Source organism: Oncorhynchus gorbuscha, linkage group LG03 (genome assembly GCF_021184085.1).
Source record: "Oncorhynchus gorbuscha isolate QuinsamMale2020 ecotype Even-year linkage group LG03, OgorEven_v1.0, whole genome shotgun sequence".
Lineage (NCBI taxonomy): Eukaryota > Metazoa > Chordata > Actinopteri > Salmoniformes > Salmonidae > Oncorhynchus > Oncorhynchus gorbuscha.
In genome coordinates this window covers 65131039-65203127 of record NC_060175.1, presented here as the reverse complement: position 1 = coordinate 65203127, position 72089 = coordinate 65131039, and the positions used below count along the sequence as shown (strand labels likewise).

Below are 72089 nucleotides of genomic sequence, written 5' to 3'. Positions count from 1 at the left end.
TCTCCACCTCTTTCCCACTCCTATCTAGTTCTCTTTATTTCTCCCTCTCTCCACCTCTTTCCCGCTCCTATCTAGTTCTCTTTATTTCTCCCTCTCTCCACCTCTTTCCTGCTCCTATCTAGTTCTCTTTATTTCCCTCTCCCTCTCTCCACCTCTTTCCTGCTCCTATCTAGTTCTCTTTATTTCCCTCTCCCTCTCTCCACCTCCTATCTAGTTCTCTTTATTTCCCTCTCTCCACCTCTTTCCTGCTCCTATCTAGTTCTCTTTATTTCTCCCTCTCTCCACCTCTTTCCTGCTCCTATCTAGTTCTCTTTATTTCTTCCTCTCGCCACCTCTTTCCTGCTCCTATCTAGTTCTCTTTATTTCTTCCTCTCGCCACCTCTTTCCCGCTCCTATCTAGTTCTCTTTATTTCCCTCTCCCTCTCTCCACCTCTTTCCTGCTCCTATCTAGTTCTCTTTATTTCTCCCTCTCTCCACCTCCTATCTAGTTCTCTTTATTTTTCCCTCTCCACCTCTTTCCCACTCCTATCTAGTTCTCTTTATTTCTCCCTCTCTCCACCTCTTTCCTGCTCCTATCTAGTTCTCTTTATTTCCCTCTCCCTCTCTCCACCTCTTTCCCGCTTCTATCTAGTTCTCTTTATTTCCCTCTCCCTCTCTCCACCTATTTCCTGCTCCTAGTTCTCTTTATTTCCCTCTCCCTCTCTCCACCTCTTTCCCGCTCCTATCTAGTTCTCTTTATTTCCCTCTCCCTCTCTCCACCTCTTTCCTGCTCCTATCTAGTTCTCTTTATTTTTCCCTCTCTCCACCTCTTTCCCGCTCCTATCTAGTTCTCTTTATTTCTCCCTCTCTCCACCTCTTTCCCACTCCTATCTAGTTCTCTTTATTTCTCCCTCTCTCCACCTCTTTCCTGCTGCTATCTAGTTCTCTGTATTTCCCTCTCCCTCTCTCCACCTATTTCCTGCTCCTATCTAGTTCTCTTTATTTCTCCCTCTCTCCACCTCTTTCCCACTCCTATCTAGTTCTCTTTATTTCTCCCTCTCTCTCTAGTTCTCTTTATTTCTCCCTCTCTCCACCTCTTTCCTGCTCCTATCTAGTTCTCATTATTTCTCCCTCTCTCCACCTCTTTCCTGCTCCTATCTAGTTCTCTTTATTTCCCTCTCCCTCTCTCCACCTCTTTCCTGCTCCTATCTAGTTCTCTTTATTTCCCTCTCCCTCTCTCCACTTCTTTCCCGCTCCTATCTAGTTTTCTTTATTTCCCTCTCCCTCTCTCCACCTCTTTCCCGCTCCTATCTAGTTCTCTTTATTTCTCCCTCTCTCCACCTCTTTCCTGCTCCTATCTAGTTCTCTTTATTTCCCTCTCCCTCTCTCCACCTCTTTCCTGCTCCTATCTAGTTCTCTTTATTTCCCTCTCCTCTCTCCACTTCTTTCCCGCTCCTATCTAGTTTTCTTTATTTCCCTCTCCCTCTCTCCACCTCTTTCCCGCTCCTATCTAGTTCTCTTTATTTCTCCCTCTCTCCACCTCTTTCCTGCTCCTATCTAGTTCTCTTTATTTCCCTCTCCCTCTCTCCACCTCTTTCCCGCTCCTATCTAGTTCTCTTTATTTCCCTCTCCCTCTCTCCACCTCTTTCCCTCTCCAATCTAGTTCTCTTTATTTCCCTCTCCCTCTCTCCACCTCTTTCCCTCTCCAATCTGGTTCTCTTTATTTCCCTCTCCCTCTCTCCACCTCTTTCCCGCTCCTATCTAGTTCTCTTTATTTCCCTCTCCCTCTCTCCACCTCTTTCCCGCTCCTATCTAGTTCTCTGTATTTCCCTCTCCCTCTCTCCACCTCTTTCCCGCTCCTATCTAGTTCTCTTTATTTCTCCCTCTCTCTCTAGTTCTCTTTATTTCTCCCTCTCGCCACCTCTTTCCCGCTCCTATCTAGTTCTCTTTATTTCTCTCTCCCTCTCTCCACCTCTTTCCCGCTCCTATCTAGTTCTCTTTATTTCCCTCTCCCTCTCTCCACCTCTTTCCCACTCCTATCTAGTTCTCTTTATTTCCCTCTCCCTCTCTCCACCTCTTTCCCGCTCCTATCTAGTTCTCTTTATTTCTCCCTCTCTCCAACTCTTTCCCGCTCCTATCTAGTTCTCTTTATTTCCCTCTCCCCACCTCTTTCCCGCTCCTATCTAGTTCTCTTTATTTCCCTCTCCCTCTCTCCACCTCTTTCCCGCTCCTATCTAGTTCTCTTTATTTCTCCCTCTCTCCACCTCTTTCCCACTCCTATCTAGTTCTCTTTATTTCTCCCTCTCTCCACCTCTTTCCCACTCCTATCTAGTTCTCTTTATTTCTCCCTCTCTCCACCTCTTTCCCACTCCTATCTAGTTCTCTTTATTTCTCCCTCTCTCCACCTCTTTCCTGCTCCTATCTAGTTCTCTTTATTTCCCTCTCCCTCTCTCCACCTCTTTCCTGCTCCTATCTAGTTCTCTTTATTTCCCTCTCCCTCTCTCCACCTCCTATCTAGTTCTCTTTATTTCCCTCTCTCCACCTCTTTCCTGCTCCTATCTAGTTCTCTTTATTTCTCCCTCTCTCCACCTCTTTCCTGCTCCTATCTAGTTCTCTTTATTTCTTCCTCTCTCCACCTCTTTCCTGCTCCTATCTAGTTCTCTTTATTTCCCTCTCCCTCTCTCCACCTCCTATCTAGTTCTCTTTATTTCCCTCTCTCCACCTCTTTCCTGCTCCTATCTAGTTCTCTTTATTTCTCCCTCTCTCCACCTCTTTCCTGCTCTTATCTAGTTCTCTTTATTTCTTCCTCTCCCACCTCTTTCCCGCTCCTATCTAGTTCTCTTTATTTCCCTCTCCCTCTCTCCACCTCTTTCCTGCTCCTATCTAGTTCTCTTTATTTCTCCCTCTCTCCACCTCCTATCTAGTTCTCTTTATTTTTCCCTCTTCACCTCTTTCCCACTCCTATCTAGTTCTCTTTATTTCTCCCTCTCTCCACCTCTTTCCTGCTCCTATCTAGTTCTCTTTATTTCTTCCTCTCGCCACCTCTTTCCTGCTCCTATCTAGTTCTCTTTATTTCTTCCTCTCGCCACCTCTTTCCCGCTCCTATCTAGTTCTCTTTATTTCCCTCTCCCTCTCTCCACCTCTTTCCTGCTCCTATCTAGTTCTCTTTATTTCTCCCTCTCTCCACCTCCTATCTAGTTCTCTTTATTTTTCCCTCTCCACCTCTTTCCCACTCCTATTTAGTTCTCTTTATTTCTCCCTCTCTCCACCTCTTTCCTGCTCCTATCTAGTTCTCTTTATTTCCCTCTCCCTCTCTCCACCTCTTTCCCGCTTCTATCTAGTTCTCTTTATTTCCCTCTCCCTCTCTCCACCTATTTCCTGCTCCTAGTTCTCTTTATTTCCCTCTCCCTCTCTCCACCTCTTTCCCGCTCCTATCTAGTTCTCTTTATTTCCCTCTCCCTCTCTCCACCTCTTTCCCGCTCCTATCTAGTTCTCTTTATTTCCCTCTCCCTCTCTCCACCTCTTTCCTGCTCCTATCTAGTTCTCTTTATTTTTCCCTCTCTCCACCTCTTTCCCGCTCCTATCTAGTTCTCTGTATTTCCCTCTCCCTCTCTCCACCTCTTTCCCGCTCCTATCTAGTTCTCTTTATTTCTCCCTCTCTCTCTAGTTCTCTTTATTTCTCCCTCTCGCCACCTCTTTCCCGCTCCTATCTAGTTCTCTTTATTTCCCTCTCCCTCTCTCCACCTCTTTCCTGCTCCTATCTAGTTCTCTTTATTTCTTCCTCTCGCCACCTCTTTCCTGCTCCTATCTAGTTCTCTTTATTTCTTCCTCTCGCCACCTCTTTCCCGCTCCTATCTAGTTCTCTTTATTTCCCTCTCCCTCTCTCCACCTCTTTCCTGCTCCTATCTAGTTCTCTTTATTTCCCTCTCCCTCTCGCCACCTCTTTCCTGCTCCTATCTAGTTCTCTTTATTTCTCCCTCTCGCCACCTCTTTCCCGCTCCTATCTAGTTCTATTTATTTCCCTCTCCCTCTCTCCACCTCTTTCCTGCTCCTATCTAGTTCTCTTTATTTCTTCCTCTCGCCACCTCTTTCCTGCTCCTATCTAGTTCTCTTTATTTCTCCCTCTCGCCACCTCTTTCCCGCTCCTATCTAGTTCTCTTTATTTCCCTCTCCCTCTCTCCACCTCTTTCCTGCTCCTATCTAGTTCTCTTTATTTCTCCCTCTCTCCACCTCCTATCTAGTTCTCTTTATTTTTCCCTCTCCACCTCTTTCCCACTCCTATCTAGTTCTCTTTATTTCTCCCTCTCTCCACCTCTTTCCTGCTCCTATCTAGTTCTCTTTATTTCCCTCTCCCTCTCTCCACCTCTTTCCCGCTTCTATCTAGTTCTCTTTATTTCCCTCTCCCTCTCTCCACCTCTTTCCCGCTCCTATCTAGTTCTCTTTATTTCCCTCTCCCTCTCTCCACCTCTTTCCCGCTCCTATCTAGTTCTCTTTATTTCCCTCTCCCTCTCTCCACCTCTTTCCTGCTCCTATCTAGTTCTCTTTATTTTTCCCTCTCTCCACCTCTTTCCCGCTCCTATCTAGTTCTCTGTATTTCCCTCTCCCTCTCTCCACCTCTTTCCCGCTCCTATCTAGTTCTCTTTATTTCTCCCTCTCTCTCTAGTTCTCTTTATTTCTCCCTCTCGCCACCTCTTTCCCGCTCCTATCTAGTTCTCTTTATTTCCCTCTCCCTCTCTCCACCTCTTTCCCGCTCCTATCTAGTTCTCTTTATTTCCCTCTCCCTCTCTCCACCTCTTTCCCGCTCCTATCTAGTTCTCTTTATTTCCCTCTCCCTCTCTCCACCTATTTCCTGCTCCTATCTAGTTCTCTTTATTTCTCCCTCTCTCCACCTCTTTCCCGCTCCTATCTAGTTATCTTTATTTCCCTCTCCCTCTCTCCACCTCTTTCCCGCTCCTATCTAGTTCTCTTTATTTCTCCCTCTCTCCACCTCTTTCCCACTCCTATCTACTTCTCTTTATTTCTCCCTCTCTCCACCTCTTTCCCACTCCTATCTAGTTCTCTTTATTTCCCTCTCCACCTCTTTCCCTCTTATCTAGTTCTCTTTATTTCTCCCTCTCTCCACTTCTTTCCTGCTCCTATCTAGTTCTCTTTATTTCTCCCTCTCTCCACCTCTTTCCCACTCCTATCTAGTTCTCTTTATTTCCCTCTCCACCTCTTTCCCACTCCTATCTAGTTCTCTTTATTTCTCCCTCTCTCCACCTCTTTCCTGATCCTATCTAGTTCTCTTTATTTCCCTCTCCCTCCACCTCTTTCCCGCTCCTATCTAGTTCTCTTTATTTCCCCCTCTCCACCTCTTTCCCGCTCCTATCTAGTTCTCTTTATTTCCCTCTCCACCTCTTTCCCACTCCTATCTAGTTATCTTTATTTCTCCCTCTCCTCCTCTTTCCTGCTCATATCTAGTTCTCTTTATTTCTCCCTCTCTCCACCTCTTTCCTGCTCCTATCTAGTTCTCTTTATTTCTCCCTCTCTCCACCTCTTTCCCACTCCTATCTACTTCTCTTTATTTCTCCCTCTCTCCACCTCTTTCCCACTCCTATCTAGTTCTCTTTATTTCCCTCTCCACCTCTTTCCCTCTTATCTAGTTCTCTTTATTTCTCCCTCTCTCCACTTCTTTCCTGCTCCTATCTAGTTCTCTTTATTTCTCCCTCTCTCCACCTCTTTCCCACTCCTATCTAGTTCTCTTTATTTCCCTCTCCACCTCTTTCCCACTCCTATCTAGTTCTCTTTATTTCTCCCTCTCTCCACCTCTTTCCTGATCCTATCTAGTTCTCTTTATTTCCCTCTCCCTCCACCTCTTTCCCGCTCCTATCTAGTTCTCTTTATTTCCCTCTCCACCTCTTTCCCGCTCCTATCTAGTTCTCTTTATTTCCCTCTCCACCTCTTTCCCACTCCTATCTAGTTATCTTTATTTCTCCCTCTCCACCTCTTTCCTGCTCATATCTAGTTCTCTTTATTTCTCCCTCTCTCCACCTCTTTCCTGCTCCTATCTAGTTCTCTTTATTTCCCTCTCCCTCTCTCCACCTCTTTCCTGCTCCTATCTAGTTCTCTTTATTTCCCTCTCCCTCTCTCCACCTCTTTCCCTCTCCAATCTAGTTATCTTTATTTCCCTCTCCCTCTCTCCACCTCTTTCCCTCTCCAATCTGGTTCTCTTTATTTCCGTCTCCCTCTCTCCACCTCTTTCCCGCTCCTATCTAGTTCTCTGTATTTCCCTCTCCCTCTCTCCACCTCTTTCCCGCTCCTATCTAGTTCTCTTTATTTCTCCCTCTCTCTCTAGTTCTCTTTATTTCTCCCTCTCGCCACCTCTTTCCCGCTCCTATCTAGTTCTCTTTATTTCCCTCTCCCTCTCTCCACCTCTTTCCCGCTCCTATCTAGTTCTCTTTATTTCTCCCTCTCCCTCTCTCCACCTCTTTCCCGCTCCTATCTAGTTCTCTTTATTTCCCTCTCCCTCTCCACCTATTTCCTGCTCCTATCTAGTTCTCTTTATTTCTCCCTCTCTCCACCTCTTTCCCGCTCCTATCTAGTTCTCTTTATTTCCCTCTCCCTCTCTCCACCTCTTTCCCGCTCCTATCTAGTTCTCTTTATTTCTCCCTCTCTCCACCTCTTTCCCGCTCCTATCTAGTTATCTTTATTTCTCCCTCTCTCCACCTCTTTCCCACTCCTATCTAGTTCTCTTTATTTCCCTCTCCCTCTCTCCACCTCTTTCCTGCTCCTATCTAGTTCTCTTTATTTCCCTCTCCCTCTCTTATCTAGTTCTCTTTATTTCTCCCTCTCCCCACCTCTTTCCTGCTCCTATCTAGTTCTCTTTATTTCTCCCTCTCCCCACCTCTTTCCTGCTCCTATCGAGTTCTCTTTATTTCCCTCTCCCTCTCTCCACCTCTTTCCCACTCCTATCTAGTTCTCTTTATTTCCCTCTCCCTCTCTCCACCTCTTTCCTGCTCCTATCTAGTTCTCTTTATTTCCCTCTCCCTCTCTCCACCTCCTATCTAGTTCTCTTTATTTCTCCCTCTCTCCACCTCTTTCCCGCTCCTATCTAGTTCTCTTTATTTCTCCCTCTCTCCACCTCTTTCCCGCTCCTATCTAGTTCTCTTTATTTCCCTCTCTTTCACTCTCCACCAGTTCTGCCCTCAATGTCAAATGTCTTGCACCGTTGCCGAGTTTAATCGCCAGATCTGTGAGCTTTACATAAATCTTTTTAAAATGTTTTTATTTTAATCTTCTTAATTGGGATTAGGTCTAGACCAGGCCTGGGCAATTCCAGTCCTCTGGGGCCTGATTGGTGTTACACTTTTCTCCTATCACTTAGCAATCACACCTGATTTAAACGAATTGCATTTTTAACTGAAAATCATGATTAGTTGATTATTGGTGTGTTAGCTGGGACTGGGGCAAAAGTATGACACCAATCAGGCCCCCGAGGACTGGAGTTGCCCAGGCCTGGTCTAGATCTATTCCCAATTAAGTGTTGTGTCCGGACTTGAAACGAGCAGTTCATGCTTGAAAACCCACAAATGTCGCTAGGTTAAAGCAGTTCTGCATGCAAGAGTGGGACAAAATTCCAACAACTACAAGAAGCATTTGGAAGCATTTGGTTGAAGTCATTGCAGATAAAGGTGGCACAACCAGTTATTGAGTGTAAGGGGGCAATTACTGTTTCACACATGGGAATTGGATGTTGCCTACAGTGCCTTCGGAAAGTATTCCGACCCCTTGACTCCAGATTTACAATTTTAAGTCCTCAGCAATCTACACACAATACCCAATAATGACGAAGCGTAAACACGTTGTTTGAAATGTTTAAAAATGTATTTGAAATAAGAAATGGAAATACCTTATTTACATAAGTATTCAGACCCTTTGCTAAGAGACTCGAAGTTGAGCCCAGGTGGATCCTGTTTCCATTGATCATCCTTGATGTTTCTACAATTTGATTGGACTCCACTTGTGGTAAATTCAATTGATTGGACATGATTTGGAAAGGCGCACACCTGTCTACAGTCTACACAGTTGACAGTGCAGCTCAGAGCAAAAGCCAAGCCATGAGGTTGAAGAAATTGTCCGTAGAGCTACGAGACAGGATCGTGTCGAGGAACAGATCTGGGGAAGGGTACAAAAAAGTTTGTGCAGCATTGAAGGTCCCCAAGAACACAGGACTCCATCATTCTCAAATGGAAGAAGTTTGGAACCACCAAGACTCTTCCAAGAGCTGGCCGCCCGGCCAAACTGAGCAATCGGGGGAGAAGGGCCTTGGTCAGGGAGGTGACCAAAGAACCCGATGGTCACACTGACAGAGGTCTAGAGAACCTTCCAGAAGGACAACCATCTCTGCAGCACTCCAGCAATCAGGCCTTTATGGTAGAGTGGCCAGACTGAAGCCACTCTTTAGTAATGACAGCCCACTTAGAGTTAGCAAAAAAAGGCACCTAAAGGACTCTCAGACCATGAGAAACTAGATTCTCTGGTCTGATGAAACCTTCATCTTACAACAGGACAACGACCCTAAGCACACAGCCAAGACAACACAGGAGTGGCTTCGGGACAAGTCTCCGAATGTCCTTGAGTGGCCCGGCCAGAGCCCGGACTTTAATCCGATCGAACATCTCTGGTGAGACCTGAAAATAGCCGTGCAGTGACACTCCCCATCCAACCTGACAGAGCATGAGAGGATCTGCAGAGAAGAATGGGAGAAACTCCCCAAATACAGGTGTGCCAGGCTTGTAGCGTCATACCCAAGAAGATTCAAGGCTGTAATCACTGCCAAAGGTGCTTCAACAAAGTAAATGGTCTGAATACTTATGTTCATTTGATATTTTTGTTATATTTTTTAATGAATTTGCAAAACTTTCAAAATATTTGTTTTTGCTTTGTAATTATGCGGTATTTTGTGTAGATTGATGAGGGGGGAAAAAACATTTAATACATTTTAGAATAAGGCTGTTACATAACAAAAAGTCGAAAAGGTCAAGGGGTCTGAATGCTTTCCGAAGGCACTACGTTTTTATTAAATAAATAAAATAAGTATCCTTTTTTTATGTTACTTGTAAACTCAGGTTTCTTTTATTTAATATTAGTTTTTGGTTGAAGATCTGATAATATTCAGTATCAAAAATACGCACTGTCACAGTGAGGGGGGGGGGCAGCTGTTGGTATTATTCCAAGATAGGAGGGAGAAGAATAAGGATATCATCTCCACGATTTACCCAGAATTCCCTGTGTAGATATCTGCCTGGGTTCTCTCTCTCTCTCCCTCTCTCCCGCTCCCTCTCTGCAAGTTATTGTTCTGTTTTGGTATTGTTTGAAAAGGGCTGTGAGTGCTCTTATCTGTGTGTGTGTGTGTGTGTGTGTGTGTGTGTGTGTGTGTGTGTGTGTGTGTGTGTGTGTGTGTGTGTGTGTGTGTGTGTGTGTGTGTGTGTGTGTGTGTGTGTGTGTGTGTGTGTGTGTGTGTGTGTGTGTGTGTGTGTATGGCTTTGCGGTCATGTGTGGCCGTGAGTGTTTGCTTAACAATAATAATAACTCTTCCCTTACCTCATCTCCCCTCTCCCCCCCCTCTCTCTCCTACCTCTTCGTCCCCTCCTGTCCCCCTCCCAGGCTCTCCCATGGCCAGTGGTACAGGGACCCTGCAGATCTATCTGATAGATGTGAATGACAACGCTCCGTCTCTGCTGCCCCGCGAGTCTCAGATTTGTGAGCGCATCAACCGTAACGCCGGCATCAACATCACGGCTGCAGACACAGACACGGACCCCAACGTAGGCCCTTTCGTCTTCGAGCTGCCCACGTTCCCTGCTAGCATACGACGCAACTGGACAGTGTCACGTCTCAACGGTGAGGGGACGGGACTTACAGGGGTAGATGGGGGTTGGCCGATGTTTGGCTGAATACCCTGGGCTCAAGGTGGTTTTAGTCATCAACAAAGTTAATGACAGAAATATGATGGCAAGTTTCTTTGACAAGTAATATACACATATTTTACTTTTGCATGTCTAAAACCGAATGACCACTGCGGCACATGCTGCCGCTGTTTTCAACATATTCGTTTATACTATATACGAACGAACGAATGTACCGGGGAGAATGGTCGTCACTAGTTACCAAACCTACAAAGTCATAAAGCCCACCTATTTCTACAGTTTATCTTCTTAAAATTTGATTTTAAAATCTATTAACCACACTGCTAACCTTATGCCTAACTCTAACCTTAAATTAAGACCAAGAAGCAAATTGAGCATGGTCAATTTTGACTTTGTGGCTGCGGTTACTAGTGGAAACCAGGGAGAACACGACGAGCATTCAGATGTAGTGAGTGAAAACACATTATCTACACTAACTGGGGATAGCTAGCTAACATAATGTCACAAAGTATGATGCGCTAGCCATGTAACATTCATTCTGAAATAACTTCATATTTCCCGGGATGGAGCCGAGAGCAGACCCAGAAGTTCTGACTGAACGGACACACCATTTGAGCACCCCAGGACTGTCCGTTTACTTTGTGCAGTTATAAATTATGCTATGAAAATCCTGCGATTTCATTGGGTCAGTTCCCCCTCATAGCAAATAGCTAGCGAAATAAGCCAAGCAATATTCACAAATCCTATGAGCCCACAGAGGCAGAGCTGCTAGTGCTGGCAGTCACTGAGGGGCAGTGACTGCCAGCAAATAATTGAACAGCTTGTTTTGAATATGTATGTATTTTTTGTACATCATTTGGGGTCTTTTTAAGCTACAATATGAGGTCCTAAACCTAAAATGAACATGCGTCCTTGTAGCTGTGTGAGAAATAATCCAAATGATTGCTTTGTGGTAAATTGTTCTATTCTGGCCAGGGGCAATCAATCATATATGACTGTTGCTTCTACATTGATCAAGTTTGATCAAAAAGTTACTGGTCCCCATGTCAAAAATGTGGATTCATTATTAAAGTCTTAGTTTAATACACCAATGATAACACTATATTATCTTACTTCATTTAAATAAGTTCCGCCTTGTAACCAACATTGGAGAAGACGTGTTTGCAGAGGGAAATTGTTTATATAGCTTGATTGCTACTCTACTGGAGCCAACATTTGACTGTAGGGTGTCAGCAAATATAATTAAAAGTTTACCCTTTTTCATCTATGGCAAAGATAAGTACAGTATATGCTTCCCCTTTCATCTGTGTCTGATGTTAGCTAGTTCCTGGTTGGCGAGTTCTTCATCTGTGTCTGATGTTAGCTAGTTCTTCATCTGTGTCTGATGTTAGCTAGTTCTTCATCTGTGTCTGATGTTAGTTAGTTCTTCATCTGTGTCTGATGTTAGCTAGTTCCTGGCTAGCTAGTCCTTCATCTGTGTCTGATGTTAGCTAGTTCCTGGCTAGCTAGTTCTTCATCTGTGTCTGATGTTAGCTAGTTCCTGGCTAGCTAGTTCTTCATCTGTGTCTGATGTTAGCTAGTTCCTGGCTAGCTAGTTCCTCATCTGTGTCTGATGTTAGCTAGTTCCTGGCTAGCTAGTTCTTCATCTGTGTCTGATGTTAGCTAGTTCCTGGCTAGCTAGTTCTTCATCTGTGTCTGATGTTAGCTAGTTCCTGGCTAGCTAGTTCTTCATCTGTGTCTGATGTTAGCTAGTTCCTGGCTAGCTAGTTCTTCATATGTGTCTGATGTTAGCTAGTTCCTGGCTAGCTAGTTCTTCATCTGTGTCTGATGTTAGCTAGTTCCTGGCTAGCTAGTTCTTCATCTGTGTCTGATGTTAGCTAGTTCCTGGCTAGCTAGTTCTTCATCTGTGTCTGATGTTAGCTAGTTCCTGGCTAGCTAGTTCTTCATCTGTGTCTGATGTTAGCTAGTTCCTGGCTAGCTAGTTCTTCATCTGTGTCTGATGTTAACTAGTTCTTCATCTGTGTCTGATGTTAGCTAGTTCCTGGCTAACTAGTTCTTCATCTGTGTCTGATGTTAGCTAGTTCCTGGCTAACTAGTTCTTCATCTGTGTCTGATGTTAGCTAGTTCCTGGCTAGCTAGTTCTTCATCTGTGTCTGATGTTAGCTAGTTCCTGGATAGCTAGTTCTTCATCTGTGTCTGATGTTAGCTAGTTCCTGGCTAGCTAGTTCTTCATCTGTGTCTGATGTTAGCTAGTTCCTGGCTAGCTAGTTCTTCATCTGTGTCTGATGTTAGCTAGTTCCTGGCTAGCTAGTTCTTCATATGTGTCTGATGTTAGCTAGTTCCTGGCTAGCTAGTTCTTCATATGTGTCTGATGTTAGCTAGTTCCTGGCTAGCTAGTTCTTCAGCTGTGTCTGATGTTAGCTAGTTCCTGGCTAGCTAGTTCTTCAGCTGTGTCTGTTAGCTAGTTCTTCATCTGTGTCTGATGTTAGCTAGTTCCTGGCTAGCTAGTTCTTCATCTGTGTCTGATGTTAGCTAGTTCCTGGCTAGCTAGTTCTTCATCTGTGTCTGATGTTAGCTAGTTCCTGGCTAGCTAGTTCTTCATCTGTGTCTGATGTTAGCTAGTTCCTGGCTAGCTAGTTCTTCATCTGTGTCTGATGTTAGCTAGTTCCTGGCTAGCTAGTTCTTCATCTGTGTCTGATGTTAGCTAGTTCCTGGCTAGCTAGTTCTTCATCTGTGTCTGATGTTAGCTAGTTCTTCAGCTGTGTCTGATGTTAGCTAGTTCTTCATCTGTGTCTGATGTTAGCTAGTTCCTGGCTAGCTAGTTCTTCATCTGTGTCTGATGTTAGCTAGTTCTTCATCTGTGTCTGATGTTAGCTAGTTCTTCATCTGTGTCTGATGTTAGCTAGTTCCTGGCTAGCTAGTTCTTCATCTGTGTCTGTTGTTAGCTAGTTCCTGGCTAGCTAGTTCTTCATCTGTGTCTGATGTTAGCTAGTTCCTGGCTAGCTAGTTCTTCATCTGTGTCTGATGTTAGCTAGTTCCTGGCTAGCTAGTTCTTCATCTGTGTCTGATGTTAGCTAGTTCCTGGCTAGCTAGTTCTTCATCTGTGTCTGATGTTAGCTAGTTCCTGGCTAGCTAGTTCTTCATCTGTGTCTGATGTTAGCTAGTTCCTGGCTAGCTAGTTCTTCATCTGTGTCTGATGTTAGCTAGTTCCTGGATAGCTAGTTCTTCATCTGTGTCTGATGTTAACTAGTTCTTCATCTGTGTCTGATGTTAGCTAGTTCCTGGCTAGCTAGTTCTTCATCTGTGTCTGATGTTAGCTAGTTCCTGGATAGCTAGTTCTTCATCTGTGTCTGATGTTAGCTAGTTCCTGGCTAGCTAGTTCTTCATCTGTGTCTGATGTTAGCTAGTTCCTGGCTAGCTAGTTCTTCATCTGTGTCTGATGTTAGCTAGTTCCTGGCTAGCTAGTTCTTCATCTGTGTCTGATGTTAGCTAGTTCCTGGCTAGCTAGTTCTTCAGCCAGGATGGAACAAAAGGGGGGAAGGGTGGTTCCAAACTCAGATATCATTGATATGCAATTTCAATGTTGTTTTAGTTGCTTTGTGTATCGCCAAATTCGCTTGAGATGATTTTACTACAATACTGCTCACTACATTTCAAATAGATGTCAATCAAGGTGAGCTCATGAATATAAGCTCCTCGCCAACAGATCCTGTCTTTTCAAACTTCCTGGTAGTCAAAAGGGAAAAAGTATGAAGTGTTGAACTCTGTCCCTGTGCTCAATTTACCTCATACCCAGACTAGTTGTGTTTTCAAAACTGTAATGTTTGCATGAATCCTTTTTGTTTCTGTTGTGTATTTCCAGGGATACACAACATCCTGAAATATATGTTGATATCTTTGTTAGAAAGAACACTATATTTCCCTGTAAGAAATGCCTCTCCCCTATAGATGTCTCTATCAGTGGTAGTAACCTCTGTCTGTCTGTTTTCTCTCTCCCTCCCCAGGTGACTATGCCCGGTTGAGTTTACGGACCCAGTATCTGGAGCCGGGGGTGTATGAAGTGCCTGTGATTGTGACCGATTCGGGGAACCCTCCCCTCTCCAACAGGTCCATTATCAAGGTCAAGGTGTGTCCATGTGATGAGAACGGAGACTGCACCCTTGTCGGAGCTGTGGCTGCCGCTGGACTTGGGACTGGAGCCATCATAGCCATTCTCATCTGTATCATCATACTGCTCAGTGAGTATGGTGGACTGGACATTTTAGACACATATGTAGGAACTTAATTTCAGCCAGATTGCCACAGCAGGAAATCCTGACATCAACAGGAAAGGTGAATTGTTATGTAGATTATAATTAATGGACATTTTGTAGTGGTTGATACATGTATCGTTAGGGAAAATCTAGTCTGAAATGTAAGTGGAAATTGCAAACTTCAGAAGCTTTTTTTAACATCTGTGCACACAAACGATTTATCTTGTACTCAGAAACACGTAGATAATACACACACACCTGCCCTACCTCCAGACGCATCACTCTGATTCGCTCAGAGCCATCACTTTCTAATGAACAACCAACCGTGTTCACCGCTATCAGAGAGAATAGGAACAAACATATCTTCCGTCCCCCTCCCATTCCCCCTGTAGCTACCACCTCCTCCATACATACTGTACATCAGGTCCCTCTGACCAGATGTAACATTAAACCGCCTTTCTTACCAGATGCTGAAATGGGTTATGATTTATTGCTCTTTCACACACTATGCCGTTTGGCCCTTACATTCATCAAACATTTATCATGCAGTTAACACTTCGGCAAGACGGAGCTGCTCTTCCTCCCGGGGAAGGACTGCCCGTTCCATGATCTCGCCATCACGGTTGACAACTCCATTGTGTCCTCCTCCCAGAGCGCTAAGAACCTTGGCGTGATCCTGGACAACACCCTGTCGTTCTCAACTAACATCAAGGCGGTGGCCCGTTCCTGTAGGTTCATGCTCTACAACATCCGCAGAGTACGACCCTGCCTCACACAGGAAGCGGCACAGGTCCTAATCCAGGCACTTGTCATCTCCCGTCTGGATTACTGCAACTCGCTGTTGGCTGGGCTCCCTGCCTGTGCCATTAAACCCCTACAACTCATCCAGAACGCCGCAGCCCGTCTGGTGTTCAACCTTCCCAAGTTCTCTCACGTCACCCCGCTCCTCCACTCTCTCCACTGGCTTCCAGTTGAAGCTCGCATCCGCTACAAGACCATGGTGCTTGCCTACGGAGCTGTGAGGGGAACGGCACCTCAGTACCTCCAGGCTCTGATCAGGCCCTACACCCAAATAAGGGCACTGCGTTCATCCACCTCTGGCCTGCTCGCCTCCCTACCACTGAGGAAGTACAGTTCCCGCTCAGCCCAGTCAAAACTGTTCGCTGCTCTGGCTCCCCAATGGTGGAACAAACTCCCTCACGACGCCAGGACAGCGGAATCAATCACCACCTTCCGGAGACACCTGAAACCCCACCTCTTTAAGGAATACCTAGGATAGGATAAAGTAATCCTTCTCACCCCCCTTAAAATATGTAGATGCACTATTGTAAAGTGGCTGTTCCACTGGATGTCATAAGGTGAATGCACCAATTTGTAAGTCGCTCTGGATAAGAGCGTCTGCTAAATGACTTAAATGTAAATGTAAATGTAAACACAACATAAAGGCGGTATTATAGATGAATTCTTAGCTGGCTATCAGAATGTGCTGTCTCTGAGTTGGTGACCCTATGGGGTAGCTTGCTATGGAGCAGGAAAGCTATGTACATGCATTGGACAGACAAAGTGTAGTGTAGGGTGTGATATGATATGCGACTGAAATTTTGCGGGTGAGGAGAGTGCTGGGCATGAAGCGCTGGGCATCTTGTTGTTATGACAGGCATTATCTGAATTAGGCCCACAAAATTATACCTACAGAGGAGCGGCATTTATGAAGGAACTATGAATGTCTTTGAACTTCAGAGAGTTGGCTTAACCAATGTTGGACCGGAGCTAGCCTGTGATCAGGCCTCTTGAGTTCCATTACATTTCACTTAATACCGCATAGACTCATAGAGGTTTTGAGAGCTGGACCAGAGCTAGCTAACAAGCTAGATGGCTAATAAGCTTGTATGTGCAGAGCGACACTAGATTTAAAAATAAAAAACGCATCTTACCTTTTTTAGTTAATAAATCCAATGTGAAGCGTGATAACTATAGTATCCTTAACTAGCATTGGAAAAGTGAATCCATTGTTCTCTAATTAAAAATCTTTCTCCCTAATTTCTGAATCACGTCTGTAACATCAGAAGCTACAGTAGACTTTGCATGCTACGGAGGGAGGGGCAGGTAACCTACACTCATATACACTGGCAAAAAAATTGCAGCTGGCAGGCAGACACTGGAATATATTTCTTTGTGACACTTTTTGTGGAGTTCTGCTCCTGAACAGTATAGATCACTTTCGTTCTCGGTTCTGGTTCTTTTCCTCTAAAAATGTCATTCTTTTCCGGTTCTCGGTCTTTTCTATGGAGGTACAGTCCTATCCTCCACAAATATGTAGAGCTTTTTCTGTGGTATTGTATTTTGCAGTAAGCGAATAATGTATGTTGTTTAAGGTGTTTTTGCAGTATTATTGTGTTATTTAAGGTGTGTTGTGTGTGTTGCAGGTATGGTGCTAGTGTTTGTATTGTGGATGAAGCGCAGAGAGAAGGAGAGACAGACCAAACAGCTGCTGATTGATCCGGAGGACGATGTCAGAGATAACATCCTGAAATACGATGAGGAGGGAGGGGGAGAGGAGGACCAGGTACACACACACACACACAAACACTCAGAAAAACACACATACACACACAGAGAGAGAGAGACACACACTCAGACAGACATACACACACACTAACAGAGATACAGACCTATAAACAACTACATACATATGTGTATATATACAGAATATATCACATACACCCACAAACACTGACAGCCAGTCAGGTCTGTCTTGAGGTTGACTGTCTTATCTGTGTGCGTCTCTGGGCAGGACTATGACCTGAGTCAGCTGCAGCAGCCTGACTCCTTGGAGCACATCATCAGTAAGCCCCCGGGGGTACGGAGGGTGGACGAGCGCCCCATCATCCCTGAGTCCCAGTACCCCATTCGACCGGTGGTCCCCCACCCTGGGGACATCGGGGACTTCATCAATGAGGTGAGGGGGGCAACCAGGGGTCATAGTTTTGTTTATTCCTTCATCAAGATATCATTTAGTCCGTTGGGACTTTTCTACTTGAGATCTGACACAAACACACACACACAATTCCACGCACAAGGTACTCCGAACACGACACAAGGTTGAATGACAAATTTACACTACAAGACTACACAAACACAGAACATAAGACATTCAGATCAGTAAATAAGATGGAGGTGTATGTACGTACTATGTACTGTTATTTCAAAGTATTTTGATGTACCTTCTGTTCTAGGTACATGTGTGAGACGTGAGGGTAATATTGCATAAATGTAGGCATTTTCTGGATGTTGTTTATTCACAGGTTTCAATGCTCTTAACTTTGGCAACAGTGGAGATGGAGATTACCTGACAGCTGTTATCGCACAAACACACACACACACACACACAAACACACGCATATAGTGTACTCGCACACACACATGCACACGCTCACTTGCGTGTACGTAACCCCAATCTCAACACACTCATGCAAGAAGGCTTTGATTGACAGGCGCCGTGACAACACGTTCACACTTGAGAGGTGTTGGCAGCTGTTCAGCTTTGATCCGTCCTGACTACACACACACACACACACACACACACACACACACACACACACACACACACACACACACACACACACACACACACACACACACACACACACACACACACACACACACACACACACACACACACACCGATCTCGCTCCATCAGTCTGGCAAAACACAAACACATTGTGGCTCGGCTGCCCACTGTATCCTCCTTGGGGATTCTACATCCCTGCCAATGACATCACTCTGTCACTCACAATATATCGCCTGAATGCCAATACGTACAATTTTCTCTATGGTGCTTTCTTAGCTGTTATCCTACAAAAAGCCTACCCTTCTCTGTAATCTATATAGTACTATACACTAACCTGTCCAATCATGTTGGCCTGTACGCTAATACTTACTCTCTTCTCCCTCCCTCCAGGGTCTGCGGGCGGCAGACAATGACCCCACGGCCCCTCCCTATGACTCCCTCCTGGTGTTTGACTACGAGGGCAGCGGCTCTACGGTCGGCTCCGTCAGCTCCCTCAACTCCTCCAGCACAGGGGACCAGGACTACGACTACCTCAACGACTGGGGCCCCCGCTTCAAGAAGCTAGCCGACATGTACGGGGGAGGGGACGACGAATAGGGCCACAGGGGGGCCTCGTTAAAGATCCACACACCCAGCTGGACCCCCCTCCGCTGGTCTGCCATGCTCTCTCTGTCTCTCCAACCTTGGAGACACGCACACACACCAACGCACACCACACACACCACACACACAACAATATACACCACACACGGCAGTACACATTACACACGACAATACACACCACACAATACACACCACACACACACAAACCAACTGAACTGACCTAGCAACTGACCAATCAATCAAGCAACCGCCATAGTGAACTGTGCAGTGAGGCAGCTTTGTCCTTCTGTACTGTATTGTACTGTACTGAGCCCTCTCCTGCTCCAAGGTGTGTGGGGGGGAAGGGAGTAGATTTTTGGGGTTGGCTACTTTTGTTTTATGTTATTTAGAAATGTTTTGATTATCTCATGGTGTCCTCACTGTCCTTAAATGCAAGCTATTTCCTGGTGTTTGGAGGCCATTGGCTTTCTATTTCCCCATCAGCCCCCAGCCTGTCCCTTTGCAGATAGATTGAGGTGCATATTGCGTGACGGGGAAGAAAAGAACAAAGAAACACAGAAAGTGAACTCCTTCCTCTGCGTGGAAATCCCTGGTTTAATCTCTCTGAACTTGAATTCCATAGAACAGAAGCACCGTTGTTTCAGAAGTGCCTTCAGTGGTGCGTATTTTTTGCTGACTCCCGCTAACTCAGGATTGGTGGCCATTTTCTGGGCTAACGTGCACCCCGTCCTCCCCCTGTCCCCTAATTACCCCTCACCTTTCAATTGTGACATTCCCGCCCCTTTTCCTGTGTCATGTCCATCACCCTGCAATGGAACACGGGCAGATGCAGTATAAGTTGCAGAGGGGATTTGCCTTGGGGGGTGAGGGGGTATCATTGGTGTGAATTTCGGAGAGGGAGTGCTCTGTACAAAGACAGACAGTATATCTCCTTAGGCGAAGGACAAATCTTTCCTTTACAATCTGGTACATCTGAGCTTGTAATGCACAGCCATCGCCTGTGTGACAATAGGAATCATCACACTGACACAGAATGGGACTGTGTCGTTAGACAACATGTATTTACTGTATTCGAACAGTGTGTGCCCTCTGAGAGCAGTTGAGTTTGGATGGTTTTGTGACTTTGTGGTTTTGAGTTCGGATTATTTTGCACTTTTAACTTAGTGAGGCTGTGTGAGCTAGGGATCGAGGGATGACGAGTCATTTTTAACGTGAAAGAAATTCATCCATAGGAGGGTTGTTTTTCTTTTCCTCCTATTCTTAGATGAAGGATATGGGTGGGTTGCATGGTTCTGTCCCCCGTTTCCAAATGTTGTCAACTTGGCACTAGTTGTCTTGTGGTCTTGTTGGTCAATGTGTTGAGGAAAACTATATAAACTGTAAAAAGATGAGAAAAAGGGTGTCAAAGTAGATATTTTTTAAAGTATTAGTATAAACCGTTTGTGCTCCATTTCTGCTGGCATTGCTGGCAGAGAAGACAAATTGTGAGACCCGAAGTTTCAAGCTTCGACTTTACTTTTTTTTTCGTGTGCTGATTCACTGTTGTGTCTTGACACACTTTTGATATACCATCTCTGATGCTGGTCCCCGTCGCAGCAGCAGAGAGAGCGAGAGAGAGAGAGCTGAGATTCTGTCGGGGGACTTAGCAAGCACCACAATCTGTCTCTCCTCAGACACTTTCATTCATTTGAAATGCAAGAGGTTTTGAAAACATGTAGGAGAAAATGTGTCTGTTGCAAACTTTTTGGGGAAAGAGTGATGGAGAAGAACTGCACTTTACCAAAACAGGGTTTAATAGTGCTAAACATTTCACTTTTTAGAGAAGAAGGTGCATATGAGGAACATACATTTTATTGTCTTTTGTGAAAACACCCCTACCCAACATTCCTATGATATACAGTACATTTCCCCCGGTTATACAAGTTATACACTTGTTTCTCACTCACACACAGGCAGAAGTCCTTTTGTAAATGAGCTTTCACATAGTGTTCCCATGTTCCCAGTTGAGGAGATGCGGAAGAAATCAACACAGCTTCTCTCACACTGCCCGTTCACACCGTCCACTCATTATCTCGGCAGTTTAACCGAGTCCATCGGAATGTTTTGCTCTTTCAAAAATGTCAGCTGAGTTCAATGTAATTTCAGCTGAGATTTACACTTGAGAGAGATGTGGTTTCTATATGTAGAGATTACTTCTCTCTCTCCCTAAGCTCTTTCTCTCTAATGGTGGATTTGATAGAAATTGGGCAGGGTTATATATTTAATTCATCCTCCAGTTACCCTTCGTAATAAAGAGGATGATGGATCCTTCCAGGTAGTCTCCTTGACAGAGAGCGAGAGAGAGAGAGAGAGCCTTTAAACTCCTAGATAAGATATGAGGAGAGAGGAGGACTCTCCGCGTCCCATGCACTTCCTCCCAGCATTCCCTTCTCTATCAGGTCTTTACACACTGCATCCAGCATCTCTTCGTCACATCTTCCTCTGGAGAAAAAAAGATATGTACAGTATGCCTTACAGAGAGGGGAGGGGAGGGGAATGGAGGGAGGGGGGGGGGGGGTAGGGGCAGAGAGGTGGGAGGAAGCAAAATGATAGGAAGGGTACTGAAAGGGGGAGTAGGACATATATGGACTGTTGAATAACAGTGAGTTGGACCCCAAACCGACCTGATGTAGAGTGACAGGGCATCAGTGGGTATGAACTTTGACCCTCTGGTCCTGCTGTGTACCGACAATGCCTTTGTGTTTGGTATTTAGGGTTTCCACCTTACCACTCGCCATCGCAAAGTAGGATTAGTGCTCCTCTCTTCACTAAAGCTTAGCTCAATGCACTCACACACACACACACACACGCACACATTACACAGCTGTTGCTGTTCATGATTCATGATTATCTCCGACATATAAATGTTGTACATAAACTTTTCTTTTTTACACATTTCTTCTCTTTATATTCTTCACCCTGTGTTTTGTTTTCTGTGTTGTTCGACGAGTAGCCTACCGAGCCTGCTCGCAAGCTTCAGATCGCCGCAAAGGCCATTTGCGTTCACTGAAGATTCAAAGAGACTCATACGCTCACAGCCATACTTGTTTATGTGGGTGTCGCAGTTCAAGGTCGGCGTCATTATTGCATCACACGACGTCCTCCTATATATATTTGCACTCACCCTCTCTGGGCATCACCCTGCATGTCAACCCATACCGATAAGGCCTCCTTGCTATGCCCCACCCGAGAGAGTCCAGCCTGGCTGAAGGCCCGAGAGCATTCAGAAAGACATGTTTTATGACTGCCTGATGGTCTCTCAAGTCTGTCAAATATACACCTGCATGGGTGGCAGCGAACAGAGAGGAGACCCAGGCACTTCATGTTCCCACTTTACATAAGGCTGCTGTCATAAGCACCACATAGCATCATCACGTGAATAGGCTGCTGCCTGTTATAGTGAATGTGCCATTATCCAGGAGTTATTAGTGAGACAAATGAAGCCGTGCCATTCCAATGCTATGAGGGGATGAAAGGTAAGCCAGGGAGGGGTGAAATGAAGGTTTTGGATAAACGAAGGCTTGAATTGGAGGTTTGAAGGCTGTACTTGTAAATATGCAACGGTGGTTGTGGTTGGGGTGGATGGATGCTATTGGTGTGACAATGACACTCACAGGGGAACTGGGATCAGGATGCATGGATTTGAATCATCCACGTCTTAGTTTGGCATATTGAAGCAGGAGCTCGCGGGAGGCTAAAGTATACAAATAAATTCCTTGTGACAAAAGCTTGGGATGAATGATATAGTGGGAGGAATGCAGTATGTTTAGCTTCTGCAGATGTATTTCAGACCAGCCATTTAGTATCTGTGTGTACGGTTTGGCCCTACTCTACAGCATACACTCCCTTTACCATAAGGCCTGCACACAAGCAGTCAAGTCTGTCTGTCTGTCCGTGTCCTTTTGTCCCCTAGATAGAAGTGGTCATCTTCTGTTAGCCTTTGAACGGTTACCCTCACCGGAGGAACATAGATCCGGAAAGCTCTCCCCAATCCATGGGGTGTTCTGCACTCGATCCAACTGCAGGAGACTCCCAACAAGTTAGTTACAGTGCTCGACGTAGCCTTCACTTTCACCAGGAACGCACAGAAACATGACAGTGTCTGAGTCTCAAATGGCCCCTTGTTCTCCATATAGTACACTGCCGTGGTTGAAAGTAATGCACTATAAGGGACAGGAAATGATTTGAGACGCAACCAATGTCGCATTGGAGTCGCCCCGGTGTTGCTCACATCTGAGTGTACATAATGTAGTAATTTGCTTGAAGCTAATCGGATCACGTTAGGCAACATATAACTGTACAATTTTAGCTTTTTTTGCATGTGTCTTTTTATAATGGGCAGAAGAAGAATTGTATAACAGTTATCATAAAGATCATTTTAAAGCGTGTAGCAGCCCGCATGACCGAGGTTGCGGTCCAGAAGAACTTCTGGTGTGTACCATACTCACATAAACTCAAATGGAGAAAAAAAAATGAAATGGAAAACAATCTAAAATGCTTTAAAAAAAAAAAAAAAAAAAAAAAAACACGAAAGAATAATTGCACAGTTATCAAGGTAAGATACTTTTTTTTTGTAAACTGTCAACAGCACAACTATTTTGTATTGTTGTTTGTACCATTTTGTATGAAAAAAAGGGGAAAAAAATTGAAGAAAAAAAAGGGAAAGAGTGTGTTGTTTTAAGCGTGTGTTTCTAGTGCCACTGCGATCTTGGTTTCCAAATACAGTACAGTACATACGCAGCCTTGCAGATAAACCTTGTAATATAGATGCTGAGTTGGCGACTCCACGTCAGCGCCCCCTGTGTTATAAATAAAGTATCCCCCTCCTTATGCAAACACTGCTTCCTGTCTCCTCATTTTCTTCTTGTTTCAAATGTGATAATGACGATAATGGATTATTCCACGAGCAAAGACAGAGGCTCTGACACTCTTTTCTAATTCTTTCAATCTGTATTTGACACAAGTGTAGTTGCAGATGACGCTTGTGCACCTTCCTATTCGCTTCATACATGTGTTGCTGAATTGCTTTCAACCAAAACATGTTTCCCGGAAAAGTAAATGATTCAAACGTTGATCTAAGGTCATATTTCCATAAAAACTAAGGTTAATACGTTTGTTCAAACGAACGTTTCTTCATTCGTACCAAACGACGCGGATGCCGCCACAAGTTTGAATTGCTTTTTTTTCTCACCCGTGTGGAAAGGAATCAACAATCACAGCATCCATGTCCAAAGTTCACTCTCCAAACAACACAAATGCAATTAAAATGTTTTGAACATTGCGGTCTCTGTGTTTTTTTTTGGAAAAACAAACCCTAGCCCAATAAACTTCATGCGTGCTCCAGCTTTTTTCTTCTCTGCATTGGATAAACATATTCCAAGTTGCAAGGAACATTTCCGCTGTTTAAAATTCTAGTGAAGTCAGACACGTTTGAGCCAGTCTATCAAGTTGCTGAGATGTGTCTCCGTCTCCCGGCCTTTAGCAGCAGGGAAAGCACATATTGAACCTGAGGGTAGTTATATGTGATTTTGTAACTGCATTTGATTATGGCCCTGGAAAGGCAGAATGCAATTTGATGGGAGGCCCCCCCAGCCTCGTATAGCGTAACACTCACCTTGATAGAGCGAGCGTGCAAACTGCATGATAACTGGATTACAAGAACCCATCAGCCAAGACCCAGACTGGGGGGGGGGGGGGGGGTGGTGTCTTGTCAGGAGGATGGTGTGTGCGAGTGTGTCTGTATGGCATGGGTTTTCATCGACCTTGATCAAAATGCTATCAAGCCTCATGTTTTCCGGCGGAGGACTGATTTCGAGGCTCACTGGGAAAAAAAAATAAACACTCACTCAAACGCTCATGCAAACACATACCACGTTCCAGCGTGCACGCACACACACACATCCGGTACAGTAGTGGATCTCTATCATGGATCCACTTCTATGGTACAATAAAACATTATTGGTGACACACTAAAGACAGTTCTTTAAAGTGGAAAGTTCAAACGATGAACAAAATGTACTTTTGCACAATTGAAGTCTTTCTGCGTTTGGGACTACTAGACAAGACTACGAGACAGACTGTTAGTATATGTGATGATTCCACACACATGATTGAGTTTCACCTTAGTTAAGTTGCAGTCCCGAAGACAGAGACACAAATGATCAACGCAATTAAGTCACTGCAGTTGCCTTTCTCTCTCTCCCTGAGCTTTTACAAGGTGTGGGAATGAAGTCGGTGCCAGCTGCAGCAGATGCCAAGCAAATAGGAATAAAGTTAATATGATAATACAAAAGCTAAGGCAGGTGCAGATTGGATTTTCTGTACTCCTCAACGCTTGATTTATACGCTGCCACTTAAGATGGTGTTACCATGACGACCTCCTCGCCACTCAAGTGCAATCACCGATAGCTAGCTACTACTGTACAGATTTGATTGTTTTATTGTTTACTCCATGTGTAACTCTGTTGTCTGTTCACACTGCTAGGCTTTATCTTGGCCAGGTCGCAGTTGTAAATGACAACTTGTTCTCAACTAGCCTACCTGGTTAATTAAATAAAGGTGAAATAAAAAATGTAAAAAATGTGTCACCTGTACAAGTAACACACAAGCAAAAGTATGGACAAACAAACAGTTTTGAGAGAAAATAGAGTTCAGAACCCCCGAGCAGACTAGGTGGAAAATCTGTCAATGTGCACTTGAGCAAGGCACTTAACCTTAAAAGCTCTGGATAAGAGCATCTGCTCAATGTGAAATGTAGAGAGAGCAAAAGCCCCACCCAGATGAGGAGTGAGACAACGGGCTCTTAGGTTGAACTGTTAACAGGGACCAGGCGGGTCAATGAAACAGCAACAGGTCAGGCGGCAGCTCCTCCCCATTGATTGGCCTGTCACTGGATGTCAATGCATGCAGACAGAATATCCCCCACCATTTGACTCAGTGGGCGCATTCTCTGAGCCAGGGCAAGTACCACTAGCATGCAGGACCGCTAACCCGCAAGTGACGTGCCTCATTAAATAAAGGTTCATTCAAATACAAATGTGCGCACACACACCCTCACAATGCCCTCCTTCAATAGCCACCCATAGTGAGTCTGCAGGGAGCCTGGATCGAGTCAAATCATTTCACCTGCTCTCTGACACAATCATGTTCGTCGGAAAGAAAGGACGTGGTGAGACAGAGGGCGGAGGAGGTTTGCTAAGGAGAGAACGAAAAACGGGGGGGGGGGGGTTACATCAAGGTTGTCAGGATGAGTCATTATAGATTAACCCAGCCAGGTAGCCTATGGTTATCTGGACTAAACCATGCTGCTGCATTCTGACCCATTATGGATTCATAGAGGTAGGTAGTTTGGGATTGTATTGATCAAATGAAGCAGCGTTTTTCTCCTACCGGCAAGGCCACTGCATCACCACAGCTTCACTCCATTGACTTAAAAATAAACACAAGAAACACGACGTAGCTGTTTCAACAATACAAGGTGTATACTACAGCAATCATTTGTTACATTCCATGTATGTGTATGAGAAAAACAATAACTCAAAACTAGTTCATTCCTTCAAATGGAGAATATTCCAATACGCTAGTGTGTTTGAAAATACTGTACTTTCAAGTAGGAAATACTTTATAATTGAGTCAGTCCACAGAGAAACGCTCATTATACTCCACTATCATGCTGCACAAGCAGGTGTAGTTTGAAACATTTGTTTTTTCTATGGTCTTTCTAGAGAGGGTCATATTGACCTATGGAGCCTGAATCAATGGGCAGCAGGAAGTAGAGAATTACAGGCTGGAACACAAGCACACACAGGCACACAGGTGGGCTCTGGTAGAGAAGGTTGCCAGGGGAGCTAGATGTCGTCAGGGGCAAGTGTACGTGTGTGGAGGAGGCTATGTGCAATATCATCACCGTGGAGAGCATGCGCACACTGTTTGCCACAACATTTTGTTCATTTTTGTTCATTTTGACATTGCAATACAAGAAAACATCACGATGACGCAAATGAATGTCATTATCTATTGCTCACCCACCCCGTTGAGAGAGAGATACTTTTAGATTTGGTTTTGAAGCATAAGGTCAGATATGCGTTTGACTTCAAGAGCTCTGTCTCAAGACAATTCGAATCCAAATTCGCTTTAGAAATAGACGAAGAGAAGAGAGGATAACTAGATAACTGTTTTCCCCCTCTGTTGTGCAGCTGATGGGTGTGTTAGCGGTGTAAAACCAGTGGGGGTCTGTGCTATGTGGTCTCACAGTAATGTGTTTGCTCAGAGGCAGACGTGTCACTGGGTAATAGGGACAAAACAAACGCTGTGGCTTTATCGTCTTATATATGCGTTCCTTTACTCAGCCGTGGTGGTGGGCTATATGCAAATAGCTGCTGCATCCCGAATTCCATCTCCATCCTATGTGGGAGTGATGCACTCTGGGTAAAGAAATATCCCCTCACAGAGGAGAGTGAGGAGAGGACTCAAACAGTCAAACTGACCTCAAACGGCGCGTAGAAAAACAATCAAGTAACTTCAGATCACTCCCTTCTCACATAACGAGACATCTTCAATCTATATGCACCTTCCCAAAAATGACAGTTGGCTGGACATTTTGATAACAGATGACATTTGAGTACTGGATATGATGCAGGTCCTTTTGAGAAGTACCTAGAGCTGTGGACCTCTTGCTGTGGGATGATAGGATAGAGGGGATAATGTATCCTCTCCCAGGTCGTCAGGACCATGCCCCAGGGTAGATAGCCGCCCGGCTGGGAGCTGACCACATTAAGGATGCTGAGGATGGAGATGGAGTAGAGTGGGGCGCTGGGTCCATTCTACTGGCTAAAATGAGATTTACCTTCCACTCCCAGCAGCATCCAAATCACATTAGTCTCCACATCTATTCACAGACATGCTATTTATCACTCAGTCGCACAACTGCAAAACACTAGCTGCAGCCAGCAGCCACATCCTCACCAATATTCTGAATCAATTGCCAAACTGAAGTTTAAAATATTGCTAGTCTGTGGTTGGTCTATACTATATCATTACAGATCGATTATACACTGAGCAGGTCAAAATTATCCTAACCAAAGACTACTAAGAAGTGCTCACCCTCTTTTAAAGTGCTCACCCTCTTATCTATATTCATAAAATAAGTAATTGAGATATCAGATGTTGTTTCATAGGGCAGAAAAAGTAACGGTGTTTTCCTCAAGAAGGCCTGATTAAAAATGCCCATTGTAAATTTTCATGGGGCCAGTGGAACACTGACCTATGACCTGCTTAATGTTTATATTCAGGAGTTTAAGGAGACCTCTCAGCTAGCATGGAGCCACCAGACACCTCTCCTTTAATTCTGTCTCCTGCAGATTTAATGAAGACCAGCCATGACATCTGTGGGCTGGACCTGCACTAAGGTCAGCAGGTTATCACAGGAAATAATCTCGCTGCAAATTAACACCGAAATAATCGACTGCGGGTCAACATTGAAATGATCACACTACAGGTTACACCGCAATTATCACACTGGAGATTAACACTGAAAGGATCACAGTGCAGGTTATTAACACTGAAATGATCACACTGCAGGTTATTAACCAGAAGGGGACTAGGGTTCCAATCTGGGAACCCCCCCCCCCCCCCCGTTCAGCTGGAAGGTGGCGCATGGAACGCAAAATATTCCTAAAAATATTTAACCTCCACACATTAACAAGTCCAATGGCTCAAATGAAAGATAAACACCTTGTTTATCTACCCAGCAAGTCAGATTTCTAAAATGTTTTACGGCGAAAACATAGCACATATTTATATTAGATCACCACCGAAACAAAAGGCAAGCGGCGGCCATTTTGTCCCAGAAAAAAATTAAATTTAAAAGTAGGATTAAAAAATAAATAATTCACTAACCTTTTGAAAATCTTCATCAGATGACAGTAATATTACATGTTACACAGTACATTTAATTGTTTTCCAATAATATGCCATTTATATCCATAAATCTCTGTTTACAATGACATTTCAAAAAATGCTACTCAAATGTCAGGAGAAATGATGATAGCTCCGACAGATAACGTCAGATAACAAGCAATAAACATGACTAAATATACATGTTCTACACATATTTACAAAGATACACTTCTTAATGCACCCGCTGTATTACATTTATTTTTAACGTTACAAACATCGTTCACTGGGCTATACTATGAGTCAGCGCTCAGATATTAGCACTATGTCTCCTCTACGTTTGGAGTCCACAGAAACCCCAAATAACCACATAAATATTCCCTTACCTTTGATGTTCTTCCATCAGAAAACGTAGAAGGAGTCATACTTACCCAATACATCGTTTGGTTTCACGTTGTGTGTCCCTGTATTAGCATATGCTAACAGCTTCAGTTAAAATGCGTCAAAAATGACTTCTGGTCCAGCACTCTTGCGCATCAAAACTTCCAATTTCCATATTATATGTCGATTAAACTGGTCAAACGATGTGCAAAATCGAGCTTTATGATGTTTTTAGCATGTAGAACAAAGAGCAACAGACAATCCGGTTTGAAATGCTGCATCATGGAAAAAGACGTTCTCCAAATCGGCCGCGCGCAAAAGAGTGCATGATTTTCAGAGGGACACGAGCAATTTCGCCCGCCAAACGTGCAGGGCTCGTGGGATTCTCACAATGAACGCGCCACTTGAAAGCTGACATCGCGCTGAAGAGATAGAGACTGTTCCTGGATCTGTAGCTCCCTGGGAAGGGTGGGGGCCAGGACGTCAAAGTTGACCCAACTTTTCTCTTCACTAGAGAGAGTTTGGGAGAAAGGCTGCCCTGGCAGTTCTGCTTTACATAGAGACATAATTTAAACGGTTTTAGAAACTTTAGAGTGTTTTCTATTCAATAATAATTTTTATATGCATATATTAGCAATTTTGGGGGGGAAAAAATTTCAGTTTACTATGGGTACGCACTTTCTCCAACGGGGGCAGTATAGAGGGGTATCTCTAAGAAATGATCGCATGGCAGGTTAACACTGAAATTATCATTTTGCAGGTTAACACAAAAATGATCACACTGCAGGTTAAAACAAACATTATCACACTGTAGGTTAACACTGAAATTAGCACACTTCAATTTAACACTGAAATGATCATAGTGCAGGTTATTAACATTGAAATGATCACACTGCAGCTTAGTGACAGTGAAGTGATCACACTGCTGGTAATTTAAACTGAAATGATCACACTGCATGTTAGAACTGAAATGATCACATTGCAAGATAACACTGAGATGATCACACTGCAGTTGAACATGTACACTAGCAGGTTTACACTGAAATGTTCACCCTGCAAGTTAACACTGAAATGATCACACTGCAGGTTAACACTGAAATGATCACACTGCAGGTTAACACTGAAATTATCACACTGCAGGTTAACATTAAAATGACCACACTGCAGGTTAAATCACACATGGATATATTCCAGACAGGTAATTTCAGTGTTACCCTGAAATGATCACACTGCAGGGTAACATTTGAATGATCACACTCCAGGTTAACATCGAAATGATCAAATCTAATTTTATTCGTCACATGCTTCGCAAACAACAGGTGTAGTAGACTAACCGTGAAATGCTTACTTTACGGGCCCTTCCAAACAATGCAGAGAGAACAAATTGAAATAATAGAAAAATAATTAACACAAGGAATAAATTCTAAATGAGTATCAATGACTTAGCTATACACACGGGGTACCAGTACCGAGTCGATATGCAGGGGCACGAGGTCATTGACGTAGATATGTACATAGGTTACGGATCAAGTGACTAGGCAAACGGATACATAATTAACAGTAGCAGCACCATACGTGATGAGTCAAAAAAGATTAGTGCAAAGAAGGGTCAATGCGGATAGTCCGGGTATTAGGGGTAGAAAATGTTTAGGGTCCTGTAGGTTCCAGACTTGGTGCACCAGTACCTCTTGCCATGTGGTAGCAAAGCGAACAGTTTATGATGGATGGCTGGAGACTTTGACCATTTTTAGGGCCTTCCTCTGACACTGCTTGGTATAGAGGTCCTGGATGGCAGGGAGCTTGGCCCCAGTGATGTACTGAAAAGCCCATGCTGAATCTTTTCAGCCTTCTGAGGGGGAAGAGGCATTGTCGTGCCTTCTTCACGACTATGTTTGTATGTGTGGACCGTGATAATTCCTTAAAAGGGGACCTTTTAAAGCATTTCATGGCTACAGATGTGAGTGCTATTTTGAATGTTAACCTGTTTAAGGGTCTTATCTACAGAGTGAAAGAGCGCACAGGAGTCCAGAACAGCTGGTGCTCTCATGCATGGTTCAGTGTTGCTTGCCTCGAAGTGAGCATTGAAGGAATTTAGCTCATCTGGTAGGCTCACATCACTGGGCAGCTCGCGACTGGGTTTCCCTTTGTAATCCGTGAAAGTTTGCAGGCCCTGCCACATCCGACGAGCATCAGAGCCGGCGTAGTAGGATTCAATCTTAGTCCTGTGTTGACGTTTTGACTGTTTGATGGCTCATTGGAGGTTGTATCGAGATTTCTTATAAGCATCCAGATTAATGTCCCACTCCTTGAAAGCGACAATTCTAGCCTTTAGCTCAGTGCGGATGTTGCCTGTAATCCATGGCTTCTGGTTGGGATATGTACGTATGGTCACTGTGTCGATGACATTGTTAGTGCACTTACTAATGAAGCCGGTGACTGATGTGGTAAACTCCTCAAAGTTATCGGATGAATCCCGGGAACATATTCCAATCTGTGCTGGAGAAACAGTCTTGTAGCTTAGCATCCTCTTCATCTGGCCACTTCCGTATTGAGCGCGTCAATGGTACTTTATGTTTTGAGTTTTTGCTTGTAAGCAGGAATCATAATGATATAGTCAGATTTGTCAAATGGTGGGCGAGAGAGGGCTTTGCATGTATTTCTGTGTGTGGAGTAAAGGTGATCTTGAGTTTTTTTCGCCTCTAGTTGCACAGGTGACATGCTAGTAGAAATTAGGTAATACTGATTTCAGTTTCCTTGCATTAAAATCACCAGCCACTAGGAGCGTTGCATCCGGATGCGTACTTTATTTTTTGTTTATGGCTCTACACAGCTCGTTGAGTGCAGATTTAGTGCCAGCATCGGTTTGTGATAGTAAATAGGCAGCTATGAAAAGTATAGATGAAAACTCTCTTGGTAAATAGTATGTTCTGCAGCTTATCATGAGATATTCTAATTCACATAAGCAAAACCTTGAGGCTTCCTTAACATTAAAGATCGCATACCAGCTGTTGTTAACAAAGAGACACACCCTTCCCCCCTTACCCTTACCCGAAGCTGCCGTTCGGTCTTGACGATGAAGAGAAAAACCAGCTTGAGGTATATTATCCATGTCCTTGTTCAGCTACGACTCCAAGAAACATATAGGATATTACAGTTCTTCAGGTCCCATTGATGGGATAGTCTTGTAAATCAAATCAAATCAAATTGTATTTGTCACATACACATGGCTAGCAGATGTTAATGCGAGTGTAGGGAAATGCTTGTGCTTCTAGTTCCGACAATGCGGTAGTAACCAACAAATAATCCAACCTAACAATTCCACAACTGCTACCTTATACACACAAATGTAAAGGGATAAAGTACAGTATATGTACATAAAGATATATGAATGGGTGATGGTACAGAACGGCATACGCAAGATGCAGTATATGGTATCGAGTACAGTATATACATATGAGATGAGTAATGTAGGGTATGCAAACATAAAAGTGGCATAGTTTAAAGTGGCTTGTGATACATGTATTACATAAAAGATGGCAAGATGCAGTAGATGGTATGGAGTATTGTATATACATATGAGATGATTAATGTAGGGTATGTAAATACTATATTAGGTGGCATTGTTTAAAATGGCTAGTGATACATTTTTTTTTACATCAATTCCCATTAGTAAAGTGGCTGGAGTTGACTCAGTATATTGGCAGCAGCCATTCAATGTTAGTGGTGGCTGTTTAACAGTCCGATGGCCTTGAGATAGAAGTCTCTCGGTCCCTGCTTTGATGCACCTGTAGTGACCTCGCCTTCTGGATGATAGCGGGGTGAACAGGCAGTGGACTACTGTCCCGTCTATGTGGATAGGGGGGTGCTCCCTCTGCTGTTTCCTGAAGTCCACGATCATCTCTTTTGTTTTGTTGACGTTGAGTGTGAGGTTATTTTCCTGACACCACACTCCGAGGGCCCTCACCTCCTCCCTATAGGGCGGCTCGTCGTTGTTGGTAATCAAGCCTACCACTGTAGTGTCTTCCGCAACTTTATTATTGAGTTGGAGGCGTGCATGGCCACGCAGTCGTGGGTGAACAGGGAGTACAGGAGAGGGCTCAGAACGCATCCCTGTGGAGCCCCAGTGTTGAGGATCAGCGGGGTGGAGAAGTTTTTACCTACTCTTGTAATGGGAATTTTAATGTTTCTGCTTTTCTTATTACTAATTTCTGTGTTCTATTCATGTGCTGTTATATAAATCAGTTGCTGTGTTCATGCAAGTGGCTGACTGTACAAATCATCACTTATCAGTAGCTGCAATTTGTCAGTACGCCCAGAACGTGTTTTGAGAACGAACAAAAGATATCTCCGTTTCAAGGTCTCGGCTTAGAGAGGAGAAGCCTCGTGAGGTGTTGGTCTGTCATATGTTATGAAACAGTATTGGCCGGTCACATGAATAAAACAAAACGGTAGTGATTAATTATGCTAAATCATGCAAATATAACTTCTCTGTGAATAACCGTATATAAGACAACTGCTGTCTCTGCCCAGAGAGAGCTCCTGATTGACATGTACTATGGTGCATTGAGTTGGTTGGAACCTCTCCAGCGCGCTGACAATAAACAATGATTAATTTAATCATGACTTTGAGTGTCCCTGTGTAAGAATTTCCGCGTCAGTCTCAAAGTTTCCAGTTTATTCTCTAGTGATTGTGCGTTCGCCAATAGAACGGAAGTGACTTGTTTACACGCCGACGTAGAGTCATATCAGGGAGCTTGCTCGTTTGCCTCTCTTGCGCTGTCTCTTTCTCTTTCAAGTCCCGGGATTAGAGCCTGGTCCAGAATGAGCAGTACATCCACAGCTGCCTACTCTATGAAATAGAAATCGTCATCCTAAATTGTGGTTAGTGGCCGCTGTTCTGATGTCCAGAAGCTGTTTTTCGGTCGTAGGAAGTGATGGCGGAAATATTATGGACAAAAAAAGTTAAGATCAGCGTAAAACCCCCCACAAAATAGGTCAGGAGCGTGAAAGACGGCAGCTATCTACTGCAGCCGGTCATCACACTGCAAGTTAACACCGAAATGATCACACTGAATGTTAACACTGAATGTTAACACTGAAATGATCACACAGCTGCTTAACCCTAAAATGATCTTTTTTTTTAACACTCATTTTTTATTTTTTATTTATTTAACTAGGCAAGTCAGGTAAGAACAAATTCTTATTTTCAATGACGGCCAAGGGTTAACTGCCTGTTCAGGGGCGGAACGACAGATTTGTACCTTGTCAGGGGTTTGAACTTGCAACCTTCCGGTTCCTAGTCCAACGCTCTAACCACTACGCTACACTGCTTCCTTTGATGATAAACACGAATCTGACCATCACCCCTGGTGAGACAAAACCGCGACTCATCAGAGAAGAGCACATTTTGCTAGTCCTGTCTGGTGGGCAACGGTGGGTTTGTGCCCAAAGGCGATGTTTTTGCTGGTGATGTCTGGTGAGGATCCGCCTTACAACAGGCCTACAAGCCCCCAGTCCAGTCTCTCTCAGCCTATTGCGGACAGTCTGAGCACTGATTTGCGAGATTGTGCGTTCCTGGTGTAACTCGGCAGTTGTAGTTGCCATCCTTTACCTGTCCCGCAGGTGTGATGTTCGCATGTACCAATCCTGTGCAGGTGTTGTTACACGTGGTCTGCCATTGTGAGGACGATCAACTGTTCGTCCTGTTTCTCTGTAGTGCTGTCTTAGGCGTCTCACAGTACGGACATTGCAATTTATTTCCCTGGCCACATCTGCAGTACTCATGCCTCCATGCAGCATGCCTAAGGCACGTTCACGCAGATGAGCAGGGACCCTGGGTATCTTTCTTCTGGTGTTTTTCAGTCAGTAGAAAGGCCTCTTTAGTGTCCTAAGTTTTCAGAACTGTGACCTTAATTGCCTACCGTCTGTAAGCTGTAAGTGTCTTAACGACCGTTCCACATGTACATGTTCATGAATTGTTTATGGTTCATTGACCAAGCATGGGAAACAGTGTTTAAACCCTTTACAATGTAAATCTTTTAAAAAACTTTTTTTTTTTTTTTTTTTTTTACAAATTATCTTTGAAAGACAGGGTCCTGAAAAAGGGACATTTATTTTTTTTGCTGAGTTCATTAGGTTTGGCATGTACAATGTGGAATGGTGTGTACAATGTACTAACTACTCAACCTCATCATACATACTACATTGATTCTTTTAGCCTACTTGTGGAACACTGCACACAGTGCAACATGAAATAGATATATAAAACATGGTGTCAAGGCCAACTTCAAATTGAAATAACTGGAGCATTAAACAGCTGACTGCGAATGCAAACTACGCCAGACAAATCCTACACATGCGTTGAAAAAGAAGGCATACATCAAAGGAATGACTTAAGCCTACAATCGACAAGGACGCATAAAAGAACAACAAACTCGACCAAGGAATTAAGAAAACGCCCCTTAGGGTGTGGCTGAATGGACAGCTTCTCTGTCTAGTAGACAGCTGGAATTCGGCTATTCAGTTTGCGGGCAGTTAGACATGTTCTAGGTACAGTTGAGATAGCCTACAATGCCTATATGAAAACAAGAACTGGAACAAAGATCTTGAGAAATTGTAGGATCAACTGCAAATTGTCGCTCATAGGAAAAAGCTTGCAATACCCCGATATGAAGTCACCCTTGTGGAACGGCGCATTCAGTGTACTCTGACAGTGTCGATGTATCCTGCGCTTCACACCAAAATAGTTGCTCTGCGTTCAGAGATGTTCCCTGTAACGTGTGCTCCCAGCTCATTTTTGTATTTGCCTGTCTGCATTATTCGCCAGGGAACGGAAACTTTCTGCGAATATTGAAGCGTTGCATCAACGAACGAGGCGGCTCTGAGAATATTGAAAACTGTTATATCAATAAGAGTGTTCCAAGAATATTAATATTGCAACATAGCCAACTCGGAGACGGCCCTCGAAAAAATGTTACCCTGGCCAGCCTGTCTCTGTCTGATATGATTGTGATGCCTACACAGCATCTGGGTGCTCATCATATACAAACAAGAAGCCCTACTTCCAAACTATAGCTAAATAACTTAATGATGTTTTGCCAGCAAGGTTGATCTGTTAGAATATCACATTTTCATTCTGGAAGATGGACTAGCAAAGACTGATAGAGTGAGAAGTGGAAATGCATTACATGTACCAGAGGCAGGTAGGCTACAGGTAGAGGATGATGATGTAGGCCTACAGCAAAAAGTTAAAGAAGTTATCCCAACTAGGTAATCATGAATTATTTGCATTATCTCAATTATTATTCTGTCACTACATGACAATGACTATTTGTTATAGCCTACAATTGTTATTGTCTTTTGGGGGAAATGCACTAAATATCAAGTTGTTTATTGTCATATCAGTAGGCCTACATGAAACCAGAATTGACCTAGCCTATTGGGCGAATAAATTAAAATAGCAATTAGGTTTACAGCTATCACAGCTATATTTTAATAGCAATAAAACAACTTTTGGGATCGAATAGTCACCAAAAAGGAGGGCTCCCAACTCCCAATTAAACCAATCCCTGGCAATCTGATTATAACAAAATTTAGAAGGCCAAATTCAAATGCGAACATTAAATTTGTTGCACATGCTGGAAGCTGCTCTCCGAGCAGTGCTCCGCATGGTCCTAAAGACAGTACAGTGGTAAAAAGACATTGCATTTAAATCTGGATTGGAATGATTTTAGTCTACTTTTTTTTAAAGAATGACCGTGCTGAAGACGTGTATATCGGTCGCTAATACAGGACTAGTAAAGGCCCACATTTTGTGGGAATTATTTTTAACTAAGTGTATTTGAGTGTTTACCAGCATTTGTAACTTGAGTCTGATAATTATCTGTACAACAGTGAAGATAATACAGTACTTGTAAAAAAATAGTTGCTTGAATATAAAAATAGTTGCTTGATATATGTTTTCCAGTTTCTTGAAATACTTATTTCTATGTGAAAACTGAAATGGTCCCTCGACAGAACTGAACCCATAACCGTAGCATTGCAAGCACCGTGCTTCTACCAACTGAGCCACATCATCACAAATCACTTGATATCACAATGGACTCCATTACTGTGTTGTACATTGTTTTTCTTCATGGTGATGGAAAGTCTACAGATACAAACTTAGATGACCAGCCTATGTACAATACAGTAATGTACATTTGCATTAAGTGGTTTGTAAGGATGATAAATTAATACTACACAAAAAAAAGTGGTTGTTTTCCATATTATTTGATCAAGGAAACTATTTTATTTGATGTGGATGTTTTGTATCTTTGCCCATAACTTTGCATCTTTTGATGTAAATGTTTGAGGACGGGGTTTTGTTCTTTCTGGATTTCATTGGAATGACAATCACAGAGAAAGGGACAGGACAACAAGACAACATTTCAAACTATTGAATCCCGCAAGATACTGTTCTGTTCTCAAAAAGATACATCCTTTTGTTTTGCCAAAGTGGCGATGTTGAAAATATATTTGGACCACTGATATTTGAATATCCCATTAAGTATGGTGAAGTTATTCATTACACTTTGAACGGTGTATCAATACACCCAGTCACTACAAAGTTACAGACGTCCTTCCTGACTCAGTTGCCGGAGAGGAAAGAAATCTTTCAGGGATTTCACCATGAGGCAAACGGTGACTTTGCAGAGTTTAATGGCTGTGATAAAAAAAATAAAAAACTGAGGATAGATCAACAAAATTGTAATTACTCCCCAATATTAACCTAATTGACAGAGTGAAAAGGAGGAAGACTACACAATAAAAGATATTCCAAAACATGCATCCTGTTTGCAATACAGCACCAAAGTAAAATGCACAAAATATCTCAAAGAAATTAACTTCATGTCCTGAAGTGTTATGTTTGGGGCAAATCCAACACATCACTGAGTACTACTCTTCATATTTACATTTACATTACATTTAAGTCATTTAGCAGACGCTCTTATCCAGAGCGACTTACAAATTGGTGCATTCACCTTATGACATCCAGTGGGACAGTCACTTAACAATAGTGCATCTAAAACTTAGGGGGTGGGGTGAGAGGGATTACTTAACCTATCCTAGGTATTCCTTAAAGAGGTGGGGTTTCAGGTGTCTCCGGAAGGTGGTGATTGACTCCGCTGTCCTGGCGTCGTGAGGGAGTTTGTTCCACCATTGGGGGGCCAGGGCAGCGAACAGTTTTCAAGCATGGTGGTGGCTGCATCATGTTATAGGTATGCTTGTCATTGACAAGGACTATATGCTTTTTTAAGATAAAAAATGAATGGAATAGAGCTAAGGACAGGCGAGATCCTAAAGGAAAACCTGGTTCAGTCTGCTTTCCAACAGACACTGGGAGACACATTCACCTTTCAGCAGGTCAATAACCTAAAACACAAGGCCAAATATACACTGGAGTTGCTTAACAAGATGACATTGAATGTTCCAGAGAGGCCTTAGGTACCATTTTGACTTAAATGGTCTTGAAAATCTATGGCAAGACTTGATAATGTCTGTTTGGCAATGATCAACAACCAACTTGACAGAGTTTGAATAATTTTTCAAAGAATAATGTGCAAATATTGTACAATCCAGGTGAGCAAAGCTCTTAGAAACGTACCCAGAAAGACTCACAGCTGTGATCACTGCCAAAGGTACTTCTGCAAAGTATTGACTCAGGGGAGTGAATATTTACACTATATACACAAAAATATGTGGACCCCTTCAAATGAGTGGATTTGGCTATTTCAGCCACAACCGCAGCTCAGCCGCGAAGTGGTAGGCCACACAAGCTCACAGAACAGGACCGCTGAGTACTGAAAAATTGCCTGTCCTCGGTTGCAACACTCATTACTGGGTTCCAAACTGCCTCTGGAAGCAATGTCAGCACAAGAACTGTGGCTTCGGGAGCTTCATGAAATGGGTTTCTATGGCCGAGTTCACAGGCGTCGGCTGGAGTGATGTAAAGCTTGCCGCCATTGGTCTCTGGAGCAGTGGAAAAGCGTTCTCTGGTGTGATGAAATACGCTTTACCATCTGGCAGTCCGACGGATTAATCTGGGTTTGGCGGATGCCAGGAGACCCCTACCTGCCCCAACTGTAAAGAATGTTGGAGGAGGAATCATGGTCTGGGTCTGTTTTTCATGGTTCGGGCTAGGCCCCTTAGTTCCAGAGAAGGGGGTATCTTAATGCTACAGCGCACAATGACATTCTAGGCGATTCTGTGCTTCCAGCTTTGTGGCAACAGTTTGGGGAAGGCCCTTTCCTGTTTCAGCATGACAATGCCCCCATGCACAAAGTGAGGTCCATACAGAAATGGTTTATCGAGATCGGTGTGGAAGAATTTGACTGGCCTGCACAGAGCCCTGACCTCAACCCCATCGAATGCCTTTGGGATGAATTGGAACACCGACTTTAAGCCAGGCCTAATCGCCCAACATCCATCCCCGACCTGTGGCTGAATGGAAGCAAGTACCCGCAGCAATGTTCAACATCTAGCGGACAGCCTTCCTAGAAGAGTGGAGGCTGTTATAGCAGTAAAGGGGGCACCAACTCCATATTAATGCCTATGATTTTGGAATGAGATGTTCGACGAGCAGGTGTCCACATGCCTTCGGTCAGTGTATGTAAATGTGATTTTTCTGTATTTGATTTTCAATAGTTTAGCAAAAATGTTGAATTAACATGCTTTAACTTTGTCACAATGGGGTATTGTGTGTAGATATGTGTATACATATATATATATAGATTGTGTATACAGTGTCGTTCATCTTCTGAGCCTTGACTGATTCAACAGCACTCTGTACCAGTAACCCCTGTAAATAGCTTTGCTACTGTTATTTTATTGTTGCTCTTTAATTATTATAATTTTTTTACTTAAGTTTATTTGACACTTTCTTTCTTAAAACGGCATTGTTGGTTAAGGGATTTGCAAGTATGTATTTCACTGTGAGGTCTACACCTGTTGTATTCGGCCAGCCATCATGCCCTCCTGGTTTCCCACCTACTATACCATACACACGTGTCACAGTTTAACATTAAATGCTGGAACATTCTCCTCTCTCTGTCTTCTCTCAGACAAGCAACGCAGGAGGCAACATGAGGTCCTAATATGTCTAACATTTCAGGCCTTCTTTTCCCTTAATGGAAACTGCTTAACAAAGTCAACCCGGCGGATCGGAGCGGCGAGCCTACCAGGCAGACTGTAATTGATGGACACTTGGCATGCTCGGTGCGCCTGGCGATTTGTCCAATCCATAAAAAGAGATGTCGAGGTAATTATGTTTGTCATGATATATTGAAAGCAGGAATGGGTGAGCTAATCAGAATACCTGACAGCTGTAGCGTGCAGATGCTTATCAGACCTCTTGTCCACAGCGATAAAATGAAAGCGGGTCATTTTAACAGGTAACAGCTGTTCATGGCTAATTTGTTCAATTACGCACGGAGGTTGTTTCTGGGCCCTAAGGGACCTCCACTCCTCCTAGATGTTCTTTCTTTCTTCCCTCGCTCTCGCTCTCTCTTTCCGAGAACGAACAGAGAGAAAATCCATACATGCAAGCAGCAGCAAGGGAAGGCCCTGGTGATGACCCTCTACGATGGTAACTCCGGTTGAGCAACAATCAACAAGACATGTATTTATTGCTGTGCAACTGTGTTGATAAAAGGACACCATGAATAGAAATCCCTTGATGACTCGTTTGTCTTACCTGGTGTCAAAACCATGTATAGTTTATTTGAGATATGGCAAGTGTCTTTATTGGTTGTCTGTGTGGCGAAGCATAAAGTCGGTGTGTGCGTGTTCTTGGGATGCAGACTGTATGAGCAGGTGTTCCCTCCCTTCCGGGCAATGATGAACATCAAAGCCTGCGACATTGAAGCTCTGAGCCCTCTCTCTCTAAATCCCTTGGCTATGATCAGTATGTATGATATATCAATTTCATAGTGCTAGTGCTAATCTCACAGGAGGTGTGTGTGTGTGTACACACTAAAGAGTATCGCCGTCTAATCCTCTCCCACTGATAAAGAACTGCTCTGTGGATGAGAGTCATCAGTAGGGATCTATCCAAACAAACTTGTCTGTCTCTTGCTCAGCCCCGCTGCTCAGAGGGATTTGGCTCCTTGGTGATTCAACCTGCTAATGTATTTCTGTCAGTCAGGATGCTCTCTCCCATATGTCTCACCCAGCATACATTGAGAAGTCCTGGCCGATGAGGTCAGATCCGTGAAAGGCAATATGTATGATTACTCAGAAAGGATGAACATATTTGTATTGGGGTAGACTTCAATGCCATGCTGTCCTTGTAAGGGTTATAGACTGGATGAAGTCACAGGGTTTCACAGGCACCTACTGTCTGCAGAGTGAGCGGAAACAAACAACTCCATAAACCTCATATCCACACGGTTTGAAACAGGGACATGACTGGGTGTGCTTTCCCGGCGAGCCACCGCTGAGCTGCCCAACTCAGAGTGTGTGTGTGTGTGTGTGTGTGTGTGTGTGTGTGTGTGTGTGTGTGTGGCTGTAATCCAGCGGTGTGTACCTACAGATCAACAGCCTGCATTCTCAAGTCACTGGAGCCAGAGTACAGACAGGAGACAGGGCTCCTGGTGCTGCTTGGCTTGCTCATAAAATCTCCTATCAGTCTGGCAGCTTAAGCACATATTTCTTGCTGTTGGGGAGGGTTGGGAAACTGACGGTACGCTCTGAAGGCTACTGTGCCGACAGAGGCATATGCATGGGTGGAATAGGGTGAGCAAAAATACTAATAATCACTCTAGGAATTTACCACTGTCATATCCACAGGCATTCGGCTTATAGACATGTTAGTCTCAGCTCAAAATGCTGCCCCTGGGATTTTTATTTTGTGAACCGAACTCCATTCACTTGCGAGTGTGATTTTGGCTCTATTGATGTGGACCATGTTCAAATATGCCGTGTTCACGTGCTAGCTGGAACTAGGAAACTGGGAAATGCCTGACTTGCTAACTGGTTGAACGTGACACATGTATAACTACAACCAGTTAGCAAGTCGGAAACGAGTTTCCTAGTTCCGACCAGTAGTACATGAACACGGCAATAGATGCAGATGAGATCGCTCTTACTCCCAAAGACACCAAGCAAATGGATTTATTTTGATGAGATTGACCACTGTTTGAGGGATGTGGATATTGAGTGATACAATAGTGCCCTCCGCTGAAAGAACTATGTACTGCACTTGAACTCAGGAACTGTTAAAAAAAATCCCTGGTGTCATTGCAGCCCATCTGTCTCTGTTAGTACAGTAGGTAGCCACTGTATAAGACAAACTATAAATGCAGGCATTGAGGGGTTTAAGCTAGATCCACCCCAGGCAGAAGGACATACAGCACAACAACTTATTTTTCATTTTGTTTAATGAAGGAGATTATTCTCTCTCAATCCTCTATTAACAATCACCATTAAAAACTTTTCATTTAGAGTATTTACATATTAACAAATGGCTGTGCAAAACTTATATTTACATAATATACTTCCGTTTTTCATTGAAAACTGTGTTGGCCGATAGAAAATGGACAGAGGGAAATGTATGTAACAGTTGCCAGGGGCGATGGTATAAAAACATATCAATACTGATTGACTAGCAGAGAGAAAAATTATGTTGAGAAAAGAAAATTAATCTTCTATTGACAGACCTTACTAAAAAGGCCAACTGAAGTATGTACAGCTAGAAAAGTTGAATCAATATACATTTTTCATACACTACCATCCAAAACCATCAGAAACAACCAATTAGTATGTGCACTAACAAAATATGTAAATGATATAGAAAGTGGGTGTATACCTCTGGGGGAGGTGCAGTCCATATTCTGCATTCCATCACACATCACCATGGCAGCCAGCAATGGCCTACCTCCAAACATAAATAGGCTATTTATTGCCAACGTTGCATCAACGTCTCAGTCTCACTTTGCATTGTTGCATCAACAATTAATTATTGTTAATTATTATTTACATGACTCTTTTGAAAAAATAAATATTCATAAACCTGTTCATGTTTACCCCCCCCCCACAGTCTACCGGTAGAAACATATGATTTGTATGAACTGTGATTGACAGGACTGTTTCCTTACATGTGCACCAGAAATGAGCGCGCACACAAGCTCGCGTCCATTTCCATAACCTTTACAACAGACATGTTGACATAATCATAATAACGGATTCAAAAACAAAAAAAAGGCAAACACAAAAGCACACGGGAAGTTATACTAAAACAGAATCAAACAATGCCTAAAAACTGACTGAATAACAAGTAGGGGTCCTGTAATGTTATCAGAGTTCTAGAGAGTTAGACATGTATCATTCATATGGCTTTATTTTGGCAAAAAGGCAACTCAGCAGAAGACTTGTATCAGTCAAGTAAAAAAAAAAAAAAAAGAATCCACAGGTAATAGCACGAGAATGAATGACGATAAAATAGTCTCTAACCCCACCTCTATCGCCCAACAAAAGGCCCAGAGTTCCAGTTTGGTCAGGGACTTAACGTTACGAATGCAGTTTAGTACATTTGTTCGTTAACTGTGTTAAAAGGGTCCTCGCTGGGGTTCTTTATAAAAAAAAGTCTAATCATAGAAGCCTCTTGCATGAGGTTAAAGGTTGGCAAAGCTATGCACCTACTGTGAATGAGGATGTATCCAGACCCAAAGGAGACCTCACAAATAAGAGCATTTCCCCCTCCAGGGCACCAGAGGGCAGTGTATGGGAGGGGACCAGGTTGCCAGTAGCTGGTCCCTAGATAACTGTGAGAGGCACGGGGGTAAAGGAGGGTCCAGAAGACCTAGTCTGAGAGGTCAGACCCACCACCTCACCTTTGAGGAGGGTGTGTAGGGCACAGCTGATGATTCATATTCCAGGCGCCGCTGGTCTGCCTTCCCTCCAGGTCATGATTGTAGGAGAGCACAGAAGAGGAGGAGGTGCCGTCACGTGTAGCTGGGCCATTTGGCTCTATAAGGGAGCTGCTATTGGGAGCGTCAGGCCTCTGATCTGTCGGGGGGAGGTGTTATTGGAGACTTGAGTCACGTGCATCAGAGTGACTGGTTTCTCTCATTTAGTGTCTCGTCTCCCTGTGTGTTATTTGAGGAAGCCTTTGTAGAGTAGATGTGAGCTACTGGTTTCTCTCTCATTCTCCAGACAGAAGAGCAGGTCCCTGAGGTTGACCCTGGTGATGCGCTGGCGCTGAGGTCTGGAGCCTCCACTATTGGCCCCACCCGACGACGAGGGACCAGAGCCAGAACCCTGCGGAGAGGGAGGGGGAGACAAGAGAAAGGAACATTCATGTTGATCTTCAAAAACATGTGTATGCATAAACCGCTATCAATCCACACGTTTGGATCCCTGTTAAGCGCAATATATAGGCAATGATCGAGCCTAGAGTAGCGGTCATGATACTCTACCTCAGCCCCAGCGCCGTTGACGGGGGACTCCATTTTCCGTTTCTTCCTGGGGCCGATGGCTGCCAGGGCTGTCATGTTGGCCTCCTTCTGCCTGATCTGATTCAGCTCCTGCTGCTGCATCTAGACCACACACAGAGGGAACAGGCATGACACACACAACGCTCCTGTGCTTGGAGACTGAGACAAGTGACACAAAGAGTATGAGAAACACTACCAATCATTAGCGTACGACATAATACGCTAATGTTATACGCACTCTGCATACAGCCACACAAACTCTCCTCTCACCTCTTTGGCCTTCTGTTTGAGCCGAAGCTGCTCTGGGTCCTCTTGCCGCGATCGAGACTGGGGGGGGGCATGGAATTCACTATCAACACTACTGGCACTTACAGCATAAGACCACTAGATGGTGCAAAAAGGCTATGTAACATGGTTGAAGTTGCACCTCCACATTTCTAAGGTTAGTGCATCAATGCCTGTGGTGGCGAGTTACCTTGGCAGCCTTCATCAGGATCTCCCTCTCCTGCTCCTCCTTCCTCTGTTTCTCCATCTGATCCAGCTGCTCATAGAACTTCAGCTGGGCTCGCACGTCACTCACCTGTTCATACTTATCATCCTCCTGAAGGAGAGAGAGAGAGATAATGGATTACAAGGGTAAAAATGGATTACTTTTTGTTGTTGTACTTTTTACCCTCTTTTCTCCCCAAATTTGTGATATCCAAGTGGTAGTTACAGTCTTGTCCCCTCGCTGCAACTCCCGTATGGACTCGGGAGAGGCGAAGGTCGAGAGCCATGCATCCTCAGAAACACGACCCCGACAAGCCGCACCGCTTCTTGAAACACTGCTCGCCTTAACCCGGAAGCCAGCCGCACCAATGTGTCGAAGGAAACGCTGTCCTGCTGGCAAACGAAGTCAGCGTGCACACTCCCCCGGCCCGCCACAATGAGTCGCTAGAGCGCGATGGGACAAGGGCATTCCGGCAGGCCAAACCCTCCCCTAACACGGACGATGCTGGGCCAATTGTGCACCCCTTCATGGGTCTCCCGGTTGCGAGACAGCTTGGGCTCGAACCCGGGTCTGTAGTGACGCCTCTAGCGCTGCGATGCAATGCCTTAGACCGCTGCGCCACTCGGGAGTCCCCTTCAGCACTTTTTGAAGATGAAAGGCTAGCAACAATAAGGATTACAACCCAGTATCGACAGAAAACATCAGAACTTAGCTCATTAAAGAACGCGTGAAACCTCCTTCACGACAACACCCACAGAAGCTGTGTTCGCTCACCTTGAAGGTGATGTTTTTCTGCTGCGCCACCTCCGTCACTTTCTCCAGCAGGTTCTGCAGCCGCTGCTGTGTTGCATGGGAAACGTAGTTGACAACCTCTGGCCCCAGGTCAATCACCCCAAACCTCCTACCTGTTACAAGGGAACAGGAGATGTTAAGACATTTTAGGTACAGAGTGTGTGTGTGTGTGTGTGCATGCGTTTATGTGGTGTGTGTCTCACCGATCTCCTGTACTCTCCGGGTTAGTGAGGTGGTGTGGAGGAAGGCCTCGTCCTTACAGGAGCGAGTCACCGCGCCCACCAGCTCAGAGTTGGTTGCCAGTATACGGGCGCTCTCCTCTGACAGGTTGACTCCAGCCATGGATGCCACGTCATTGATATCATCATCATCTCTGGATGAAGGAGACAGGGAAAGAGGGGGAAAGAAGAGAAAGATAACTATTTCTAAAGGCCTCTTTTTCACTTTAAGAATTCTGAAATCATCCAACTTGTGCATGTGCGTGTGTGTGTGTGTGTGTGTGTGTGTGTGTGTGTGTGTGTGTGTGTGTGTGTGTGTGTGTGGATTACTTGAAGGTTCCTCCGCTTGCCTCCTTCAGCTTGTTCGTCTGTGCAACAGAGAGCATAGACTGGCGCCCCAGTGTTACCTTGGCCCCTGGTGCTAGAGCTTGTTTCACTACAGGAACTGAGACACAGACAGGGAGACGGAGAGCGCAAGATGGGGGAGGAACTGTTACATAACAGACACTCGACCTTCACACAGGCTCCTCAACCTTTCACATTGTATAATGTATCATTTACACATCAATAAGTAATCATGTTCTTCTTGGTACATCTGCTGTGAGCAGAAGAGAGGAGCCGAGATCAAGAGGAAGAGAGATGGAAGAAGAACATGTCACAGATGAGCGCTTTCTTGAGCAATATTGCATGCAGTTACATTCATCTCTCACAAGGGGGCAGTGTTTCCATACAGTCCAGTGAACACACCTAAAGTGTATTTCCATTCAAAATGATATTTTCCCTTACCCTAATTTTAACCCAGGTGCATCATGCACAGAAATGTGAGGAGGCACAAAGTATGTGAGGATGTCTCAGAGGTAGAGGTTGAGAATTTAGCTTTTTTAAACTCCTGTAATCTAGAGCCATAATTATTATGCTTTAATTTGATGTCAGAAATGTGTTTATTGTCCGGCATATCTAAGCAAACTTTTTGAGCTGTCCGTTTCTCACTGACTGGTGGTAACATTTTTTAAAGAAACTAAATATGCTTCTCTGCTCAAATCTGGGTAAAAGATTGAAAGGATGGGAGTACATTTAGTTTTTGCTTGCTTTCCTAAAGTCTACCAACCTTACCAGCAGGCATGCCAGCTAAGATAGTTAGGCATGCTAGTTACTCTAACTTGATTGATGGCCTGAAATGGTTTATTGGTAGCTAGATATAAGAGGTTGGAAGATTGGTAACCTATTATTGATAACATTTTATTAAAATAAAGTGATTTCTGTAATGCTAACAGGACATTTTGAGGGGGCACGTGTCCCTATGCCCCCTATGAGCTTAACGCCCAAACCCTAACCCCAATTCTAACCCCTAAACCTAAAATAGCCTTTGTCCTCGTGGAGACCTGAGAAATGTCCCCCACAAGGGTGAATTTTCCTTGATTTCCGGTACCCACGAGGATTGTAATACAAGCCCACACACACACACACACACACTACTGCCGTCTCCACAAACTGAATTGGTCCATCCACAGACAGCATCGTGAAGAAAGCGCAGCAGCGCCTCTTCAACCTCATCATTTACATTTACATTTAAGTCATTTAGCAGACGCTCTTATCCAGAGCGACTTACAAATTGGTGCATTCACCTTATGACACATTGTGTGGAGCTCTCCTGTCAATGTTGAGAAGGGAGGCGCACGCATAGAAGTAAGCCTATATAATAAGCGACCTGAAAAATATTTCCATCACTCAAGAGGAACAGGAACTCAAGCAGTAGAACATTTGAAGGACCGGCACTCAGCTCCGGTGAGCTACTGCCCAAGTCAACACTGCGTCTTATCCCTTGCACAAATAGGCTACAGCTGTGTCTGTCCGGTCCTCACTGGCGTGGAAACTCTGTGTGTCCAGAACATTTTATACAATGTTGCAAGTTCGCTAGTGCAAGCTCGGCGCTGGACCCAATTTAATAGTTTATACAATGTTGCAAGTTCGCTAGCTCAAGCTCGGCGCTGGACCCAATTTAATAGTTTATACAATGTTTCTGGTTATCTAGATCTCTGGCGCCATCCGGAGGCAATTGTCTTATTTCATCAAACCATAAGCTTTAAGAATCAGACAAGCTCAATGCATATAGTTAAATTTATTAAAACACAGGGTGTGTCTATATATGGAAAAATACACGTTTAACATTTCCAGGTTGATCGAAAGAACAGACGATTTTCGGACACCAAGATAGTTTTTAGTCGGGGACAGCCCTAAATTCTACACAGTTTGCCATGACTTATATTACATTTACATTACATTTAAGTCGTTTAGCAGACGCTCTTATCCAGAGCGACTTACAAATTGGTGCATTCACCTTATGACATCCAGTAGAACAGTCACTTTACTGTGCATCTAAATCTTAAAGGGGGGGGGGTGAGAAGGATTACTTATCCTATCCTAGGTATTCCTTAAAGAGGAACCTCAGGATGCTGAAGAAATTTGGCTTGTCACCAAAAGCACACAAACTTCTACAGATGCACAATCGAGAACATCCTGGCGGGCTGTATCACCGCCTGGTACGGCAACTGCTCCGCCCACAACCGTAAGGCTCTCCAGAGGGTAGTGAGGTCTGCACATCGCATCACCAGGAGCAAACTACCTGCCCTCCAGGACACTTACACCACCCGATGTCACAGGAAGGCCATAAAGATCATCAAGGACAACAACCACCCGAGCCACTGCCTGTTCACCTAGCTATCATTCAGAAGGCGAGGTCAGTAGAGGTGCATCAAAGCTGGGACCGAGAGACTTTTAAACAGCTTCTATCTCAAGGCCATCAGACTTTTAAACAGCCACCACTAACATTGAGTGGCTGCTGCCAACACACTGACTCAACTCCAGCCACTTTAATAATGGGAATTGATGGGAAATTATGTCAAATATATCACTAGCCACTTTAAACAATGCTACCTAATATAATGTTTACATACCCTACATTATTCATCTCATATGTATATACTGTACTCTATATCATCTACTGCATCTTTATGTAATACATGTATCACTAGCCACTTTAACTATGCCACTTTGTTTACATACTCATCTCATATGTATATACTGCACTCAATACCATCTACTGTATCTTGCCTATGCCGCTCTGTACCATCACTCACATATATATCTTTATGTACATATTCTTATCCCCTTACACTTGTGTCTATAAGGTAGTAGTTTTGGAATTGTTAGCTAGATTACTTGTTGGTTATTACTGCATTGTCGGAACTAGAAGCACAAGCATTTCGCTACACTCGCATTAACATCTGCTAACCATGTGTATGTGACAAATACAATTTGATTTGATCCATTAGCTAATAGCAGCCGGCCACAGACCGAAAACTTCGGTCTGACGCTTTCTATCGTTGACACTGCCATTGTTCACACTGAGCGCGTTTGTCCCAGAGACGCCCAGTGGAAAAATAGCTAACACAGAGAAGCTCCTATCCTGCACAGGAGCAGTATTATACAGTGATGGTATATGAAAGTACCAGGGTTCATCTGAAATAAGACAACTAATACATTATCCTTTGTATAAATTATATTTCTGTTTGAGAAATGGCTGACATTTTCATGTACAGTCGTGGCCAAAAGTTGAGAATGACACAAATATTAATTTCCACAACGTTAGCTGCTTCAGTGTATTTAGATATTTTTGTCAGATGTTACTATGGAATACTGAAGTATAATTACAAGCATTTCACAAGTGTCAAAGGTTTTTATTGACAATTACATGAAGTTGATGCAAAGAGTCAATATTTGCAGCCCTGGCATGCTGTCAATTAACTTCTGGGCCACAACCTGACCGATGGCAGCCAATTCTTGCATGATCAACTGCTTGGAGTTTTTCAGAATTTGTGGGTTTTTGTTTGTCCACCCAGCTCTTGAGGATTGACCACAAGTTCTCAATGAGATTAGGGTCTTGGGAGTTTCCTGGCCATGGACCCAAAAGATGATGTTTTGCTCCCCGAGCCACTTAGTTATAACTTTTGCCTTATGGTAAGGTGCTCCATCATGCTGGAAAAGGCATTGTCCGTCACCAAACTGTTCCTGGATGGTTGGGAGAAGTTGCTCTCGGAGGATGTGTTGGTACCATTCTTTATTCATGGCTGTGTTCTTAGGCAAAATTGTGAGTGAGCCCACTCCCTTGGCGGAGAAGCAACCCCACACATGAATGGTCTCAGGATGCTTTACTGTTGGCACGACACAGGACTGATGGTAGCGCTCACCTCGTCTTCTCCGGACAAGCGGATGCCCCAAATAATTGGAAAGGGGATTCATAAGAGAAAATTACTTAACCCCAGTCCTCAGCAGTCCAATCCCTGTACCCTTTGTAGAATATCAGCCTGTCCCTGATGTTTTTCCTGGAGAGAAGTGGCTTCTTTACTGCCCTTCTTGACACCAGGTCATCCTCCAAAAGTTTTTGCCTCACTGTGCGTGCAGATGCCTGCTGCCATTCCTGAACAAGCTCTATACTGGTGATGCCCCGATCCCACAGCTGAATCAACTTTAGGAGACGGTCCTGGCGCTTACTGGACTTTCTTGGGTGCCCTGAAGCCTTCTTCACAACAATTGAACCACTCTCCTTGAAGTTCTTGATGATTTGATAAATGCTTGATTTAGGTGCAATCTTACTGGCAGCAATATCCTTGCCTGTGAAGCCCTTTTTGTGCAAAGCATTGATGATGGCACATGTTTCCTTGCAGGTAACCATGATTGACAGAGGAATGATTTCAAGCACCACCCTCCTTTTGAAGCTTCCAGTCTGTTATTCGAACTCAATCAGCATGACAGAGTGATCTCCAGCCTTGTCCTCGTCAACACTCACACCTGTGTTAACGAGAGAATCACTGACATGATGTCAGCTGGTCCTTTTGTGGCAGGGCTGAAATGCAGTGGAAATGTTTTTTGGGGGATTCAGTTAATTTGCATGGCAAAGAGGGACTGCAATTAATTGCAATTCATCTGATGACTTATCATACATAACATTCTGGAGTACATGCAAATTGCCATCATACAAACTGAGGCAGCAGACTTTGTGAAAATTAATATTTGTGTCATTCTCAAAACTTTTGGCCACGACTGTAGAATATGTACACAAACATCAAACACAAAGGCATGACGCAGTTAAGACGATGGGACGCAGACAATACAAACGCACACCTGTTTGCAGCTGTTTGACCACCTGCGGATGTCCCATGATGATGCGACTGTGGGACTGGCCTCGGAAAGTAACCATGGGCGACTGGGCCAGAGTTACCTGAGTACTCGCCAACGCCCCCTGCTGCTGGGGCACCATCTACACAGAGAGAGAGAGAGAGAGAGGAGAGAGAGGTATAAAACATGATTCACACAATAGAGCACACCTTACTGTTCAGGCTCGGGTATATATTTTTAACATTGTCCTTTCTAGCATGGTTCCAGCAATTACGGTGGATGCGCAACCTGGCCAGCCCAGTGCAACTCGGCTTTGCCATGTAGATATACTTCGGGTCAACCCTCAACATAACATAGTCATATAGACTTCATGTGACAAGAAGAACAACAAGGCAACCCCCCTATACAATACATGGAAACACTGAGTGGAGTATCATTAGGATATAGTATACCAGGCCAGGCTTGCTGTGAGGTGTCAGGGCTGGGCTGATGACAGGGGACTGGTGCATGGTCCCCTTGGCCCCGGGGCTGGTGGTTCTGTTAAGAGGGAGTCTCTGTGCGGCGGCCGTGCCCCCCAGCGCCACTGTAGTCAGGGCTGTGGAGGAGGAGGCAGGCTGAACGCTGGCCTGGGGAAGCTGGCTCTGCTGGATGAAGGCTGTCGAGTCTGGGGTCATTTGACGCAGTGCAGGGAGACTCCTCTGGAGATGGGGAGGGAGAGCACAGGTCATTCCCTCATCGATATTGCATCTTCCGGGCCACTTGTATTTGTTTGGGTAGCGAGAGAATAGCTAGCTACATTAAAGAACGGAAAATCCATCGGTCTCACCTTGAGGAAAGGCACAAGATATGGCTGAGGAGAGGAGTTGAGCTCCCGATATAACCGACTGGTGAACTCCTCCGCTTCGATCTTACCTTCCTGCAGTGGTAGAAAAACAGACATCAATGTAGAAAGACAGAGTGAGGAAAAAGAGTAAGAGAGAGAGAGTGAAATGGACACAGACAGACGTACCAACAGGCTCTTGACCAGGTCCTTGACGCTGGCCGTGGTCTCTGACGACTGCTTCCCGCTGGATGCCAGCTTGATCAGCGTGGAAAGGAAGTTCTTGCATTTCTTCACATTCTCCAGGGTCTCCTACACACACACACACACACACACACACACACACACACACACACACACACACACACACACACACACACACACACACACACACACACACACACACACACACACACACACACACACACACACACACACACGTAAAAAACCATTGCATGACCATTTAGGAGTAGACAAATGCAGGAGGGAGTAGAGGAGTGTCGTCTCACCATAGTGGTAGCGGGAGTGCCTGGTGTCCCGGTAGCGCCGGGGGTCCCTGCTCGCTGGTTGACTGCTGCTGTTGCTGCCGAGCCAGGCTGCACTGGGGCCTGACCTGGGGTGGCAGCTGCCCCACCCAGCACAATGGTGTTCTGCAGGAGAAAAGGGACAAAGGGTGCAGGGGATGAAATGAGACTAAGGGGAGAGGGTGAGATAATTAAAAGAGAAGAGAGGGGGGGTACCTACCTGCTGTAGCACAGGAGGCCTCTGGAGGACAGTAGTCTGGGCCGGGGTGCCCTGCTTGATGATGGTGGTGGGGGTCACCTGACGGGCCATGAGGGGCATCCCTGGAGCCTACAGGATAGGACAAGGGTTCTGGGGACGGTTGCACCAATGGGTGGTAACTCTACGTCACACCTTAAAATTAGACCTATTGCACAGCCTGGGCATAACCCTTCTATGAGCTATGTCTGGGAGTAGAATCTACGCCTTGTAGGGAGCAGGCGTATTCTTTCATGATATGCACAGAATATAATAGCAATCTCGGTTTTCAAAAGGATGCGAGTCTCGTGTTCAAATTTCACAACCGACGCAGGCTTTTCATGTTGCCTATGCGCAAAGTCAATAGCTACATAATGCACTTGATTGATGCTACATTATAGCATGCTAAATGTGTCTGATCCGATATTAGCCAACGAATAAGATGATCCGCCACCTCTTATTTGCCCAGACAGAAACCAAATTAACCAAACATAGACGGAGATGCTGTGAAACAAAATCATATTGATTGATCATCAGACAAGTCAAGAGCTTTTAGTCGGAATATAGCCTGGGCTACTACACGAGTGACGAGCAAAATAATCCACATGTTATATTAGGCTACCGTAGGCTACATAGCATACCAGCAAAATATTCTGATAACACTGCTCGACGAGCAAACTAGACTAAAGATCATCAACACTCACCTCAATTTTGCTAACATTTTCCCAGCTTAATTGTAACCAAATATCCAAACGGATATTCGGTGAAAACAAAAATCGGACATTGATTCATTCATCAAGATAAGTCCCCACGCTTGTCTCAAAGCAGCGCCGATAACACTGGCCCAATCATAACGGTGCTGAAATGACAGTTGACCACATACGGCTATTGCTTTAAAGTATTTAAAACAGTTGGACGACTTTGGGAGTTTCAGTAAGCAACAACATGATAAATGCCTTCAACGGCATTAACTTTATTCTCATTCAGTGATACTCATTCCCAAAGCAATTATTGATTGATCCATCCAGCTGTGGTTGAGAAAACGTGCATGGCGGTGGGCTTTGCGAAGTGATGGGACATGCCTCGCAATGTTTAGAACTGCCACTGGGCGCTGCCTAGCAACCATCATTATTTATTTATTTATTTATTTAACCTTTATTTTACTAGGCAAGTTAGTTAAGAACAAATTCTTATTTTCAATGACGGCCTAGGAACAGTGGGTTAACTGCCTGTTCAGGGGCTGTTCAGGGGCAGAACGACAGATGTACCTTGTACCTTGTCAGCAGATGTACCTTGTAAGCTCGGGGATTTGAACTTGCAACCTTACGGCTACTAGTCCAACGCTCTAACCACTAGGCTACCCTTCCGCCCCGAAGCATCACATCTCATGAACGTGTGTTGTATAGGCCACAGTAGTCTAGTTTTTGGTTGGTGAGACAGGTGTAAATGAACCGGCTCTGTGTCACCTCTGTTCACCTGTGTCGCTCTTTCATCCCTCTCTTTATTCAATCACACTGTGATCGCTCCATCACTGGAGCTAAGAGATGATTACAGTTTCAGTGTGTGTGTACCTGTACAGAGGTGATCTGGACAGGGGGCGTGCTGGTGGGGGTGGCTGGCCGTGGGGTCATGGGGCTCTGGGACTGAGCCTGCATCTGGGCCAGGGTCTGCTGGTGGATCATTAACAGCTGCCCACTCTCACTGCGCACCAACACCATCCCTGCACAGGGCAGAGGGCATGGAGGGGGTCAGAGGTGAGGTCAAACAGGGGTCATAGATCAACAGACAGAATCGCTAAATACACCACAATTGAATAACTTCTAAAGCATTGTTTGCTTAGAAAATATATTTGGCCACTCTTGGCATAAGTGATACAGTAAAAACTAATTATCACTAAAACTCAACTTTCAGTGGCGAGCTTAATGGTTTATAGCATTGTTAGACAGAACCAGTGAGACATGAAGTTCCAACAAAAAAATGGACACATGCTTGCAACTAGGTTACATGATGCACTACAGTGTCAGTGTGCCCCTTGACACTGGGCCAGTCCATGGTATGTGTGCTATCAGGACCACATGACAGAGAACAGCACAACAGCCAACACTAATCTGCTTTAACAAGCAAAACAAGTAGACAGAATCAATAGAATGTTCCCACAGGTCACAGTGTGCTAGAGGAGCATGAACAATGGACAACAAAGCACACACACACACACACACACACACACACACACACACACACACACACACACACACACACACACACACACACACACACACACACACACACACACACACACACACACACACACACACACACACACAGAGTACAGTATAGCAACTGGACAGTTTGTCTGATAAACAAACAAAAGACTTGTCTGTGTGCCACAGCGTTGAGAATGCTACCCATAAGTTTGCAATAAAGTTTGTTTATCACATTGATAGAGCCTTGAAAGGCTGCCAGCAAGATGCATTTTGTATCCCCTCTCCACTCACTGTGGCTGACTGACATAATTGGCTACTCTAACACATCAAATCCCGCTTCAATGAATCAGCAATACAATATCAACTGAGAATGGAAAAGTTACCTGGGGGGAGCTGAATGTTTTGGATGTTTGGAGCATTCTGTTGGGGCTGCGGAAGTCTTGGGGCCAATACCTGAGGAGCGATCGCCCTTATCCCACCAGGACTGATTGCAATAGTCGATGGGCTTTTCGCTACAGCTGCTGCCGTCCCCGTCATCTGTGCGGCCTTTTGTATTGCCGTTTTTGGCTCCGACTTGTTGATTTGTGCTCCTGAACATGCAGGGTGAGCGACGTTGACAGATGATGTCAGAAAGTTATTGCTCCCGCTCGGCGAGGTGACTGCTCTGGTGGTGTGCATAGGCGGCCTTACGAGCGTGACAGTGGGCACACTGTTTAGAACAGACGGCTGAGACGATACTACAGTTGAAGTGACAGCACTGTCCATTAGAGAGGTTTGAATGGAAGTTGTGGGTAAGATTACGTTTCCTTCGACCACGGAGCCTGGTCCGTTGTTGACAACTGTGACGGCGGGCACCGTGCTGCTTGCAGAGCTCACCAAATTATGAGAGTTTATTACAACGCTACTTCCATTTAAAGTTTGTACACCGGCCGACCCGGTTTTCCCGATTCCTTCCCCGTGATCGGGAACCACTTTTACCACACAACCGGCTGCCCCAGTCTTACTCTGACTGTGTCCCGCTGTCATGCCTGAGCCCGCCGCCGCCGTCGTCCCGGCCGCTGTATCCATGGTGGACCTCGTACTATTAATGACACCCGCTTGGACGCTAGTCCCTACAGCAGAGGAAACATGAGAGAAAGGGAAACATCAAATATATATAAATTGAACATATGTATTAAATTAGTATAATTTAGTCAAGTGGTGTGGCTTAAAAAGATACGAAAACAGTCAAAAACAACGTGAAATGTGCTAACCAGAATCAGCCGCTAAAGCTATTATCTTACGTTACCTGGTTTAACAAGCTCTTGTGAAAGTCCCATTTTGCTGTCCTGGACATTGGATTTGCCACATATAGCGGGGTTGCCAATGTGATTTGCGGCAGCCTGGACCCTGACTGCAGAGTTTCCGCGACCCGATCCCGTGAGCTCAGACTCCAAAGATCCAACTAGATCACTAACTACTTTCTCGTCCACCTCAGTGTTGAAAAAGGCATCATCCAGCAAATCCGAGCCCGCCGCCATCTTTTACCCTACTCCACTCGATCGCGAGACGCATGCGCCGATTGGATACTCCGTCACTGACATCGGATTCCGGGTGCTCTGATTGGTTATTGCTAGATTTAAAGGTTGGGATAAACGGTTTTATCTTGCATTTCGGAATGCCAGCCGGATGAGAAAGCACGGACGGAAAAAATTGGTACGACAGTACAGATAGGATTGCCAACTGGAAACGATCCACACGAGATGTTACCGGTTGTACTTATTTGGAATCATTCTAGAGGAAATAAATGTGATTTCTTTGCTCTTTTGAGTTGTTATTCTCGACTCAAAATGGCTGCGTAGTTTTCATTTTTTTTCAGTTCTGTCCGACAACTGCTGTTACCACACGCACGAGGGCACATATCGTGCGCTCGCTGCTGACTGTCAAATAGAACTAGGCAGCCTGCTGCTTGCCCCTCTGTCCGTCACTGAGCTATGGAGGACAATAGAGACAACATGACATTTGTTTTACATTTCTGTGTTCATGTTTTAGAGATTAAAGTTGTGTTATAGGCATAGGGTGAATTCAGAAAGAGTAGGACATCATTGCTCTTTTTAATTATTAATGGAGGGAGCGCCCAAAAATCAATTACGTCATGATTTCCCAAATCAACGTTTGATGAGACTAACTGAATAGCCTTTCATTATAGACTATTCATTAAAACGCATCCTCCAAATCAAATTGTATTAGTCACATGCACCGAATACAACATGCACTGAATTCACCTTACAGTGAAATGCTTGCTTACAAGCCCCTGAGAGTTTCAAAAGATATGGATAAGAATAAGAGATAAAAGTCAAATGTAATCAAATCAAATTTTATTTGTCACATACACATGGTTAGCAGATGTTAATGCGAGTGTAGCGAAATGCTTGTGCTTCTAGTTCCGACAATGCAGTGATAAACAACAAGTAATCTAACTAACAATTCCAAAACTACTGTCTTATACACAGTGTAAGGGGATAAAGAATATGTACATAAGGATATATGAATGAGTGATGGTACAGAGCAGCATACAGTAGATGGTATCGAGTACAGTATATACATATGAGATGAGTATGTAGACAAAGTAAACAAAGTGGCATAGTTAAAGTGGCTAGTGATACATGTATTACATAAGGATGCAGTCGATGATGTAGAGTACAGTATATACGTATGCATATGAGATGAATAATGTAGGGTAAGTAACATTATATAAGGTAGCATTGTTTAAAGTGGCTAGTGATATATTTACATCATTTCCCATCAATTCCCATTATTAAAGTGGCTGGAGTTGGGTCAGAGTCAATGACAGTGTGTTGGCAGCAGCCACTCAATGTTAGTGGTGGCTGTTTAACAGTCTGATGGCCTTGCGATAGAAGCTGTTTTTCAGTCTCTCGGTCCCAGCTTTGATGCACCTGTACTGACCTCGCCTTCTGGATGATAGCGGGGTGAACAGGCAGTGGTTCGGGTGGTTGATGTCCATGATGATCTTTATGGCCTTCCTGTAACATCGGGTGGTGTAGGTGTCCTGGAGGACAGGTAGTTTGCCCCCGGTGATGCGTTGTGCAGACCTCACTACTCTCTGGAGAGCCTTACGGTTGTGGGCGGAGCAGTTGCCGTACAGAGTCAATGGGCAGGGGCACCAGTTAGTTGAGAAAGTATGTACATGTAGGTAGAGTTAAAGTGCCTATGCATAGGTAAGTGCCTATGCACAGAGAGTGGCAGTGGAGGAGTAGCTATTTGACCAGATGTTCAGGACTGTTATGGCTTGAGGGTTTAGAATCCTCTTGGAACTAGACTTGGCACTCCGTTACCGCTTGCCGTGTGGTAGCAGAGTGAACAGTCGATTAGTAGGGTGGCTGGAGTCTTTGACAATTTTTAGGGCCTTCCTCTGACACCGCCTGGTGTAGAGGTCCTGGATGGCAGGAAGCTTGGCCCCAGTGATGTACTGGGCCGTTAACACTACCCTCTATAGTGGCTTACAGTCGGAGGCTGAGCAGTTGCCATACCAGGCAGTGATGCAACCAGGATGCTCTCGATGGTGCAGCTGTAGAACCTTTTGAGGATCTGAGGACCCATGCCAAATCTTTTCCGTGTCCTGAGGGGGAATAGGTTTTGTCATGCCCACTTCGACTGTCATGGTGTGTTTGGACCATGTTAGTTTGTTTGTGATGTGGACACAAAGGAACTTAAAGCTTTCAACCTGCTCCACTGCAGCCCTGTCGATGAGAATGGGGGCGTGCTCGGTCCTCTTTTTCCTGTATTCCACAATCATCTCCTTTGTCATGAACACGTTGAGGGAGAGGTTGTTGTCCTGGCACCATACGGCCAGGTCTCTGACCTCCCTATAAGCTGTCTCGTTGTTGTCAGTGATCAGGCCTACCACTGTTGTGTCATCGGCAAATTTAATGATGGTGTTGGAGTCGTGCCTGGCCGTGCAGTGATGAGTAAACAGAGAGTACAGGAGGGGGCTGAGCACGCACCCCTGAGGGGCCCCTGTGTTCAGGATCAGCGTGGCGGATGTGTTGTTACCTACCCTTACCTCCAGGGGGCGGCCCGTCAGGAAGTCAAGGATCCAGTTGCAGGGGGTGGTGTTTAGTACCAGGGTCCTTAGCTTAGTGAGCTTTGAGGGCACTATGGTGTTGAACGCAGAGCTGTAGTCAATGAATAACATTCTCACATACAGTGGGGCAAAAAAGTATTTAGTCAGCCACCAATTGTGCAAGTTCTCCCACTTAAAAAGATGAGATGCCTGTAATTTTCATGATAGGTACACTTCAACTATGACAGACAAAATGAGAAAAAAAATCCAGAAAATCACATTGTATGATTTTTAATGAATTTATTTGCAAATTATGGTGGAAAATAAGTATTTGGTCAATAACAAACGTTTCTCAATACTTTGTTATATGCCCTTTGTTGGCAATGACAGAAGTCAAATGTTTTCTGTAAGTCTTCACAAGGTTTTCACACACTGTTGCTGGTATTTTGGCCCATTCCTCCATGCAGATCTCCTCTAAAGCAGAGATGTTTTGGGGCTGTTGCTGGGCAACACGGACTTTCAACTCCCTCCAAAGATTTTCTATGGGGTTGAGATCTGGAGACTGGCTAGGCCACTCCAGGACCTTGAAATGCTTCTTATGAAGCCACTCCTTCGTTGCCCAGGCGGTGTGTTTGAGATCATCGTCATGCTGAAAGACCCAGCCACGTTTCATCTTCAATGCCCTTGCTGATGGAAGGAGGTTTTCACTCAAAATCTCACAATACATGGCCCCATTCATTCTTTCCTTTACACGGGTCAGTCGTCCTTTGCAGAAAAACAGCCCCAAAGCATGATGTTGAGTTTTTACCAAAAAGTTATATTTTGGTTTCATCTGACCATATAACATTCCCCCAATCTTCTTCTGGATCATCCAAATGCTCTCTAGCAAACTTCAGACAGGCCTGGACATGTACTGGCTTAAGCAGGGGGGCACGTCTGGCACTGCAGGATTTGAGTCCCTGGCTGGGTAGTGTATTACTGATGGTAGGCTTTGTTATTTTGGTCCCAGCTCTCTGCAGGTCATTCACTATGTCCCCCCGTGTGGTTCTGGGATTTTTGCTCACCGTTCTTGTGATCATTTTGACCCCACAGGGTGAGATCTTGCGTGGAGCCCCAGATGGAGGGAGATTATCAGTGGTCTTGTATGTCTTCCATTTCCTAATAATTGCTCACACAGTTGATTTCTTCAAACCAAGCTGCTTACCTATTGCAGATTCAGTCTTCCCAGCCTGGTGCAGGTCTACAATTTTGTGTCTGGTGTCCTTTGACAGCTCTTTGGTCTTGGCCATCGTGGAGTTTGGAGTGTGACTGTTTGAAGTTGTGGACAGGTGTCTTTTATACTGATAACAAGTTCAAACAGGTGCCATGAATACAGGTAACGAGTGAAGGACAGAGGAGCCTCTTAAAGAAGAAGTTACAGGTCTGTGAGAGCTAGAAAACTTGCTTGTTTGTAGGTGACCAAATACTTATTTCCCACCATAATTTGCAAATAAATTCATTAAAAAAATCCTACAATGTGATTTTCTGGAATTTTTTTTCTCATTTTGTCTGTCATAGTTGAAGAGTACCTATGATGAAAATTACAGGCCTCATCTTTTTAAGTGGGAGAACTTGCACAATTGGTGGCTGATTAAATACTTTTTTGCCCCACTGTATGTATTTAGGTATTCTTGAATTACTGTTTTGTGAGCGAATTAGATCTGATGATGTTAAAAAACTATTAGACTTAGTTTTTTGTTTGAATCAAAGCATATATCCTGCCTAGTTGTATTATATATATATATATATATATTTTACTTTTCAGCTTCATCTAATCGTAAAATCTCATTAGAAATGAGGTGTTTTTGGTGTAATAGTATAGACCTATTATGCGATGGTATTATTCCGGTTCTGTTATGTAAAATGCAAATGAATCATTATGTGATCTTGTTTGACATTGATTCAGCTTTGACTTAACTTTACTAAAGGAGCACCATTGTGAGAAGTGATGATCTTCTGTTTGTAATAATAGTAATATGTGATGAGCTTGACTACACTGGTGGATTTACCATTAGGCACAAGACACAATTGCCTCAAATCAATCAGGGGCCTCATGAGCTGGGCATAAAAAAATACATTAAAACAAAATTACAATAATTTCTTTGCTTGAAGCCCCCTCATACTCCGCTCGAGGCATAATAAATAAATAAATAATAAAAACATCTCCATTAACATCCATCTGTTTAATCCACCGCATCCGCCAATATCGTCCTTTCGCATCTGCGGTGGAAGGTGGCCAAGCTACAATGGTGTTTGTCAGACCAGGAGACATTCCGAAAATCAGTCTTCTCTTGAAAACATCTGTAGTGTCCAAATGGTTTGGGCAACACACTAATATACCTCTCTATGAAAATATGAGACTCCCCATTTTGCTCTGTGACCCCAACAAGTCCCATATCATCTTGGCTCCTGGACCCTGTCAGCGTATTTCAAGGCTGTTTTGAGACAATGACTTATCAGTGACCAAAGCCCTGCTCAGATAATCCCTACCATTGTAACACTGAGTTGGCATATTGCTGCTGCAAATATACATGGCAGTCGTAATGTAAGTAACCTAATTTATGTCCCTCTAACTCCCCTGAATGCCTCTGTCAACCCGTCACCTATTGAATGCAGTAATCATGCACCTATGAACCTGAGTTATATTGTTTGTATTGAGGCAGTTTGGACTAGTAGGAAGTCCACTGTGTGCAGCTCACCCTGCACTATATGCTCAAACATAAATATCACTATCATGTCTAGCTCTGATCAGCCTCCCAGTAAAGCAATAAAAACAATCAAGAATCCCAGAAAAGTTTTTAAAAAAAAAAAAATACAAAAAAAGCCCGTTCTTATGGGAAGGTGCTATAGAACACAAAGTGCTAACAGTCTGTATATGGATAATGTGTGAAATGCTTGATGATAATCTATGTGATATCAGAGAGGTACAATGCATTCGGAAAGTATTCAGACCTTCACTTTTTCCACATTTTGTTATGTTACAGCCTTATTCTAAAATTTATTAAATTATTTTTCCCCCTCAATCTACACACAATACCCGATAATGACAAAACAGAAATACCTTATTTACAGTGCCTTGCGAAAGTATTCGGCCCCCTTGAACTTTGCGACCTTTTGCCACATTTCAGGCTTCAAACATAAAGATATAAAACTGTATTTTTTTGTGAAGAATCAACAAGTCGGACACAATCATGAAGTGGAACGACATTTTTTGGATATTTCAAACTTTTTTAACAAATCAAAAACTGAAAAATTGGGCGTGCAAAATTATTCAGCCCCTTTACTTTCAGTGCAGCAAACTCTCTCCAGAAGTTCAGTGAGGATCTCTGAATGATCCAATGTTGACCTAAATGACTAATGATGATAAATACAATCCACTTGTGTGTAATCAAGTCTCCGTATAAATGCACCTGCACTGTGATAGTCTCAGAGGTCCGTTAAAAGCGCAGAGAGCATCATGAAGAACAAGGAACACACCAGGCAGGTCCGAGATACTGTTGTGAAGAAGTTTAAAGCCGGATTTTGATACAAAAAGATTTCCCAAGCTTTAAACATCCCAAGGAGTACTGTGCAAGCGATAATATTGAAATGGAAGGAGTATCAGACCACTGCAAATCTACCAAGACCTGGCCGTCCCTCTAAACCTTCAGCTCATACAAGGAGAAGACTGATCAGAGATGCAGCCAAGAGGCCCATGATCACTCTGGATGAACTGCAGAGATCTACAGCTGAGGTGGGAGACTCTGTCCATAGGACAACAATCAGTCGTATATTGCACAAATCTGGCCTTTATGGAAGAGTGGCATGAAGAAAGCCATTTCTTAAAGATATCCATAAAAAGTGTTGTTTAAAGTTTGCCACAAGCCACCTGGGAGACACACCAAACATGTGGAAGAAGGTGCTCTGGTCAGATGAAACCAAAATTGAACTTTTTGGCAACAATGCAAAACGTTATGTTTGGCGTAAAAGCAACACCCTGAACACACCATCCCCACTGTCAAACATGGTGGTGGCAGCATCATGGTTTGGGCCTGCTTTTCTTCAGCAGGGACAGGGAAGATGGTTAAAATTGATGGGAAGATGGATGGAGCCAAATACAGGACCATTCTGGAAGAAAACCTGATGGAGTCTGCAAAAGACCTGAGACTGGGATGGAGACTTCCAACAAGACAATGATCCAAAACATAAAGCAAAATCTACAATGGAATGGTTAAAAAATAAACATATCCAGGTGTTAGAATGGCCAAGTCAAAGTCCAGACCTGAATCCAATCGAGAATCTGTGGAAAGAACTGAAAAATGCTGTTCACAAATGCTCTCCATCCAACCTCACTGAGCTCGAGCTGTTTTGCAAGGAGGAATGGGAAAAAATGTCAGCCTCTCGATGTGCAAAACTGATAGAGACATACCCCAAGCGACTTACAGCTGTAATTGCAGCAAAATGTCATGCAGGTGAATGAGGACCCAAAAGCGACTTGGCGAAAACAGAGTCTTTAATCCAGTAAAGTAATTCTACAAACATAAGACATAATTCCACTCGTAATGACGAGAACAGACTGGAGACTCGATCAAGAACTGCAGGTTGCCTCGGGAAGGCACTTGAACCTAGCAGACTCAGACACCTGCTCTCCACGCAGCATCTGAGGGAAACACGACACGACAGGGCGATACACAGACACAGCACGGTGAACAATAGACAAGGATCCGACAGGACAGGAACGGAAAACAAGGGAAGAAATAGGGACTCTAATCAGGGGAAAAGATAAGGAACAGGTGTGGGAAGACTAAATGATTGATTAGGGGAATAGGAACAGCTGGGAGCAGGAACGGAACGATAGAGAGAAGAGAGAGAGGAAGGGAGAGAGAAAAAGGGGAACGAACCTAAAAAGACCAGCAGGGGGAAAATGAACAGAGGGAAAAGCAAAATGACAAGACAATCTAAGACAAAACATGACAGTACCCCCCACTCACCGAGCGCCTCCTGGCGCACTCGAGGAGGAATCCTGGCGGCAACGGAGGAAATCATCAATGAGTGAACGGTCCAGCACGTCCCGAGACGGAACCCAACTCCTCTCCTCAGGACCGTAACCCTCCCAATCCACTAAGTATTGGTGACCCCGTCCCCGAGAACGCATGTCCATGATCCTACGTACCTTGTAAATAGGTGCGCTCTCGACAAGGACGGGAGGGGGAGGGAAGACGAACGGGGGTGCGAAGAAAGGGCTTGACACAGGAGACATGGAAGACAGGATGGACGCGACGAAGATGTCGCGGAAGAAGCAGTCGCACAGCGACAGGATTGACGACCTGGGAGACACGGAACGGACCAATGAACCGCGGAGTCAACTTACGAGAAGCTGTCGTAAGAGGAAGGTTGCGAGTGGAAAGCCACACTCTCTGGCCGCAACAATACCTTGGACTCTTAATCCTGCGTTTATTGGCGGCTCTCACAGTCTGTGCCCTGTAACGGCAAAGTGCAGACCTCACCCTCCTCCAGGTGCGCTCACAACGTTGGACAAACGCTTGAGCGGAGGGAACGCTGGACTCGGCAAGCTGGGAAGAGAACAGAGGAGGCTGGTAACCCAGACTACTCTGAAACGGAGATAACCCTGTAGCAGACGAAGGAAGCGAGTTGTGAGCGTATTCTGCCCAGGGAAGCTGTTCTGCCCAAGACGCAGGGTTTCTGAAAGAAAGGCTGCGTAGTATGCGACCAATCGTCTGATTGGCCCTCTCTGCTTGACCGTTAGACTGGGGATGAAACCCGGAAGAGAGACTGACGGACGCACCAATCAAACGACAGAACTCCCTCCAAAACTGTGACGTGAATTGCGGGCCTCTGTCTGAAACGGCGTCTAACGGGAGGCCATGAATTCTGAACACATTCTCGATGATGATTTGTGCCGTCTCCTTAGCGGAAGGAAGTTTAGCGAGGGGAATGAAATGTGCCGCCTTAGAGAACCTATCGACAACCGTAAGAATCACAGTCTTCCCCGCAGACAAAGGCAGACCGGTAATGAAGTCTAGGGCGATGTGAGACCATGGTCGAGAAGGAATGGGGAGCGGTCTGAGACGACCGGCAGGAGGAGAGTTACCCGACTTAGTCTGCGCGCAGTCCGAACAAGCAGCCACGAAACGGCGCGTGTCACGCTCCTGAGTCGGCCACCAAAAGCGCTGGCGAATAGACGCAAGAGTGCCTCGAACACCGGGATGACCAGCTAACTTGGCAGAGTGAGCCCACTGAAGAACAGCCAGACGAGTGGAAACAGGAACGAAAAGGAGGTTACTAGGACAAGCGCGCGGCGACGCAGTGTGCGTGAGTGCTTGCTTAACCTGTCTTTCAATTCCCCAGACTGTCAACCCGACAACACGCCCATAAGGAAGAATCCCCTCGGGATCAGTAGAAGCCACAGAAGAACTAAACAGACGGGATAAGGCATCAGGCTTGGTGTTTTTGCTACCCGGACGGTAAGAAATCACAAACTCGAAACGAGCGAAAAACAACGCCCAACGAGCTTGACGGGCATTAAGTCGTTTGGCAGAACGGATGTACTCAAGGTTCTTATGGTCTGTCCAAACGACAAAGGAACGGTCGCCCCCTCCAACCACTGTCGCCATTCGCCTAGGGCTAAGCGGATGGCGAGCAGTTCGCGGTTACCCACATCATAGTTGCGTTCGGATGGCGACAGGCGATGAGAAAAATAAGCGCAAGGATGAACCTTATCGTCAGACTGGAAGCGCTGGGATAGAATGGCTCCCACGCCTACCTCTGAAGCGTCAACCTCGACAATGAATTGTCTAGTGACGTCAGGAGTAACGAGGATAGGAGCGGACGTAAAACGTTCTTTTAGAAGATCAAAAGCTCCCTGGGCGGAACCGGACCACTTAAAACACGTCTTGACAGAAGTAAGAGCTGTGAGAGGGGCAGCAACTTGACCGAAATTACGAATGAAACGCCGATAGAAATTAGCGAAACCTAAAAAGCGCTGCAACTCGACACGTGACCTTGGAACGGGCCAATCACTGACAGCTTGGACCTTAGCGGAATCCATCTGAATGCCTTCAGCGGAAATAACGGAACCGAGAAAAGTAACGGAGGAGACATGAAAAGAGCACTTCTCAGCCTTCACGTAGAGACAATTCTCTAAAAGGCGCTGTAGAACACGTCGAACGTGCTGAACATGAATCTCGAGTGACGGTGAAAAAATCAGGATATCGTCAAGATAGACAAAAACAAAGATGTTCAGCATGTCTCTCAGAACATCATTAACTAATGCCTGAAAAACAGCTGGCGCATTGGCGAGACCAAACGGCAGAACCCGGTACTCAAAATGCCCTAACGGAGTGTTAAACGCCGTTTTCCACTCGTCCCCCTCTCTGATGCGCACGAGATGGTAAGCGTTACGAAGGTCCAACTTAGTAAAGCACCTGGCTCCCTGCAGAATCTCGAAGGCTGATGACATAAGGGGAAGCGGATAACGATTCTTAACCGTTATGTCATTCAGCCCTCGATAATCCACGCAGGGGCGCAGTACCGTCCTTCTTCTTAACAAAAAGAACCCCGCCCCGGCCGGAGAGGAAGAAGGCACTATGGTACCGGCGTCAAGAGACACAGATAAATAATCCTCGAGAGCCTTACGTTCGGGAGCCGACAGAGAGTATAGTCTACCCCGAGGAGGAGTGGTCCCCGGAAGGAGATCAATACTACAATCATACGACCGGTGAGGAGGAAGGGAGTTGGCTCGGGACCGACTGAAGACCGTGCGCAGATCATGATATTCCTCCGGCACTCCTGTCAAATCGCCAGGTTCCTCCTGAGAAGTGGGGACAGAAGAAATGGGAGGGATGGCAGACATTAAACACTTCACATGACAAGAAACGTTCCAGGATAGGATAGAATTACTAGACCAATTAATAGAAGGATTATGACATACTAGCCAGGGATGACCCAAAACAACAGGTGTAAAAGGTGAACGAAAAATCAAAAAAGAAATAGTCTCACTGTGGTTACCAGATACTGTGAGAGTTAAAGGTAGTGTCTCAAATCTGATACTGGGAAGATGACTACCATCTAAGGCAAACATGGGCGTAGGCTTGTCTAACTGTCTGAAAGGAATGTTATGTTTCCGAGCCCATGCTTCGTCCATGAAACAACCCTCAGCCCCAGAGTCAATCAAGGCACTGCATGTAGCACCCGAACCGGTCCAGCGTAGATGGACCGACATAGTAGTACAGGATCTAGATGAAGAGACCTGAGTAGTAGCGCTCACCAGTAGCCCTCCGCTTACTGATGAGCTCTGGCCTTTACTGGACATGAATTGACAAAATGTCCATCAAATCCGCAATAGAGGCACAGGCGGTTGGTGATCCTCCGTTCCCTCTCCTTGGTCGAGATGCGAATACCTCCCAGCTGCATGGGCTCAGTCTCTGAGCCAGAGGAGGGAGATGGTTGCGATGCGGAGCAGGGAAACACCGTTGACGCGAGCTCTCTTCCACGAGCTTGGTGACGAAGATCTACCCGTCGTTCTATGCGGATGGCGAGAGCAATCAAAGAGTCCACACTGGAAGGAACCTCCCGAGAGAGAATCTCATCTTTGACCACTGCGTGGAGTCCCTCCAGAAAACGAGCGAGCAGCGCCGGCTCGTTCCAGTCACTAGAGGGAGCAAGAGTGCGAAACTCTATAGAGTAATCCGTTATGGATCGATCACCTTGGCATAGGGAAGCCAGGGCCCTAGAAGCCTCCCTACCAAAAACTGAACGGTCAAAAACCCGAATCATCTCCTCTTTAAAGTTCTGGTAATTGTTTGAACAATCAGCCCTTGCCTCCCAGATAGCTGTGCCCCACTCTCGAGCCCGGCCAGTAAGGAGTGAAATGACGTAAGCAACCCGAGCTCTCTCGCTAGAGTATGTGTTGGGTTGGAGAGAGAACACAATATCACACTGGGTGAGAAAGGAGCGGCACTCCGTGGGCTGCCCGGAGTAGCAAGGTGGGTTATTAACCCTAGGTTCCGGAGGCTCGGCAGGCCAGGAAGTAACAGGTGGCACGAGACGAAGACTCTGGAACTGTCCAGAGAGGTCGGAAACCTGAGCGGCCAGGTTCTCCACGGCATGGCGAGCAGCAGACAATTCCTGCTCGTGTCTGCCGAGCATGGCTCCTTGGATCTCGACGGCAGTGTTACGAACGTCTGTAGTCGCTGGGTCCATTCTTTGGTCGGATCCTTCTGTCATGCAGGTGAATGAGGACCCAAAAGCGACTTGGCGAAAACAGAGTCTTTAATCCAGTAAAGTAATTCTACAAACATAAGACATAATTCCACTCGTAATGACGAGAACAGACTGGAGACTCGATCAAGAACTGCAGGTTTCCTCGGGAAGGCACTTGAACCTAGCAGACTCAGACACCTGCTCTCCACGCAGCATCTGAGGGAAACACGACACGACAGGGCGATACACAGACACAGCACGGTGAACAATAGACAAGGATCCGACAGGACAGGAACGGAAAACAAGGGAAGAAATAGGGACTCTAATCAGGGGAAAAGATAAGGAACAGGTGTGGGAAGACTAAATGATTGATTAGGGGAATAGGAACAGCTGGGAGCAGGAACGGAACGATAGAGAGAAGAGAGAGAGGAAGGGAGAGAGAAAAAGGGGAACGAACCTAAAAAGACCAGCAGGGGGAAAATGAACAGAGGGAAAAGCAAAATGACAAGACAATCTAAGACAAAACATGACACAAAAGGTGGCGCTACAAAATATTAACTTAAGGGGGCTGAATAATTTTGCACGCACAATTTTCCCGTTTTTGATTTGTTAAAAAAGTTTGAAATATCCAATAAATGTCGTTCCACTTCATGATTGTGTCCCACTTGTTGTTGATTCTTTACCAAAAAATACATATCTTTATGTTTGAAGCCTGAAAGGTGGCAAAAGGTCGCAAAGTTCAAGGGGGCCGAATACTTTCGCAAGGCACTGTACATAGGTATTCACACCTTTTGCTATGAGACTTGCAAGTGAGCTCAGGTGCCTCCTGTTGCCATTGATCATCCTTGAGATGTTTCTACAACTTGGAGTCCACCTGTTGTAAATTCAATTGATTGGACATGATTTGGAAAGACCCATACCAGTCTATATAAGGTCCCGCAGTTGACAGTGCATGTCAGAGCAAAAACCAGTGTCGTCCAGCTTGCCATGAGGTCGAAGGAAAACACAGAGACAGGATTGTGTCGAGGCAAAGATCTGGCGATGGGTACCAAAACATTTCCGCAGCATTGAAGAACCACAGGAACACATCATTCTTAAATGGAAGAAGTTTGGAACCACAAACTCTTCCTAGAACTGGCTGCCCAGCCAAACATGGGAGTTCACCAAGAACCTGATGGTTACACCGTACACCTAGCAACCGTGTCACCGTGCATGCGCCCGGCCTGCCACTGGAGTCGCTAGAGCACGATGGGACAAGGACATCCCTGCCGGACAAACCCTCCCCTAACCCGGACGATACTGGGCCATTTGTGCACCAACCAATGGGTCTCCCGGTCACGGCCAGCTGTAACAGAGCCTGGATGCGAACCAAGATCTCTAGTGGCACAGCTAGCACTGCAATGCAGTGCCTTAGACCACTGCGCCACTAGGGAGGCCCCGATGGTCACTCTGGCAGAGCTCCACAGTTCCTCTGTAGAGATGGGAGAACCTTCCTGAAGGACAACCATCTCTGCAGCACTCCACCAATCAAGCCTTTATGGTAGAGGGGCCAGACGGAAGCCAGATTCTCTGGTCTGATGAAACAAAGATTGAACTCTTTGGCCTGAATGCCAAGCATCATGTCTGGAGGAAACCTGGCAGCATCCCTACGGTGAAGCATGGTGGGGGCAGCATCATGCTGCAGGGATGTTTTTCAGCAGCACGGACTGGGAGACTAATGAGGATTGAGGGAAAGATAAATGGAGCAAAGTACAGAGAGATCCTTGATGAAAACCTGCTCCAGAGCGCTCAGGACCTCAGACTGGGGTGAAGGTTCAACTTCCAACAGGACAACGACCCTAAGCACACAGCCACGACAAACAGGAGTGGCTTTGGGACAAGTCTCTGAATGTCCTTGAGTGGCCGGGCCAGAGCCCGGACATCAACCCGGTCTAACATCTCTGGAGAGACCTGAAAATAGCTGTGCAGCAACAATCCCCATCCAACCTGACAGAGTATGAGAGGATCTGCAGAGAAGAATGGCAGAAACTCCCCAAATACAGGTGTGCCAAGCTTGTAACGTCACACCCAAGAATACGCCAGTCTGTAATCGCTGGCAAAGGTGCTTCAACAAAGTACTGAGTAAAGGGTCTGAATACTTATGTAAATGTGATATTTCCCCCCCAAAAATTATACATTTGCAAAAATGTATAAAAACCTGTTTTTGCTTTGTCATTGTTGGGTATTGTGCTTAGGTTGATGAGGGGGCGAAAAAACAATTTAATCAATTTTAGAATAAGTGAAAAGGGTCTGAATATTTTCCGAATACACTATATTTCAAGAGTGATCTAAATATTGACTAGCTTTCATCAAGCTGCCCACTCAAGAAAAAGCTTAAAAGTGTGACCAGTGCCTACAACCTGGTTCAGGTTTTCAGTGAACAGTATAGAATGTTTCATCCAATTGTATTGAAAACATCTTTACTAATGCTGCAGAAATCTAATACTCTAAGCCATCTGATGTAGTGATCATAATATGCTAGCCATATCTAAGAAAACCAAAGTTCCAAAGGCTGGGCCTAATATAGTGTATAAGAGGTCATACAATATGTTTTGTAGTGATTACTAAGATGTAATTCATATTTGCTGGTATGTGGTGTGTTATGAAGAGCAACCAGACACTGCACTTGACACGTTTACGAAATGGCTTATTCCAGTTAGTAATAAGCATTAAGAAAATGCTGCAAAAACTGTAAAATCCTGTGGATTGATGAGGCATAAAAAATGGTATGGTTGAGAGCAATGAGGCAAAAGGAATGGCAAATAAGTCTGGCTGCACAGCCGAATGGCAAATCTACTGTAAATTGAGAAATCATGTGACTAAACAAAAAGAAGAAGAAACTGTACTATTAAACACATAAATTATATAAAAGAATGATAGTAAAAAATAAATAAAATGTTGTGCAAAATAGGGTCCATCATTAATTGAACCTGTTGGCGCATTCATCACGAAACCCACTGATACTGCTAATTGAAAAACAGCTTCAGACTGTTAAACAGCCAACATGTCAGATTCGTTGAAATGAGCGGACCAAGGTGCAGCATGCATAGAGTTCCACATGTTTATTAAACTTACCAACAATAAACAGCAAATGAGCCGTCACGACTGGAGTGCTCACAGGCACTACACAATAACAAGATCCCACAAACTAAGGTGGGGAAAAAGGCTGCCTAAGTGTGATCCCCAATCAGAGACAACGATAGACAGCTGCCACTGATTGGGAACCATACCTGGCCAACAAAGAAATAGAAAAACTAGAATGCCCACCCAAATCACACCCGACCTAACCAAATAGAGAAATAAAAAGGCTCTCTAAGGTGCCAACATACTGACTCATCTCTAACCACTTTAATAATGAAAAATTGATGTAATAAATGTATCACTAGCCACTTTAAACAATGCCACTTTATATAATGTTTAATACCCTACATGACTCATCTCATATGTATACACTGTACTCTATACCATCTACTGCATCTTGCCTATGCCGTTCGGCCATCGCTCATTCATATATTTTTATGTACATATTCTTATTCATTCCTTTACACCTGTGTGTATAAGGTAGTTGTTGTGAAATTGTTAGGTTAGATTACTTGTTAGATATTACTGCATGGTGTCACGCCTTGGTCATTGTATTTTGTGTTTTTGTTATATGTTTGGGTAGGCCAGGGTGTGACATGGGTTTATATGTTGTATTCGTATTGGGGTTTGTATTATTTGGGATCGCGGCTGATTAGGGGTGTGGTATAGGCTTGGCTGCCTGAGGCGATTCTCAATTAGAGTCAGGTGCTTTTCATTGTCTCCGATTGGGAACCGTATTTAGGCAGCCTCAGTTTCGCTTTGTATTTTGTGGGTGTTTGTTCCTGTCTCTGTGTTGTAGTCACCAGATAGGCTGTAATAAGTTTCACGTTCCGTTTTGTTGTTTTTGTATTTAGTATTTCAGTTATTTCATGTACCGCATTTCTGTTCATTAAAGTCATGAGTAACCTACACTCTGCATTTCGGTCCGACTCTCTTCATTCAACAGACGAACGCCGTTACACATGGTCGGAACTAGAAGCACAAGCATTTCGCTACACTCGCATTAACATCTGCTAACCATGTGTATGTGACAACTAAAATTTGATTTGATTTATTGCTAACTACTTTAATGATTTGTTCATTGGCAATATTAGCAAAATTAAGTA

The 72089-nt window shown here is 44.6% G+C and overlaps 2 protein-coding genes across 3 annotated transcripts in view; one reads left to right on the top strand and one right to left on the bottom strand.

The window, feature by feature from the left end:
* Positions 1-20843, top strand: part of LOC124031714 (cadherin-4-like) — a 380434-nt gene extending 359591 nt beyond the window's left edge. For both annotated transcript variants that reach the window (XM_046343304.1, XM_046343303.1), the window contains 5 exons: positions 9625-9861; positions 13892-14125; positions 16567-16706; positions 16935-17099; positions 18103-20843. In XM_046343304.1, coding sequence (XP_046199260.1) covers positions 9625-9861; positions 13892-14125; positions 16567-16706; positions 16935-17099; positions 18103-18309 — 983 coding nt within the window. In that variant the 3' untranslated portion in view covers positions 18310-20843. The remainder of the gene's footprint in view (positions 1-9624; positions 9862-13891; positions 14126-16566; positions 16707-16934; positions 17100-18102) is intronic.
* A 22133-nt stretch (positions 20844-42976) lies between these two features.
* Positions 42977-56114, bottom strand: LOC124031713 (transcription initiation factor TFIID subunit 4-like). Its single transcript, XM_046343302.1, has 16 exons — positions 55849-56114; positions 54944-55672; positions 53928-54076; positions 52342-52449; positions 52107-52247; positions 51787-51909; positions 51604-51693; positions 51230-51475; positions 50784-50919; positions 45933-46047; positions 45588-45757; positions 45367-45497; positions 44578-44703; positions 44373-44429; positions 44085-44204; positions 42977-43926 (listed from the first exon to the last, which is right to left on the bottom strand). The coding sequence occupies exons 1-16, from the start codon at positions 56078-56080 to the stop codon at positions 43762-43764; spliced, it is 2838 nt and encodes a 945-aa protein (XP_046199258.1). The 5' UTR covers positions 56081-56114; the 3' UTR covers positions 42977-43761.
* Between the last annotated feature and the right edge of the window lie 15975 nt (positions 56115-72089).

What these genes read in the sequence shown, in the direction of transcription:
- LOC124031713 (XM_046343302.1), bottom strand. Translation starts at nt 56,080, where the DNA reads ATGGCGGCGGGCTCGGATTTGCTGGATGATGCCTTTTTCAACACTGAG. An exon ending in AGAAAAACATCACCTTCAAG is followed by an intron (nt 44,704 to 45,366) that starts GTGAGCGAACAC and finishes TCTCTCCTTCAG; the next exon opens with GAGGATGATAAGTATGAACA. An exon ending in TCAAACAGAAGGCCAAAGAG is followed by an intron (nt 44,205 to 44,372) that starts GTGAGAGGAGAG and finishes TGTGTGGTCTAG; the next exon opens with ATGCAGCAGCAGGAGCTGAA.